At 38.2% G+C, this 72,089-nt stretch overlaps 2 long non-coding RNA genes across 2 annotated transcripts; both read right to left on the minus strand.

The window, feature by feature from the left end:
* Window positions 1-16,295: 16,295 nt before the first annotated feature.
* Window positions 16,296-45,082, minus strand: LOC149830267 (uncharacterized). The gene is made up of 2 exons (XR_016433842.1): window positions 44,910-45,082; window positions 16,296-16,710 (listed from the first exon to the last, which is right to left on the minus strand). It is a non-coding gene; the product is annotated as an uncharacterized LOC149830267 (long non-coding RNA).
* Window positions 45,083-46,057: 975 nt separating this feature from the next.
* LOC149830268 (uncharacterized) lies at window positions 46,058-52,437 on the minus strand. Its single transcript, XR_016433840.1, has 2 exons — window positions 52,133-52,437; window positions 46,058-46,416 (listed from the first exon to the last, which is right to left on the minus strand). It is a non-coding gene; the product is annotated as an uncharacterized LOC149830268 (long non-coding RNA).
* Between the last annotated feature and the right edge of the window lie 19,652 nt (window positions 52,438-72,089).

Raw genomic sequence — 72,089 nt, forward strand, 5'->3', positions numbered from 1 at the left:
GTGCGGTATGAACCCATTTTCACATGAAAGCTGTTATTTTGCATTTATTTTGTGAGTCCCACCATATATTTCTCATAAACATGTTTGTTTTACCTTTTGTAGGAAAGATACCCTATTTCCTATGAAAGAGAGCCTCTTTCATAGGAAAGGGCATGAAACAAAATGCCTCCTAATTAGGGTTTGTTATGCGTGTCATGGAAATGCAGGGGTTCCATTAGAACTCATGCATTTTTATGCCCCCCCCCCCCCCCCCCCCCCACCACCACCACCACCACCACCACCACCACCGCTGCATCGCAAACATTAGAGTCCCTTTCAAATTCAAAAGCGTGTTCCTCTAAAAATATGCTAAATTCGGAATCACCAACTCTTATTCATGATAGAAGTGAAAAAAGAGTGCTTAAAATACAAGCAAACCTTAATATATACCAAGTTGACGCAGGCTTGCAATTTGGTACCAAAACTCAAACTGATGTAGAAATGACTGTGCGACAGAGGGGTTCTTGAAACCCACAAATTTGATACCAAAACTCAAGTATAAAACTAGAATATATATAAATAACTGAAAATAATTGAAATTAAATTATGTAGAAACCTAAGAAATAAAAGAAGTCAAACAGATGTCATCCCATAACATCAACTCATATTTGTATATGAATATTCCATTTCTGATAAACTTAAGCTGCGTAATTATGATGGACTTTCTGACCTTAAATATGAATCAAACTGATGTAATGTCCAATACAATTTGAAGATCCATATAAATAAAAAGAAATCCAATCAAGAAATGGACTTTAATATAGAACTAGGGGTGTCAATGGGTCAGGTTTGACCTGGACCCGAGCTGTATCAAACCCTATAGGGTCAGGGTTTGGTGATAAATAAGAACATCTGATTAGAATTCGGGTCAGACCCAAAAGGTCCGATTAATATATAAATCCGGGTATGGTTTATGAAATTTCATACCAGACCAGTAACCGAGCCGAGTTTCGACAAAGATCTGCTATTTTTCAATGTAAAAAGGATAAAAAATTTATTTTACTAGGTATGGTTCGGGTTTGGTTCGAATGATCTTTATAGGATCTGGGCATGTTTTCTCTTTTGGTGGGTCCAATTGAACCGGGGTCCGAATCCGATACCATCATCTCAAATAAATTTTGGGTCTGGTTCTACCTGGGTCCGAACCAAACCTGACCCATTGACACCCCCAACCACGAACCCAAACCAAATAGGTCTCGCGCCTGATCTACATCAAGGCACCGCAAAAAATATTTTTTTTACAGCAAAAAGGGCCTCATATTATCCATGGAATGAAGAGCAGCCCCCAAATGAGACAATAATCTTGCCCTAATTCTTACTAAACCCTTTAATACAAGTCTTTTCTTTTGTTCATAAAGGAATGATCCTACTATTAGTTCTAACCAGGGGTGTCAATGGGTCGGCTTTGGTTCGGGCCCAGGTGGAACCAGACTTAGATCAGATTTTTGGGTATGGTATCGGGTCTGGACCCAGGTCTTATCAAGTATATGACAAGAGAATCCATACCCGGATCCGATAAGAACTACATGAAAACCAGACCTGAACCTGGTAAAATAATAATTTTTTATCATTTTCACATTGAAAATTTGCGGGTCTTAATCGAAACTCGGCTCGGGTCCGGGTATGGTATAAAATTTCACAAACTATACCTGGTCCATGTCTTAATCGGACCTTTGAGTCTGGACCCGGGTCTTGTTATTTGTCACCGTACCTAGACCCTATAGGGTTTGGTCTGGGTAAACCGGACCCGTTGACACCCCTAGGCCCTAGTTCTAACCTTCACACATGATCCAAAGTAATAATTCGTTGCCGAAGATTATATTAGTTACAGCTCTGATGTTTGGCTGGTTCCTGATCTAGCTGTCCATCCCATTTGAAACGATCCCGATCCCCAGCGGGCTTACCTTTGAAAGCTGTGGACACATTGTGGGCCACGGGGTTTGATCTGGTGCTTTTATCTCAAAGGCTTCACAACCACCCTACTGGCCACGCGGGCGACCCCACGGTGGTAGGGTACAGTTCAGTACAACACAGGAATTCATTGTAGTGGAAAATGCAATTCAGAACAATTCATACGGTTGAAAGGCAAAGTGATGCAAATCCAAATGGATCCCTTGAACCCGAATGTCAAGTGAACCGCTCCTGCATCACAAAGACAAGACAAAACAGGAGTCCATGGAGTCTTTATGATGGTGATTAAAAAAAATATATAAAGAGAATGAAAGAAGGCTTATTTTAATAAAAAATACCGGAAATGAAGTAAAAAATATTATTTTATATGATATCAAGGGTTTCATTCACCAACCAAGGCTGCTACTATGTGGTTGGTGATGAGTGATTTTTCTTGTCTCAGCTAAAAAGAGGAGAAAAAAATAAAGAAAGACAAAGGGGATGCATCAATCATTTATGTGGGAGAAATCTCTTGGTTCATTGGTAAATATGACCTAATCCATCTTTTCTCAATCCAATTATTTTATTGTAACTTTTTTGGGGCAAAAACTAAAAGTGAAAAATAACGAGGCAAAATTTCATCTGTTTCTTGACATTGCAAAAAAAAAAAAAAGATTTTCTTTTTTTCAACGTGGAAGCTGGGTTACAAGGATATTTCATTTTGGTGGCGTGTCCCCGGTGACACGAGCAGAAAACACTTGGACACGTGGACATGGACACTGACACATAAGATAAAATTTTAATATTGTTTTAATGTTTTAAAGTATTATTTCAATAAAAATACTTTTTTTTTACATTAAAATATAAAAAAAATAATCTTTTATTGATTACAAAAAACTAAAAAAGTTTTGTGTCATATCTTATTTTCCAAAAAACTTTTAAACTTGAGTCGAATCCTCATCACATGTCCTTGTGTCACATAGCTTGGAAGCAATGCTGTATTTGGCTAGGAACTTGGTCTACTGACAACTTATGAAGCCAAAGTAACAATTTTGCCTAAATACCAACAAAGGAAAATCCAGAAAAGAAATATTTTAGCATAGAAAAATCCAGAATTATAGTGACTGTCTTAAAGTGATTGACAAAGTAGGAAGTAGAGAAACATGGAGAATCTGAACTGCGTATAATGGGAAAACGAAGGTTTTGGAGTGAGGAGCTTTCTATCAGTTTCTAGTCATACAGGGCAAGGATGAGCACAGTGCAATCAATGATCGGTGGATATGTGGAAAAATCATGAGAAGGAAAGATCATAAGTTGAGAAATTAGACCAAATGCCCCACATGTGTGGCAACTTTTTTTTTTAATGACAAAGGAGCTGAGAATTGGATCACTTAATGGCCCCACCCTCCTGCGAGGTAGACTCTGGGTGGGGTCACCAACACCCAAGCCCTTATGGAGCCCACCAGTTAAAGATACCTGTACCATGTATGGCAAATTATGTGATCATGAAACCATGAAAGAGGTGCTCTAGGAACTTAAGAGACACTGTTAGAGATAGAGATAACGAGAATGAGCAAGCTGTGCAGTCGGTGAAGACTCCCACCGTATGAGACTTCCTGATGAAATCGATGAAGGGTCCCACCATATGAGCAGAACCACCTCAGCCAAGAGTCTTACCTTGGAGAGTCCTACAAGAAAGATAGGGATGGCAGTGGACTGGGGTGGGGGCAGAAGACAAGCCCCCGCCCCATCTCAAAATCCTGCCCTCCATCCCCGCACGGGTTTTGATTTTAACTTCCATTCCCATTTCATGTCCTCCATCTCCAGTCCAAACGGAGCGAGGCGGGGCTTCATTTTCCCTTGGTCCATTGTCATCCCTAAAGAAAGACCGAGGATGAGGAGGGGCAAGGTGGGGATCGCAACGGGGACAGGGCAGAGCAGGGAAAGCGCAAGTCCATCCCCGCACGGGTTTTGATTTTAACTTCCATTCCCATTTCATGTCCTCCATCTCCAGTCCAAACGGGGCGAGGCGGGGCTTCATTTTCCCTTGGTCCATTGTCATCCCTAAAGAAAGACCGAGGATGAGGAGGGGCAAGGTGGGGATCGCAACGGGGACAGGGCAGAGCAGGGAAAGCGCAAGTCCATCCCCGCACGGATTTTGATTTTAACCTCCATCCCTGTTTCATGTCCTCCATCCTCGGTCCAAACAGAGTCAGGTGGAGCGGGGTGTTGGACATTATCAGTTTTTGGGTCCAACCCATGTATGTGACCCTGTTTGACACCCTACTAGTGGGTCACGTAAGTGGCCAAGTAATAGAGATAGTGGGTGGGAGTTACGTGAATGTGGAAAGACCACATTCACGTAACTGCCTAATCTCCCATTATAAATAAGGGGTTAGGGGCTATTGGGATGATGGGAGACTATTAGCGGTTTCCCTGCCCAAATTCAGTTTTGCATTCAGACTTAGCAGAATAGTGTCCTGCTCACCGTCGACCTAAGGCCTGGGCTCATTGTGGGCGTCGACCGACTGAGGAGAACGTCAAACTTCCTACACGAACTATGGCGAATTCAAGTACGCTCCCTGCCATGTTGTGTTTTTCAGGGTTTCGCCAACATTGGGTTATGGGCCCACGCTGCCACGCATTTTCGCTGCGTGTGGCTGTGTAGGCCGTTTCAGTGATTTGGCGTTGGTGGAGTCGTCGTGGGGCGACAACCACCGGTAAGCTGCTGATCAAATCCTAATAAAAGAAAAGAAAGGATGATCGGAATTACCTGTGGCCGTTGGGCTGCAGGGATGATCCACTGTCGTCGGGACAGTCGCCGGAGCCGTCGCCTGAAAATGTGGCCGACAGATGGCGAAAAGGGTTTGAAAAACCCCTTTCTTCTTTGTTTTCCATTTCAGCCATTGGGCAAGGGGCTTTTGCTGGAAAACTGCAGGTGACAGCGGCGGTCATGTCGGCGCCATTGATAGCCCCACCTCATCGTCGGAGTGACCTGTAAACCGGCGACAAAAAAAAAATTATACCTTACCTGTCGCCAGAGGGTGGGTCGCCGGGGGAAGAGGTTTTGTCGTAGGGCATTTTGCCAGCCACAACAGCCGTTGATCGACGACAACCTTGCTGACAATGTCGGGGCTGCCGCCGGACTGGCAGGCCGTGCCGGTCTTCTGCCATTGGACGGTGAAACTGCGAAGCGTCGCCGTGGGGCGACGTCTTTTGACGGGGGGGGCTGTCGCCGGATCGGCGTCACCGTGGGGTGACGCAGGTCGCCGGCAACCGGCGTCGATCATCGTGACGGCGACGTGGGTCATCGTGGAACCGAAAAGGGCGGAAACCCCTTTTCAGTTTCCCTAAAAATTAAACAGAAACCCATCGGGTTTCTGTTTCTTTTTTTATAAAGGGGACCGGATCGGGTCCCGAGTGAAGATCCGATAACATACCCGATCCAAACCCATTTTTGGGTGGATCGGTCCTGCTATTAATTTTTGGATCTGACCTGGACCCATAATGCTACCGGGTCTGGGTTTGATTCGAAAAGGACCGGGTCTCCATTTGGCATTGGGTCCGATCCGGATCTATTTTGAAATGGGTCCGATCCGGACCCATTAAGAGCCGGGTCGATCCCGGGAGCCGGTTTGAACCGGGTCGAACCCGGGTCCATTTAGGACTGGGTCTAACCCGGTTCTGTTACGGATCGGGTTGAACCCGGGATCCAGTTTGGACCGGGTCATACCCATGGTCCATTTTGGACCGGGTCCGACCCGGGTCCGTTTTGTACCGGGTCCGACCCGAGTCTGTTTTGGACCGGGTCTAACCCGAGTTTTGTTCGGGACAGGTCTGATCCGTATTAAGTATGGGTCGGGTCAGACCCGGATCCCATTTGAACTGGGTCAGATCCATGAAAGCAGGATCCAAACACTATTAAGACTGAATCGAATCAAGAACCTGATCCGACCCCTTCCGGAACCAGTTTGGAGCCATTTTGACCAGTTCTTTCCAGTTTTTCACCGATTTCGAGATGCTGAGACCCTGTTTTTCATAAATATAAAGAGATACAGGGATTTTGGCATACAGTTATAGGGTTTTATGAACTTTTGTTCATATTAAGTATCAGTTTATAAGGTTCAGAACCGGTTCGGACCCTTAGATGACCGGTTCAGGGCAGTTTCAGACCGGTTCAGAGTGTTTTTAGACCGGTTCCTACTTGAGGTCTCTGGGTTTTACCCATATGAGCATGTTTTTGTTATTTTTCATGCTTTATAAAGTATTTATTTTGAATAATGCATGACTTATGCATGTTAATTCATGTATTTTGCGTTGGTTAAGTTGTGCATGATAAATTTAAGCATGAATTGTAACTAAATTCATGACAATTAGTTTATGCATATTTGTTGAAGTATGAACTTGTATTATGTCATGAATATACATGCATTAAAATGTGTGCATGGGCGTGCTCCATAATATGAATAAGATTTTTGGTAAAAGATCTTGATTGATCGATTCATGTAATCACCAAAGTGATCTGAGTCGTATTAATTAAGGATTCTTTGGACCGTATTAAGATTCGTAATCATGATTGTGTGTGAATTTATGAAACATCGATTCTACCCAAAGGTAGGTCGTTGTGTTCCAATTTTTCACAGGGTGTGATAGTAGATATGTATTCCAGCCCATGAAGCATGTTCGTACCCAAAGGTAGAGTGTTGAATTGCCTCTGGTTACATGATTTACTAGTTTCACCAACTGAAGTCAATTTCTTGAGAATTGAAGAGACGGGGCAAATATGATTATTGTCGTTTTCACCAAAGTGAAACGATAATGACTCAACTATGCTTGTCTCAAAATAGGTGAAAATAAAGGGTCTCACTTTTACCTTTTCAACACGAGTCTCGTCTGAGCAATAATAGTAATGTCTTTTCGTTTTCGTTCCTTGATTTATCAGGTTCCTTCCTTATCGACGGTTCTAGTAATATCCTCATTTTAGACGGATCAAATTTTTCTGATTGAAAAGAAATCGTGTTATTCACTTTGGGCTATATGGATTTAGATCTGACTCTTAGAATTGACGAACCTCCTGCTCTTACAGAGCATAGCACAACCGATCAGAAGGCTGCCTCTTAGAAGTGCGAGCGCTCGAACAGACTTAGCCTGTTGCTTTTGCAATCTCGAGTGGCTAAGAACATTTGAGGCGCCATTCCTCATTGTAGGGCGGTTAAGGAATTTTTGGGAGCCATTGAGGCTCAGTTCGTCACTTCTAATAAGGCAAGAGCCAGTACACTCATGTCCAAATTAGTGTCTATGAAATATGTTGGTGACAGTCATATCCGACAACACATTTTGGAAATGAGGAATATTGCGACTCAACTGAATGACATGAAGTTCGCCATCTCTAACTCCTTCTTAGTCCATCTGATCTTAACCTCGTTACCTACTGAGTATGGACCCTTTAAAATCGCCTACAATACACATAATGATGAGTGGTCTTTTAATGACCTATTGGCTAAGTGTGATGAGGAAGATGAGAGATTGAAGGGTGAGAGGGTGCCAAGTGCACATATGGCCTCTCATAAGGATAAACAGAGGTCGAGGCCAAAGAAAAACTCTTTCAAAAGAAAGAATCAGAAGAGAGCCACTGGGGAGAGTTCAAACTCTCAGGCGAAAGCTAGATCCCAGTTAGGAGGCCCTTCTATAAAGTGTTTCTTCTGCAAAAAGAAAGGGCATAAGAAGGTGGACTGTTTGAAGTTTAAGAAGTGGCTAAAAAATAAAGGCATTTATGAACAAAAGAGAACCAACAGAGCATGAAAGAAACATCTTCTCATGAAATAAGATGCATTCGCATGTCAAGAGCGTTGGGACCTGCAAAATTGTGTTGGAGTCGGGATTTATATTGGATTTGGTCGATACTTTTTATGTTCCATCTTATAGTCGGAACCTAATTTCAATTTCAAAACTTGATAAGTTTGACTTTGTATTTAAATTTGAAAAATCTGAACTTATTATTATGAAAAATTCAATGAATATAGGTTCTGCATATATGTGTGATGGTTTGTATCGATTAAGAAGCAAACTCCAAGTTCAGGAATCTCACTCCATTGAGAACACAATGATTGGCAATAAACGTGGTCTAAAGGATGATCAATCCTATTTGCTTTGGTATCGAAGATTAAGACATATCTCGAAAGAGAGAGTCCAAAGACTCGTGAAAGAGGGAATCCTTGGATCCCTTGATTTTATGAATATAGAGCCATGTGTTGACTGCATAAAGGCTAAGCAGTCTAACACATATAAGAAAGATGCCAAACGCAGCAATGGAAAGTTAGAAATAGTGCATACGGATGTCTGCGGCCCTTTTTCACCATGTTATACGGGTGAAAAATATTTTGTCACCTTTATAGACGATTACTCATGGTATATGTATCTCTACTTATTATCTGAAAAATCAGAAGTCTTTCAGGTTTTTAAGGACTTTAAGAAAGAAGTAGAGAAACAAACCGGTGAAGTTATTAAGGTTGTCAGGTCAGATAGAGGTGGCAAATATTATGGTCGTTTCACTGAGATGGGACAAAAAGAAGCTTCATTAGCGCGGTTTCTAAAAGAGGAAGGCATTGTGCCTCAGTATACCATGCCTGATAGTGCTTACCAGAATGGTGTAGCTGAAAGGAAAAACCGTACGCTTAAAGAAATGGTTTGAGCGATGTTGAATCACTCAAACCTCCCTTTGACCTTGTGAGGTGAAGCTTTTAAGACAACAATGCATATTATGAATAAGGTTCCTACGAAAGCTGTTCAAAAGACTCCTTACGAGTTATGGACAGGTAGAAAACCTTCTTTATCATATATACACATATGGGGATGTCCAACAAAAGCTAAATTGTATAACCCACATATAAAAGCTTTTGATCCTAGGACAACTAGTGGTTTCTTCATTGGTTATCCAGAAAGATCGAAAGGCTTTAGGTTTTATTGTCCATCTCATACACCACAGATAGTGGAAACTGATAAAGCAAGATTTCTTGAAAATGGTTTTTTTGGGATAAATGCGTCTCAAAATATTGATTTTGAGGAAATGCAGGATTCAGGTTTCACACCTGCTAAGGATAAAGACCTGATTTTCTCTATCATTGTCCCTTCGAGTAACGTAAGAGAAAGTCTAGTCAATGAACATCAATCCCAAATAGATCCGGTTGTTGATGAGGATATACAACAACAACAAGATACAAAGGCTCATTTTGAACCACCTGTAACACCTGTATGAAGGTCCACCAAAATTAGGAAATTTGCTATCCATCCGGACTATGTGGTGTATTTACAAGTGTCAAATGATTTCATAGACATTGATGAAGATCCCTTCACATTTGCAAAAGCCATTGAAAGTGAAAGATCAACACATTGGATCAATGCCATGAAAGAAGAGCTTGACTCTATGACAAAGAACCAAGTGTGAGATCTTGTATCTCTACCTGATGGAGTTAGACTTGTTGGTTGTAAATGAGTTTATAAAACCAAAACAGACTCTAAAGGTCATGTGGAGAGGTACAAGGCTAGACTTGTTGCAAAAGGTTTCACACAGATAGAGAGCATTGATTATAATGAGACTTTTTCTCCTGTCTTAACTAAGAAATCATTGAGGATAATCATGGCCCTCGTAGCTCATTTTGATTTAGAACTGCATCAGATGGATGTGAAAACTGCCTTCCTGAATGAGGATCTGGATGAGGAGGTATACATGCAACAACCTTCTGGTTTCAATATAGATGACTCGAATAACTTAGTTTGCAAATTGAATAAGTCAATTTATGGACTTAAACAGGCCTCCCGCCAGTGGTATAATAAGTTCAATCAGGTAATAGTGAACTTTGGATTCACTGAAAACATTGTTGATCACTGTATTTACATTAAGACTAGTGGGAGTAAGTTCATAATTTTGGTTTTATATGTTGACGATATTCTTCTTGCAACTAATGATTTGAGTCTTTTACATGAAACAAAAGACTTTCTTTCCTCTCATTTCGATATGAAAGACATGGGTGAGGCCACTTATGTCCTTGGAATCGAGATCCGTCGTAACAGAACTAAGGGTGTCCTTGGCCTATCTCAGAAATCCTATATCCTTAAGGTTCTTAAAAGATATGGGATGGAGAATTGTTCTCCTAGTTTGGCACCTATAGTGAAAGAGGATAGATTGAGCTTAAATGACTGTCCTCAGGATGATATTGCGAAGGCTCAGATGGATGTTGTCCCATATGCTTCAGCAGTTGGGAGCTTACAGTACGCGCAGACCTGCACTCGACCTGATATAACATTTGCTGTGGGAATGCTTGGTAGATATCAGTCAAATCTAGGCATTGCGCACTGGAAGGCAGCGAAGAAGGTCATGCGCTATTTACAAGGAATGAAAGACTATATTTTGACCTACAGAAAAGCTGACCACCTAGAGGTCGTTGGATACTCTGATGCGGACTTAGGATGGTGTATTGACAGTAGAAAATTCACTACTGGATACATTTTCCTTCTAGCAGGTGGTGATGTCTCATGGAGAAGTGGAAAGAAGTCTACCAGTGCTGCTCATACCATGGAGGCAGAATTTATTGCTCTATACGAGACTTCGTCAGAGGCCATTTGGATAAGGAACTTCATTATGGGTCTTGGTATAGTGGACTCTATTGAGAGACCACTAAAGATCTTTTGTGATAATGAAGCAGACATGTCTTTTTCAAATAACAACAAGAGCTCAACATCGTGTCGACACATGGAGTTAAAATATTTTGTTGTTAAAGAAAGGACTGAGAATCATCTGGTATGTATTGATACAATTGGGACGAAGGAAATGACTGTGGATCCCCTTACTAAAAGGCTAGCACCGGGATTGTATTCCCAACATGTAAAGGGAATGGGTCTTTTTTATTCCTTCTGATGTATGACAAGACATTATGTGATCACATTTGTGTTTATGTTTTTGATTCTCTAAGGTTTTGTGTTATTGTTGATTTTTCATAAAGAATCTCTCATATGGGTTAGAGAGAATAGCAGAATAACAATATTAAAGGACCAATAAAATAGGTGAGAGACCAATCTATTCATAAAGGTAATTTCTTTACATGCCTAAGCACTGAAGGTGAATTGTAGAGTAGTACAAGGAAATATGATATTTCATAAAGGGGTGTTCATATCCTTGACTCATACGATTCATCCTTGTGATAAATGGTGGCATGTGAACCCACATAAAGAATTAAATCGAGATAACGGTATACACCTCGATTTAGTACACTTTTGGTGTCAATGGGTAAAGTGAGAGAATGTTGGACATTATCAGTTTTTGGGTCCAACCCACGTATGTGACCCTGTTTGACACCCTACTAGTGGGTCACGTAAGTGGTTAAGTAATGGAGATAGTGGGTGGGAGTTACGTGAATGTGGAGAGACCACATTCACGTAACTGCCTAATCTCCCATTATAAATAAGGGGTTAGGGGCTACTGGGATGATGATAGACTAGTAGCGGTTTTTCTGCCCAAATTCAGTTATGCATTCAGACTTAGCGGAATAGGGTCTTGCTCACCGTCGACCTAAGGCCTGGGCTCATTGTGGGCGTGGACCGGCTGAGGAGAACGCCGAACTTCCTACACGAACTATGGCGAATTCAGGTACGCTCCCTGCTTCCTGCCATATTGTGTTTTACAGGGTTTCGCCAACACGAGGTCCATTCCCCCCCCCCCCCCCCCCCCCCTTGCCATCTCTAAACAGAGAAGCAAACAAATCAAGAAGTTTCCAAAATGATCAGAGGTGCTAATCATATGGATCTCCTGCATGATGTGGACTTTGCTATGTACCTTAAGGAAGAGGACTCTCCTCAAAATAGTGTAACCTTGTTCTATAAATAATAGGCCGTCTATCCCTTAAATAAATTATTTCAGTTTGAAAGAGGATCAAAATTGCGGACGTAGATCCTTGTGATTGAACCACCTTAAGAATAGTGTGAGAATGCTTTTATTTGCGTGTGGTTTGGCAAATCTGCTACTCCCCACTCTTTTCAATAGAAAGCCAGGCTCTTATTTTGAATGACCATGGATCATTCTCTCAAATAGTTATAATTTAAATATTTGGTGTTCTGTGCTTTGAGATCTTTTTAGAAAATTAAACAATTAATGTCCCATGTTTTCTCTCTCTCTCTCTCTCTTTCTCCTGCTGATGCTACCTATCCTTTGTCGCAATCTGGGCAAGCGGCTCAGGCATGAGCCCATTTTATCTGTCTAATGTTCTTTTCTCTTGTGCTTTCTTTATTTGTTTTGGCTTTTGTTCAGTTCATGGGTTCAACATTTTGTTGATCTTCATGAGTGGTAATGTTGAATTACTTTCGTCTCTCTCTCTCTCTAAAGGCAAGCTGCAACGTCCCGTCACAAAGAGACGTGCACTGATAGCTCTTATCAACCACGTGGAGCCCCCCCAATTGGTCTCTCTCTCCCTTACAGGTGAACAAAACAGCAGGCATGTGTGCTCACACTCTATGGTTTCGGGCCTAATCTATTGAATCCGACCTAATTAGAATTGGCAATTTAATTCAGATTTGGATTCCAAATGGCTTTATAAAATTCAGATTTGGATTCCAAATGGCTTTATAAAATTCAGATTTTTGCACATAATGGGTTCGGATATCCATTAGATTCAGTAGCAAAATCAAAACCATAACGGCATCTGATTTCTTTTACCAAATTCGGCAGATATATTCGGTTCAGACATCAGGTAACCTGATCTTCAAACATAGGTAGTGCACGCGCACAAACACAACACAACAGTTTTCTTTTTCAAAACTGCATTTTTTATGAAAATCTACTGTTTTGACCTTTCCCACAAGGCCGAAGTCGGGCAAGTGAACAGGGGACATAGGGGCGGAGCCAGAAATCCAAGTTAGGATGGGCACACACACATATATATATATAAAGTAATGCGTTCCTTAGGCCTTTTTTTCGTTAGGTCTTGTTAGGCCCCTTCAAAAATCATAGTTTTAAGTTTTTTTCTCACTTCTAACGCCCTAGATGTGATCTATAGGTTTGTTTAGTGGGAACCTGCTTTTGGATTGTCAAAATCTAACATGTATAAAGGTTTTTTCGGTGATCCAAAATCAATGTCTATGAAAGTACCAATTTTTTTGGCTAAATATAATTTTTTGTCCAAAGAACATGATCCAAGAGTTGATTACCACTAAATCGAGTATGCCAAACACATCTAATGGTTCAAATATATCATAAAGCACTTAAAACCTGTAGGGCAGAACAAGAAATGGGGGCATAATATGTTCTCTCTCTCTCTCTCTCTCTCTCTCTCTATATATATATATATATATATATATATATATATATATATATATATATATATAGAGAGAGAGAGAGAGAGAGAGAGAGAGAGAGAGACTGTCCACCCTGACCCAAACCCCCTTATTGCGGATTTCCGGGTCAGGGTGGGCACTTGCCATCCGTATGCAGCAGCTCTTCAGGGACATCAAAGGTTTTACCAATAGGAGGCCTGCCAATACAAGGTTGGTGATGAGAGGTTTTCGCCTAACCAAAAAATAAAATAAATAAATAAATCTTTCATTTTGAAAAGTATTTTAATCGGTTCCTGTGCGATGGGTTTTGAAACAACCGTGGCAGACTTTTGGGATCGTCAGTTTGGTTCCACTCATCTCCTGTGTATGATCAAACCTTTCCTTATAGATGTATTGATCATAGTCGATTTAATAAGAACTGGATCATATTTTTTTGACAAAAAAAATAATTTTTTAATTACAAATTTTTGTGTTCTGTCAACCGTTGATTTTTGAATCCCAAAAAATCCTACATACAAGTCTGATTTCGGTGAATTAAATATTGATCTTCACTGACTGAATGATATAGATCACATCTATGGAGTCGGATTTGATCAAAACAACTTGGGTCCATGAAATTCAAAAGAAGGCTACTAAGATAGGGATGACTTTGGGGATTAGTGGAACCCATTTGGGGGATCGTTTACTTCTAGGTAAAAAGTTCACTGTTTTGGCATTTCTTCTGTCTTTTCTTTGAGACCAAGATAATTTTGGTGCACAAAAGTTAACACTAGATGTTTAAAGGATGCTTGGTAACATTACTTTTAATTGAAGAAGAATATGGGGAACATTGATATGCACACACATATCAGATAGAGCAAGCCTTCCTTGCTTGCATGATCAAGTTACATAAGTGGACGTCATAGTCGCCTATTAAGAATGGTGATAGGACCATTCTTCCTGTCACGATCCATGGGAATAACAACTACCATAGCACTAGCAGCACTTGGGCATCTAGATTGTCATTATAGAAATCTAGAAACCAACAAGTTGGACACCCGCCTGGTCCGAGAGGCAGTGGGTCTAGGGAGAAGGTGCTGACCCTTTCAACCCAAGTTCGCCTCCCATACGCGGCTTAACTGGTGGACTCCGTTAGGGCTAAGGGCTATGGGCCCATTAAGTAATCTGGTTCTCGGCGAGGGTTCTTCGTCATAAAAAAAAAAAAGTTGGACATGTGGTAGTCTTGCAAAACATCACCATCACTCATGAATGAGTCAAAGAGAAGAAAAGACCACTTATGTCCCAAACCCCAAAAGATCTACAGCACTTGGGCCAGATTTGGTCTCTTTCTTAGACCAAGCAAATGCTAGTTGGGTCTGCAACCAACATGAGCTCCTTTCATTTTCCTTGTGTAAAAGCCTGAACAAAACCTTGACCTGAAATTCGACCTGATCCAAATAGGGTCCTACACTGCTTTAGATGATGGAGTGGCAATGCATAATGATGCCTTTTATGTAGCTTTATAGGTGGAATTAATGCCAATAGTAATCCCAATACTTCTCAGTTTCAAAAGGAATCTTTAATACAGAAAAGCTTTAATCTTTAAAAGAAATCCTCTGCTGATACTGCTATAGAAAGAGGGGGATGGTGAATGGAGAGACGCCTTTGACCAGTTTAAGGTGGAGGTTGAGTATGGGGTATAGGATATGTATTCCCCTGGTTACTTTTGTTCATTGCCCTCTTTGGATGGGGACCCATAAAAAGTGGAAATTTTCAACTTTTTCATCTTTCTTATCTCTTCTGTCCAATCCAAACCCCTTTGGCGAATCTTGAGACGACATTCAGTGTCTTTCTCTTTGGTTCTCTTCTCCCAAAAAAAGGAAAGAAAAAAACAAAAAAAGTTCCTCTAAGGTGAAGTGGGTGGTTGGCGCTCCAAGCCATATGCAACAAGCCATAGACTTTCAAAGTCATCAAGGAATAAAGGTGGTAGATGCTACTCTCTAGTGGTGGTATCAGCAATTCATGCAGCGTGAGTAGTCAGTCTTGCCAAGGATTAATGTAGGCTACTGACAATTAAAGTTGTCCATCACCTGCTTCTGCTATCTTGTGGTACCATTTCATTAGTAGCAAATATCATCTTATAGAAAAGTTGGCTTAAGAAAATTAACTGATACTATACCAAATCACATATTCATCCATGCAATCACAAATGTAGAGGGATGCCAACGAGTGAGACCCCACAAGAAACCAACCAAGACCGGATCCTGACCCAACTAGTGCACTTTAGTGAACTCATGATCCCAAACAAAGTTAAGATTTGCCATTAAGGCGTATGTACATACACCAAAATCCTTGGCGGTTAAAAGAAAAGAAAACCCAATTTTCTGTTAAGATGAATAATAGATTTTTTCAGCATTTTTAACATGTTACGGTGAAGCTATTTCGAGATTGTCATAATTGCTTTCATATCAGAATTTTAATTGATGTCATTAGGTTGGTTTAAATTGTTTTAATGTTGTCTTATGACCTGCTGAAATTAGAAATTGTTTGGCTGCATGTTTATGCAAGAGAAACATGCTGCTAATAGCATGCTAGTGTTGTCCTGTGTAAGGGGGCAGCATAGGCAATACTGAATCAGGCATGATCAGAAATGGCCTAGTCAAATTTGGAAGGAAAAGGTTATCACCGAATATGCAAGCACATTACTTGTAATTGGATTAAAATTTAAATTTAGCTATAGGGCTTAAACCCAATAATAAACACTGGCTGGGGTGAAGCCAGTCACACTAGTCAAGCAGGCTGTCCATGACAATCAGCCATGAGACCGAGCTCAAGCTAGCCGAAAGTTTAACATGCACAAGGTTTACAAGGTTGACTCTGTTGAAGGAAAACAACAGGTGTTTATGCAAAACAAACCACCATCAAAGTGAAGTTTCATCCTTTTAAAATTGCTGATCCTCATTCTTCAGATGATGCGTTGTCCTTAAAACTCCCAAGGGATTTTAGAATGAATAGGTTAACTGCACTTTAATCTCAGTGAAAATCCACAAAACAGAAGGTAATGCCCATTAACCAATCTACTTATGGAGAGACCAAACAATACCAAAGCAGGTTCCAACACCTTTTTTTTTTGCTTTTCTTTTTTTTACGATAGAATGACGCACAAACACTTAAAGTTGCAGCTTGTGAGCTATATGAACATCAAGCCAATGCAGCACAGACTAATGAATCAAATAATGGCGTTGTCAGAACAGTGAATTTACCAAAATACTAGAGGCCCACCACATCACAACTGCTAGTCATCCTCGTTGGAAGGGCCACCGATTTTTTCATCATGTTGACTGCTTGAACTCTGCATTGCAAGACCTTCCACATTATCACCCAGTGAATCTGCTAAGCCATCCTTGCATGTTCTTCTAGAAGATCCACTGGCCTGAGTAATAGTATATAAAGGTGCACCTTTAGATTGATTGACAAGATCTGCAGAACGAACACAGAAGTCTTCAAAATCATTTGTGCAGGGACCATTCAAAACTCAGGGTCAATCCCAAATCAAATTACTGCAGAAATATATTACATTATGAAATAGAACACACCCTTATCTCGGCAATAAAATCCAATGACTAGATATATGGAATATGTTGAAAGGCATGTGCAGAACAATACTGGATTCATATAGGGAAAAAAAGGATAAATATGAGTCATACAGCACACACACACACACAAAAGAAGGCTCGTGTTACTGCCATGTTATTTGAGCAACAAACTATATAAGTGATTACACTGTTTACTTTGCAATGATATGAAGAGGGATCCACATACAGATTATCATGGAAATATCAACCACCTGTGGAGCCTGTCAAGGAGAATCCCAGATCAGTATCAGATCCAGAATCAAAGCATACCAGAGATAAACACCCTACACTAAAGGAAGTCGGTGCTGGGCACAATCCAAATGAAGACAGACATGGAGGTCAAGGGAGGTCAGTTACAAGAAGAAGATCCTACTCTTATTAAGGATTCAAGAGATGAGGCATACCATAATACTCAAAATCAATCCCTACAATCAGGGAATTGTATGAGTACATACAAAAATCAGTTAGTGGAACCTCCATTGATGTGTTCTTGAATCAGTGGAGAGGCAGTCCGTGGATGTAGGTCATCGACCTAACCATGTTAATGTTAACAGTGTAACCAGACCAGCATATCCGAATCCATTAGATCCAAATCCTGTTAAAAATGTATATATACAATGTATATGTATTATGCACATATATATAACTAGGTTAGGGTAGATTAATTTTTACTTTTTCGTTTAGTTTTAACTAGTCAACATTTGTTGACTAGTCAACTAAAAGAGACGTTGGGGAGTAGCGCCGTTGGACCTCTCCCAATGTCTCTTTAGACCCGAACCCAAACTCATCCTTACCAAAGAAAAATGTCAAAAAGAAGTATCTCTGAAGGATGTTTAAAAAACCAAGGCAATGTCCACTTATGAGAAGAAATAAAAGAAATAGAGAATGGAGCATGCCAAGATTATGTCTTAGCTTATTAGTAGTGTTGATATTAAGAAGTGCCATAGTCATGTGATCATGCATACATTTATGCATTTTATGCATCTTATTTTATGCATGATCTATGTGAAAATCGATTTAAAAACTCATTTTTATCGTTAGTTTTGAGAAACCGCATTGAAATTGAATTTATCGAAAATCATGAATTTCAACGTCAGTTTAGTAAGCAACAAAGTAGTGATGGGAGTGTAGTGAAGCTTGGTGAGCAATAAATACAGGTGGATGATTGTTTCAAATATTTGGGATCTATCATTCAAAAGTATGGAGAAATTGATGGAGATGTAAATCATAGGATAAAGGTTGGGTGGATGAAATGGAAAAGTGCAACTGGAGTGTTGTGCGATCATAGAATGCCATTGCGGTTGAAGGGAAAGTTTTATAGGACGACTATTAGGCCCACTTTACTATATGGTACGGAATGTTGGGCTGCCAAGAGACATCATATTCAAAAAATGAGTGTAGCTGAGATGCGTATGCTGAGATGGATGTGTGGAAATACAATAAAAGATAAGATTCGGAACGAGGAGATACGTAAGAAGGTAGGCGTTGCACCCATTGAAAATAAGATGAGAGAGAATCGTTTACGATGGTTTGGACATATTCGGCGTAAGCCTAATGATGCTCCAGTTAGAAGGATGGAGAAATGGGAAAATATATTAGTTAAAAGAGGTCGGGGTAGGCCTAGGAAGACATGGATGGAGGTGATAGGAAAGGATATGAATGCTTTGAACCTCACCGAGGACATGGCATTGGATAAAAATGATTGGAGGAGAAGGATTCATGTGGAAGACCCAAAATGATTTTCTTTTTTGGTTCATATCGCCGACCCCAATTGTTTTGGGATGAAGGCGTAGTTGTTGTTGTTGTTGTTGTTGCATGAATTTCAAGATTTGCCTTGCATTTTTAGTGCTTTTATTAGTTTAGGAATTTTCTTAATTATATTTTAATTAGGTTAGGTTTTGATTAAATAATTTTAATTAGTTTAAGAAGTTTGATTTTCAGAAAATAAAACATGTTTTTCTAAATAGGGTCTTTTTGAAAATTATTGAAAACTTTTGAACTTATTTTGAAAAATCTGTTTTTACCTAATATAATATTATAAATAGTAGTTTAGAAGGCTGAGATGACGTTTTTTCCAGTTTGGAAAACACGCCCCCTCCTTCTTGCCCCTCTCTTCTCTCTCTTCCTTGCTCTCTCTCTCGCTCTTGTGCCGATTTCTTTCTCTCCCTGTTCTCTCCTTTTTTTTCTTCCCCTTTTTCTTCTAGCTTTGAACCCTTTCGTCATCGGCAACTTCCTCCTCTTCGTCAGGGCAACATGGATGCAGCTGGATCAACCATCTTCTCTTTTCAACCCTTCCATCGGAGGTGATCCGTGACAAATCGTTTCTTTCTCCCTCTTTTTCACCGTAGACTTTGGTTTTGCATAGCATACCGCATTGCATCACATATAGTTTCATAGATTACCACATCATCTGCATATTTAGTTTAGTTTAGCTTAAGTTTATTTCATCTGAAAAATAAAAAGAACAAAAATATATTTCGTTTTGATAGTCTAGTCGTTTCTTGATTTAAATATTAGATAATCTTGATTCCATTGGATCATTAGTTTTAGAATAGGGGTTCGTGTATTTTCGTGTTTCTTAATTAAGTCGTTGAGTAAGTTAGGGTAGATCTAGCCTATAATAGACTGTTTCATATTTTTATTATTGTAATTTGATTCATTGAACAACGTTGTTTGTTTGTTTTTTTCAGTTAGCCGATATGCATGTTTTTATTGAATCATCGTTTTATGCCTAGTTTAGTTTAGATTACGGCAGTTGTTTCTTTCATCAGTCACATAGTAAGGAGTTCGTTTAATTCCAGAAAGTGGTTTTTTAGAATTAGACTAGGAATAGTAGTTTTTTTTATTGATTATCGTTTTTAGTTTAGCCGATTTTCATTATTTCTACAAGTAGCGATTTTGTTTAATATTTCATAGTGCTTTCGTTTTAGTTATGTTAGTCATGCTGTAGCTTATGATAGTCTTGTTTATTATTACTGTAGTTAGTTAGCTTATGCTGAATTCATGATCTTTGTTTTAAAGTTTTAAGTTTTATTTATCATGCATAGTTACATAGAATAGATAGCCGAGTTTGGTCTTGTCCAGTTTAAGTAATAGTGTCTTGATAATAAAATTAGATTATTTAATATAGTTTGATTTATGCCCAACAACTATTCTTTCATAGCATTCCTTTTGTATTTTTTGTTTGTTAATTAGTTGAGCACCACCTTAGTTTTTATTAGTTGTTTTTAATCAACGTCTCCCTTTTTATTTTCAATAAATTTTTTTTTTAAGTTTTGTCCTTTAGCTTCTTTCAAGCAATGTGTATAGTTTCTTGTAGTCTCTTGACAACAACATTTTCTTAATTAGCTAGATTCATTTTCATTCTTTTCATAGTTAATTATTAAGTTAGCCGATTAGTGTAACTTCATTTAGCCGATAATTTTGTTTTAGTTCTTGTTAATTGCTTTCTTTATTATCTTGTTAATATTAGATTAATTTCTTAGTTCAGATGATTATATTCTTGATTCTTAGCTTTCTTTTGTCTCTTGAATTCTTGCCTTCTTGAATTAGTTTGATCATTAGTTAGTGTGTTAGAAGTTAGTTCTTGAATTCTTGTTAGTTAGGTAGTTTTACTATTTTGTCTTTTAGTGTCAGGTTGTTACAAGTTTGCTATTAGTTTAGTTCTTGTTAAGTAGTTCAAGTTTTTGTGACTTTTCTTCATATTTACCTTTGATTTTTCCGTAGATTTCTTTGTCTGCTGTGTATTTTGTTTTTGTGTTTTGCAGGAAAGCGTTGGAACGTGCGGTAGAGCCCTTTTCGTGCCCTCAAAGTACCCTCTGAGGTCCCCTCAAGCCCTCAAAAGTGCCCTCAAAGAGCCCTCAGAGGGACCACAAAGTAATATGCAAATAAGAAAAGCAAAAAAAATGGACTACTAAGGACTCAGAGCACTGAAGACACATTTTCTTTTATTTTTAAAATAGGTTTTATTTTATTCAATTCAATTCATTTGGGGTTGTAATAAGCATGATTGCCAGTTGAGGAAGCGGGAGCGGGAAGCGATACGGGAAGCGAGGCACTTTCAAAATTTTAGGAAGCGGGAAGCGTGGGACCACTTAGGAGCGAATCGGGAATCGTCTCGGAAGCGACCTAGGAAGAGAACCGGAAGCATCCTAGGAAGCGAGGGGGAAGCGAAAAAAATAAAAATAAAAAATATACAAAATTTGGAAAAAATTGGGGAAGCGTGATGGGAAGCGCGGGGGAAGCGTGATGGGAAGTGCGCTTCCCATTTAAAAGTGGCGCTTCCCCGCATGCTTCGGAAGCGCGATGTTTCGCGCTTCCCCTTTTACCTAGGCGCTTTCGGTAACTCTGGTAATAAGGCACTTTATTTATTTTTTTAAGCCCTCTGCGTAGGGCAACATTCTCTTAGTTATTTTATTTAATTAATTCTTTTATTTTTCAAGGCAATAAAGCGTAGTTAGATTGTGTGTTGAATACAGAGTATTTCCCGTTCCCTGAGAATGACCCAGACTCCACCACTCGTGCGAGCTCGTTTTTATATATTTGGTGTCTGGCTTTCACTTGATTTTGATTAAAAATATTGTTTTAAAAAACGTTTTCATAAAACTCACACCATCATGCTAAATTCGAACATGCAAATAAGGCATGAGATTATCTCAAGAGAATGTATTCTCTTAAAGATATTGCACATGTATATAATTTGCAAGATAAAATTCGAAATATGACTCAAGGAGATAAAAGTAATACTATAATGAATTGTCTGAACTTTAAGAAGAGTTGACTCTTCTTGAACCAAAATGGCATTGTCCCGAAGATATAGAACTCTCCCAAAATCAAATACATGCAGAACATTTTTTCCAATTTATTAATGGGTTGAAACTTTGGGAGAGGGTGATTGAGTATAGGTTGAGGAAGGTTGTCATGATATCGGAGAATCAATTTGGTTTTATGCCTGGAAGATCAACTATGAAAGCTATACATCTTCTTAGACAACTTATTGAGAGAAATAGAGAGAGGAACAAAGATTTGCATATGGTTTTTATTGATTTGGAGAAGGCAGACGATAGAGTACCTAGGGACGTTCTCTGGTGGACAATGATGAAGAAAGGTGTTTCTCTCAAGTACATTAGTATAATTAAGGATATGTATAAAGGAGTAGTAACCAATGTCCGCACTTGTGGAGGGGTGACAACCAATTTTCCTATAACGGTTGGCTTACATCAAGGATCTGCTTTAAGCCCTTTCCTATTTGCTATAGTGATGAATGAGCTTACGAGATCAATTCAAGAAAATGTGTCGTGGTGTATGTTGTTTGCTGATGATATTGTTTTGATTGATGAGTCTAGAGCTGGGGTTAATGCTAAGTTAGAATTATGGAGATAGACATTGGAAGCAAGAGGTTTTAAGTTGAGTAAGAGTAAGACAAAATATATGGAATGTCAGTTTAGTAAGCAACGAAGTAGTGATGGGATTGTAGTGAAGCTTGGTGAGTAAGAAATATCGGTGGATGATTGTTTCAAATATTTGGGATCTATCATTCAAAAGTATGGAGAAATTGATGGAGATGTAAATCATAGGATAAAGCTTGGGTGGATGAAATGGAAAAGTGCAACTAGAGTGTTGTGCGATCGTAAAATTGCATTGCGGTTGAAGGGAAAGTTTTATAGGAAGACTATTAGGCCCGCTTTACTATATGGTACGGAATGTTGGGCTGCCAAGAGACATCATATTCAAAAAATGAGTGTAGCTGAGATGCGTATGCTTAGATGGATGTGTGGAAATACAATAAAAGATAAGATTCAGAACGAGCAGATACGTAAGAAGGTAGGCGTTGCACCCATTGAAAATAAGATGAGAGAGAATCGTTTACGGTGGTTTGGACATATTCGGCGAAGGCCTAATGATGCTCCAGTTAGAAGGATGGAGAAATGGGAAAATATATTAGTTAAAAGAGGTCGGGTAGGCCTAGGAAGACTTGGATGGAGATGATAGGAAAGGATATGAATGCTTTGAACCTCACCGAGGACATGGCATTGGATAAAAATGATTGGAGGAGAAGGATTCATGTGGAAGACCCAGAATGATTTTCTTTGTTGGTTCATATCGCCGACCCCAATTGTTTTGCGATGAAGGCGTAGTTGTTGTATTAATGGGTTGAGATCAACATTTGAATTCATCAAATTTGTTCTTCATCGTGAGAAAGTTCCTTCAATTGAAGACACTAGAGGAATTAAGTATGGAAGAAAATAGGCTTAAAAGAGGATTTCTAAGAGTGATGATGACTTGATTCTAGCTGTATCTAGACCAAAAAATTATATTTGTACCTACAAACTGCCACACTATGGAAAGGCCAAACAATGAGTATTATAGAAAGCAAGGCAATGAGTACGAGAAAAAAAAATTATTTGTTATTATTGTCATGAATTGGGACACGTCAAAACCTTTTATCTTAAGTTGAAAAGGCCTTATGAGAAGAAGGTTGTCTCGATTGGACCTCCACAAGAGACAAGTGGTGTCAAAATCACTTCATCCAATGGAACATGTCCTTGACACAACTAATGGAGGCCCTTCAACCTCTACTCAAAGGAGAATCTTCATCAATTGGAGCCACGGTATCCTCCTTTGGCTTCTCTTATACCAGTAAATCTCTTTGGCCTCTTGACTTAGGTGCATCTTTTCATATGCCACCAAATGGTGATATGTTATCTGAATGTCATAACTCAAGTGAGTCAAATGTGTTTACGGCTGATGAGACATCTCTTGATATAAAAGGAACATGAAATTTTGAAAATATTTTTCAAAGTTAAAAAAGATTTTCTGTTTCAAAGATTAGATATATTCTTAAATTAAATTTAAATCTTAAGATAAAAGGAACATGCAAATAAGGCATGAGATTATCTCAAGAGAATGTATTCTCTTAAAGATATTGCACATGTATACAATTTGCAAGACAAAGTTCGAAATATGACTCAAGGAGATAAAAGTATTAGAAAATACTATAATGAATTGTCCGAACTTTAAGAAGAGTTAACTCTTCTTGAACCAAAATGGCATTGTTCCGAAGATATAGAACTCTGCCAAAATCAAATACATGCAGAATATTTTTTCCAATTCATTAATGGGTTGAGGTCAACATTTGAATTCACCAAATCCGTTCTCCATCGTGGGAAAGTTCCTTTAATTGAAGACACTGTAGAGGAATTAAGTATGAAGGAAAATAGGCTTAAAAAGAGGATTTCTAAGAGTGATGATGACTCATCGTGGGAAAGTTCCTTTAATTGAAGACACTGTAGAGGAATTAAGTATGAAGGAAAATAGGCTTAAAAAGAGGATTTCTAAGAGTGATGATGACTTGATTCTAGTTGTATCTAGACCGAAAAATTATATTTGTACCTACAAACTGACACACTATGGAAAGGCCAAACAATGAGTATTATAGAAAACGAGGCATTGAGTACGAGAAGAAAAAATTTATTTGTTATTATTGTCATGATTCGAGGCACGTCAAAACCTTTTATCCTAAGTTGAAAAGGCCTTATGAGAAGAAGGTTGCCTCGATTGGACCTCCACAAGAGACAAGTGGTGTCAAAATCACTTCATCCAATGGAACATGTCCTTGACACAACTAGTGGAGGCCCTTCAACCTCTACTCAAAGGAGCATCTTCATCAACCGGAGCCGCGGTGTCCTCCTTTGGCTTCTCTGATCCCGATAAATCTCTTTGGCTTCTTGACCCAGGTGCCTATTTTCATATGACACCAAATGGTGATATGTTATCTGAACGTCGTAACTCAAGTGAGTCAAATGTGTTTACTGCTGATGAGACATCTCTTGAGATAAAAGGAACATGAAATTTCGAAAATATTTTTCAAAGTTAAAAAAGATTTTCTGTTTCAAAGTTTAGATATATTTTTAAATTAAATTTAAATCTTTTGTCGGTTTCTCAATTATCTGACCATGGATATAATGTTTTCTTTTCCTCTCATGGTTGTCGAGTACAAGATCGCCAATCAGAAAAGTTGATTGGGGAAGGTCATAGAGAAGGAAGGCTTGTACTACATGGATTTTTTTAAAATACCCAAGAATACTTTTTGTTGTAATGTTCAAAAATTAGATTTGGTTTATTGGCATAAAAGGCTTAGCCATCCTAATGTATCCAAAATTCTATATTTTTCAAAGATGAAAAAGTTTTGTAATTATGAAAACTTTACATGTGAAGATTTTATTCTTGGCAAAATAAAAAAATTACCATTTCAAAAAAGAACATTTGTTTCTTTTCAACCACTTGAGTTAATACATTCAGGTGTTTGGGGCCCAACACTTGTTATATCTAAGGGTGAATATGCATATTATGTAATCTTTTTTTGATGATTTTATCAGACATACTTGGATCTATTTTCTTAAACACAAATATGAAGTTTTCGTATATTTTCAAATATTTTACAATTTGATAAAAAATAAATTAAAAATGATATTTCCATCTTTCGTACTGATTTAGGAGAAAAAATTTTATCAAAAAAATTTAAAGACTACCTAGATTTAAATGGTATTATATATAAAAAATGTTGCCCTTACACTCCACAACAAAATGGTTTAACCGAAAGGAAGCATAAACATATTATAGAAACAACAAGAACTTTGCTTATTACAAACCAAGTACCTAAAGAATTTTAGGCTGAAGCCATATTGACTACGGTTTATCTCATAAACAGAATGTCATCCTGCTATTTGAAAAATATGTCATCAATTGAAAAACTATTCAAACTAATTCCTGATTATTCTAGATTGAGAGTTTTTCGGTGTAAATGTTTTGTTTTTACTGATAAGAATGATAAACTTTCACCCTATACAAAAGGTTATAGATGCTTTGATTTTAAAAATAAAAAGCTATATATTTCAAGGAATGTGTCTTTCTTAGAAAAAAAAAAGGTTTTTTGAAATTGAAAAATCTAAGGAAATAACTGAGTATTCTTTTCTTCTGGATCTAATTCCAAAGTATGATGATTGTAATATTGATCTTGATGAAGATTAAGAACTTAGAGATGATATGTAAGGTCCGCAATTTTTTTTGTGTTTCTTTCCGGTATTCATCAACCATGAATAAATTGATGAACTTTTGGATGTTAAAAAGGTTTAGAGCTTAATCAAACGCTTTATGGATCTGGATCTCGATCGAAAATCCACATAGATCAACATTCATGAAACCTAGTTCTGACAATACATTTGATACTTGAGAGATTCATTAAATCTCTGAGCTTACTACGTTCGGATCCGATATGGATCCGAGCTATATATATATATATATATATATATATATATATATATATATATATATATATATATATATATAGAGAACGAAGCTCTAGAGAGATCCGAAGCACTCGAGAACTAAAATGGCATAGGTCTAGATCCATGAGATAGGGATCCAACCTCAAATCATCTAGGATTCAAAAGAATATCCATATTGATTTGGAGCCCAGAATTGGACCCAAACCAATTAAAAACACAAATACACGAGTTGGTATCGTAATCCAATAGTGACCCAATCCGACTACAAACCTCTTCTTAAAAACTTCTCTTTTAAAGTTATTTTGATTTGGATCTTTGAAAGATCCGAATCCAAAACACAATTTTTGCTTTTTGGATATATATATAAAATAAACTAAAGGATTGAGTTGGGTCCTATTGGACCCAACCCAATCCAAAATTTAGCCTTTGACACAAATCATTGGGTCGGATCCAACTGGATCCGCCTCTCATCTCCCCCTATTTAAACATCCTAGGGGGGGGGTCCTTTGTTACAAATGAACGCCTCTCTCTCTCTCTCTCACCATTTCTTCCCTTTGTTTATCTCCCGACGAGCCTCGTCGAAACCCAGGTAGGTCTCTCTTTCTCTTTGATTCCGGCAGACCCTATTTTTCCAGCAGGAGGATGTCACCCTCCTGCCCCCTCTCTCCTTCCCTGCTAACTCCCCGGCAAACTAGAGCCACCAATAGTGGTGGCTTTGGCTTGCCAGGTGAGAGGGTGCTTAGCACCCTCTATGCTGGGTGGGGCGGCCAAAAGTGGGTGGTTGAGACCACTCCCCTACCGTCGCCCCACTTTCCCCCCCTTCTTTCTCTCTGCCTCCGCCGGAGGCAAAGCTTCTGGAGGGCACGGTTGCGCCACCGTTACCCTCCCCTCCCTTTTTGTTTTGTTTTCAGCCACCCCAACATGGTGGTCGATCCTCTTGGATCTGAGCTAGGCTCAAGTTCCGCCTCTTTGCTGCACCACTAGTGGCGAGCAGGGGCCTTCAGCCCTGCACCGACCCTCTCCCCTTCCCTCTGTCGGAAGACCGAGCTAGCTCGATCTTGTCACGGTTTGGAATCGGGCATGGCTCGGCCTGACTGTCGAGCCAACACACTGTCCTCTTGCTATGCTCAAGCAACAACAACTTATGTTGCTATTGTCTCGAGTTGGGCCGGCCGGCTCGGATGCACCGAGTTTGACTCGGTTTCACCAAACCAACTTGGTCGAACCCTGCAAGCCTTACGTCGACCTACCTTGTTAGGCACAACCGAGCTGAGCTCGGCTAGCACCGAGCCCAGCTCGATTCTCCTTGTCCCAGCCTGGCTAGCCGCTGAGATTGGTTTGGTCTTGCGCCTCGAGTCCCATGTCTCCTTTTGAACAGAGTCGACTCAACTTCTTATACCAAGCTCGATTTGGTCCGAACAGCTCGAACTACGTTTGGGTTCAACCTCTGCGACACAATCGTCGCCTCATTCACAAATTTAAGATTTTTAACATCACTCTTTACGCAGCACGATAAAATCCTTTTAGTGCTTCAGATTGACGCAACAGATGAGACACGCTTACCGAAGAACGAGCTTTTAAAAACCTATGTTTGGAATTGTCATAGATTCAGACCATCTTCTAGGTAGGAAAAAATTACACCCGATGTCGATGAAGGAACATTTCTGATATATGTCAATATATATATATATATATATGTATATATATATATATATATATATATATATGTATGTACGTTTTTAACTCAAGGACGTAGTTTTGCGTAGTCTTGTCCCATTTAAATTATGTTATTTACTTTGTCATCATGGTGTAATGTGCACAGGCTCCTGCTTAATGCAATTTACTTAGCCTGATGGGTGGTTTCAAACAACGGACCCTGCTTAAGCAATTTACTTAGCCCGATGTATAGTTTCATATACCGGGCCTTATTTACGCAATTTACTTAGCCCGATGCATAGTTTTACACACTACGCCCTACTTTATGCTATTTACCTTGTCGTTGCGCTGTTACGTATACAAGCTTCTGCTTAAATATATATGTATCCTAAATACATATATGATTATACAGGGTACCTAGTTTTGCATACTATTGCACTATTTTAATTATGCGTGTATTTATTTAGAGTAGGCAGTTTTGCGTACTCCTGCTTACTTTAAATTACGCCAGTATTTATTTCAAGACGCATATTTGCACATCCTTGCTTTAATTTTTAAAAGAATTTTCATGCAAGATTTCAAGTTCGCATACCCCGAGGCCTCATAAAATAAAATAAGTGTTTTACGTTCACATGTTCCTGATATTCAGTATACACATGCGCCGCTTATCCTACAAATAAAATAAGGCTCCTATGCTCTCATGCATCAAGGATGTTGCGCCCATTCTTATCGAAAAATTTTCAAGCGTTGAAGGGTTCTTTTAAATACCTTTCCAACCTGGTTCAAACTTTAAAATAAGTTAAGATTTTTGCAACTCAGGCATTCGCAACTGAGTCTTCTCTTCAAACCAATATAACGAAAAGGCTTCGACTACATAGCCTTTGGTGGTACGTACATCCGATCCTTCCTTTCTGTATTCGAAATAACTCAAATATTCCCTTAGCTTAAGGTGTGAGAAATCAAGATTTTCAGTTGTGATTGGTTTTCTTTATGAAAAAACAATATTATTTCACATGGTTGTAGCACTATCAGACATGCACGACATGCTCATATGATGATTAATCGTAACGCCCCAAAATTTCAAACTTTCGAACCTTTCAGGAAACAGGCAAGAGACTAGAAAAAAATCTCTTTCCTTCAGAGTTTGTTTATGAAATCAGCGAAAGACTATTACTTTAAAATAAGTTAAGATTTTTGCAACCTTTCAGGAAACAGGCAAGCAGACGACTTTGGGCACATTAGCTAAAAGAACCAAAACGCACAATCCATGTTACTTGCAAAACACTTGGAAAAGCCACTTTCATTAAAAGAAGTTTCCCAAATAGTACAAAATTCGGATATCCAAGGGAAATCCGTTACAAAACCCCAAAACATCCAGGACGCGAGCTAAGAGCAGGAAAAATGAAGTCTTGAAGTCATCTTGTCATCGCGTCATCACCTGTGGTGTACCTAATCTTCACCTGTACCCATAGAATGGGTTAGTTTCGCGAAAAACTAGTAAGTGTACATGAGAAACTACAAGAAACTGAATTAAGAGCATTTAATTCAGTATGCTAGACAAAACGTAGAAACAACTGAGACTAGTTCAGCGTCTGTTATTCTATATATTTTCAATAACTCGAATAGCTAGTTGAGTCCGCTCCTAAGGGGACGATTTTAGCCGAGAGAGGATTCCACAAATGCAGGTAATTGGCAACAGATGCATCCAATTTCTGCAGAAGTCCATGGGATCTACCACCTAGGATAATGTCTGGTAGTTCCTTCCCCTAACTCCAATTACTGTAGAGGCCGGATCTTTGCCCGTGGGGTGGTTGTTAACAACCTGTCCATTGGAGTTTTGTACCGATCCATCATCTCTCTTGACAGAAACACAAAGGCGAATGAGTGCGTCAGGGGTAAATTATCTGACGACTCATTCTATATGCTCTGGTCTTTTGACCAAATGAGCATCTTACCTGTGAAGGCGATCCCATTTTTATGTGTTTACAACATTGTGCATTTAGCACTGTTCGAGGTCGCACGACCATCTCATCTGATCATCGCAGTACTAGCGTGTAGTGCACGACTACAAGTACTCTAGGATGAAAGGGGTATAGCTCATCAATAGAAGCCTCAACAGAAGTGTTTCACAAAGATGTAATGTTTCTCAAACTTTACTTTTGACATTTTTTATCTTTTGAAACAACCAACAACTTGTGCCAACATTTGGCATGCGATTTTCTAGAATCTCATCCGCTATCGGGGTATCTACATGACTCGCATGACTCGATACCAGCCTCGATAGATGGGATACAGGTTTCTCAACAGAACTCTCGCTAAGAAGTTCGCTCAAGCCCCAATTCGGGGTTACCCGAGATATGTCGGATAAACGAACATAACCAGTCAATCACATCTTTCCAAATACTTCGATTTGGATAGTCTTTGATGCTTTTGCGCAACTCCCTAAATTCTCAAGTCTACTACGTAGGACTGCTCACTCGAAAAGCCAGGATCCCTGCTAGGGATCCCTCTCCTTAGACGAGGATGTATCGCTAGCTCCCGAGTCAACTCTTGTCACAAGAGGGAGAGTGGTAAATGCCCCTTGCATCCTTCATGAGGATGCCTTTATGGCACATGCAATGAGCGAAAACCTGAGCGTCATCTGCAATGGAAAGGCAGTAACGAAACATTTGCAAAATCAAGAGCCTGAGCGCAAAGCACAACGACAAAGTAAAGACATGACAAAAAGTAAAGGATAAGGATCGTGAAACCGCGTCCTTGAGTTAAATGCATACTCGTATAAATATATATATGCATATATATTTATTTAATTATCTCTTTTAGTTAATTGAACTTAATTCAATTGTCCAAGTCCTTCGTGCAATCTTCCCCTACCTTGGAGAGTTGCAAGCTTGCTGGCGCCTGCGGGTGTAAACAATTGACGACTCGAGTCACGGAGCGCGAGCGGGATTCGTCGTACGAGCTGCAAAAGCGACAGTCTTAGCAAGCTAACACCAAAAATAGAAGATCAGGGACACTGTCGCTGACCTGACGTGAAGGAAGCAGAGGCAGGGGCATCGTGCCCTTGCGCACCTGCTATCAGCACAAGAAGCAGGGGCAAGGGCTGCGAGCTCCTGCTGACCTGCTGTAAATTATGAGCGGAAAGGGGGTTGCACCCTTGCCCTCAGAAAGCGAGGGCAGGCAGGGTTGCGCCCCTGCCTAACAAAGTAGCAGAGAGGTAGGGGGCTTCACCCCTGTCTGTCAAGCATACAAGGAGGCAGGGACTTGTCCCCTGCCTGGCGATTATGCGAACAGGCAGGGGGCGAAGCCCCTGCCTGATGCCGGGGGAGAGGAAGGAGGCTCTGCCCCCCCTCCCAGCCGAAAGGCAAAGAGGCAGGGGCTAGGCCCCTGCCCGTTAGCCACCAAGGGGGGAGCTATGTCACATGGGTACGACGCAATTTCAAAAATTTTGGACACGGGGACTCGGCTATATATATATATATATATATATATATATATATATATATATTTTTAAAAAATATATATATAACAATAATAAGTCGGCTATAACCCATTAGGGGAATGCTGCATACGTTAACTGTAGACTAACATAACCCATTTGGAGACTTCAACTTGTACATCTGTCCATCTTGCTGTAGCCCATTACACTTCTCCTAATGGGCTATAGGACATGTCCATCTTACTGTATACGTTAACAGTTGCACAGACTGTGCAATGCAGTCTTTGACTGTGCACAGTCACAGACTGTGCAATGCAGTGACTGTGCAGTTGCACTGTCATTGCACAGTCTGGTTATATATTTTTTAAATATATATATATATATATATATATATATATATAAATGATTTTTTTTTGTTTTTTTCCCTAAAAATGGACATTTTTAGACTCGATCAAAGTTGACCGATTCCAAAATGTGGACGGACTCGACTCGTTGACCGAGTTCGACTCGGCGTTGACCGAGTCTGGGCCGTTTCCGAAGCCGCACCCGTGTCGGGGCGTGTTGACTCGGGTGCGGCGCCTCCCTAGCCGAGTCCGTGTGACATAGGAGGGGGAGGCAAGGGGCTTCGCCCCTGCCTGCCGAATACGCAAAGCCCCTGCCTGTCGAACACGCAAACATGCAGGGGGTGAAGCCCCTGCCTGATGCCAGAGAAGAGAGAGCAGGGAGGGGCTCAACCCCATCCCCTACCGTAACAAGAAGCAGGGAGGGGCTCGACCCCCTCCCCTACCTACAAGGGTGCAAGGAGGGGCTCGACCCCTCCCCTGCAACCAGATGGCACCGGGAGGGGGCTCGGCCCCTCCCTTACCAAACATGGCGCAGGGAGGGGCTCGACCCCTCCCTCACTAAAAGGAGTCGCAGGGAGGGGGGCTTTACCCCTCCCCTGCGATTTAGGGCAGCAGGGAGGCGACTCGACCCCTCCCCGTGCAACGGAGAGGTGAGGGAGAAAGAGACGAAAATAAAAGGAGAAGAAGGAGAGGAGGAACGCACCTGGAGGTTGCCGGAGGAAGGGGTGTCGCCGGTGGCCGCTACTCGGCAGACGCGAGGAGAGGGGGTCAGGGGGAAAGAGAGAGACGAGAGAGCGAGAGGGGAAAGGGGGTTTCGAGAGACCTCCCCCCCCCTTTTGCCTCACTGTCTTTAAAAGACACGAGAGGCGGTGCCTCCATTGGGTCTGGGTCCGGATCCGACCCAAATCCAAGTTATAAAAAAGAGGTTTATGACAACTTCGTTGTGCGACAATACACCATTATATGAGAAAATCACGTAATCAGAGATGATCATTTTCATAAGCAAGATGCTTGATTTGGTTTAAAAGACCAGATCATATTGAATGAGTTGTCAGATAAAAACAAGACTTGATGCACTTATTCATCCTTTAGTTTTGTAAAGAGAGAGGATAGGAGGTACAAACTCCGATGGACAAGTTGTTAACTATACTACTCGAGTGACAATGGCTTGACGTCCCCGGTCATTGGAGTTAGGGGACTGGACTACCAAATATTATCCTAGGTGGTAGATCCCATTACCTTCTATAGAATTTTGAATGCATCCCTCGGTTGTTCTCGCCTCTGGAGAATTCTCTCTCGGTCTCTTAAACCGTCCCCATTGGAGCAGACTCAGCTAATCGTTTGGGTCATAATTTACATAAATAATAAACCCCCGAACGATCTCAATTGTTTCTACGTTTTGTCCTGTGAGTAGCCACAAGTCGTTAATTATCGAAATAAGATTATCATGTTCACATTGCTTTTCTTGAAACCGAATAGTGTAGTGTGAAACGTGATAATGCATATATTAATCTTGTTTTAAGGTCTGACATCGATGCACTTATTAGGCTTTCATGAGTCTGACCCGTTTTATGGGATACAGATGACAATTAGGATGATGTTGCAGGTAATGGTGCGATGATATCAAGAATCCATTATCTATGATGTTCGCTCCTAAGCATGTTTTGTAATTTTGTATGATGACTTTTGTATAAACTTTATTTATGTAAAACCTTGTTTTGAATTTTTATAGATTTTGAATGGATGTATGGAAATGTGGACCCATATCCAAGACATTTGGGGACCCAATATGTTGGATGGAAATTTTGCCTGTAACCCGCCCAAGGCTCTTCAACTTGTTTTTTTTAAACATTGTTTCCGCGCAACCATCATTTTTAACTCTGCAAAAGGATTGATTGTTAAAATTTTAATTTTTTCCTAAAAATTACAAGTTTGAAATGTTGGGGCATTACATTATATATCTTGTGACATTGAGATTAGAGAAAAGCAACCTCTTAAGGATCAAAGTTGTATACAATATTCCAAGCATAGTGATCCTAAACCTCTATGTGCACTAGAAATATATATTGATAATCAAACACAAACTAAAAGATCATTTAAAGTATCAAAACCTCTTAGGAAATTTATGTTTTACGACTTGTTTTTACCTAAGTATCAAGCCTATATTGCATTAATACATTTATATGTAGAACCCTCGACCTATGCTAAAGAAAAAGAACACTCTAAATAGGTAGAAGCCATAAGGATAGAGCTAGATGCTTTAGAAAGAGCATATACTTGGAGTATTCAAGATATTCCCCAAAAAAGAAACATATAGGTTCTAGATGGGTGTATAAGGTAAAAACCAAGAGTGATGAGACTCTTGAACGATACAAAGATAGACTAGTTGTCAAGAGATTCTCAAGAGTATGGAATAGATTATGAAGAAACATTTGCTCCAGTTGCTAGGATGACTACAATTAAAATATTAGTAGCCTTGGCTTCTCTGAGAAGAAGGCTAATATATCAAATGGACATTAATAATGCATTTTTTAATGAGAATTTAGCGGAAGAAGTTTATATGGAAGCATCACCTAGTATAACTATTCCTAAAGGAAAAGCTCTTGGTTTGGATAAAGCCCTTTATTGTCTTAAATAAGCATCAAAGGCATGATATGACAGGTTTAGTCAAGTTATACTTGATATTAGATTTCAATCTTGTTTGACTGATATAACTTTGTTTGTTAAGGTATCTGATGCATGTAATTCTTCTCCTCTATGTAGATAACGTGATTATTGTGAACATATCTCAAAAATGAGATAAAGAGTGCGATGAGCACAACACCACCAATGTGCACAAAAGCACAAGAACACTTAGAACAAATGTACACAAAGGTACAATAAAGAAACTCAAATGCACAAAGGCATACAAAATATAAAGAATTTTATTAAGAGGCTTGGAGAACAAAAGCTCCAAGAAGTGAAGTTTACAAAGGGGGAACTCCCCTATTTATAAGAGGGAAAAGGAGCCTTGGAGGGGCTCCACTAGCTGTTGGAGCCCCTCCAACGGTTAGAATTCTAACCGTTGGAGAGGCTCAACAGCTAGTGTTGAGCCCTCCAAGGTTGACTTTGAGTCAACAAAGAAATAAAGAAGAAAAAAGACAAAAAAGGGAAAAGGAAAAAAGAAAAGAAGAAAAGTAAAAAAAGGAAAAAGAAGATAAATACATATACATATATACGTGATGTATATATGTATATGTATCTCTCTTTATATATATATGCAAATATTTACATAAAGAGAGATACATTTTAACACCCTCCCTCAAACTTAGGGCACAATGACCGAAAGTTTGCTAAGGAGAAAGTTGAATCTTGGGGAACAAAGCGCCTTGGTGAAGAAATCTGCCAACTGATATTCTGACGTCACATAAGGAAGATCGATGACTTTTTGTAGATATGCCTCACGGACATAATGACAGTCCATCTCAATATGCTTTGTTCGCTCATGAAACGTGTGGTTCTTGGCAATATAGATTGCACTCTTATTATCACAACATAACTTTGTGGGTTCTTGAATTGGAATCCCCATGTCTTGCAGCAACTGATGAATCCAGACAATCTTCATAGTTGTAGATGCCATGGCTCGATATTCTGCTTCGGTGGATGATAGAGACACCTTCTGTTGCTTCTTACATCTCCATGAGATCAGGGATTCACCTAAAAAAATACAAAAGCCTGTAGTGGAGTGACGGTTATTTGGGTCACCTCCCCAATCAGAGTCAGTATATGCAATTAAATTCAACTCAGAAGAAGAGGAAAGAAAAACTCCCTTGTTTAAAGTTCCCTTTAAGTATCTGACAACTCGGAGAACGGCACTCATATGAACGGATGTAGGAGCATGCTGAAATTGGCTTGCAGTATGCACGGCATGAGAGATGTCCGGCCTTGTGATGCTAAGATACATTAGAGATCCCACAAGTTGCCGATAGGGAGTAGGATCCTCCAAAGGTTTCCCATCATCGATCTTCATTTTTTATCCCACAATTTCAGGGGTCTCACAGATTTTATCATCAGTAATACCTGATCTGTCAAGAATCTCACAGACAAGTTTAGTTTGAGACAAAAAATAGCCTCTATGAGAGTAGGCTACCTCAATACCAAGAAAGTAAGTCAGATACCCCAGGTCTGACATTTCAAACCTTTCTTTTAAAGTGGTTTTAATGTTTCTGATGCCTTTTATGTCACTACCTGTTATCAACATATCATCAACATATAACAGTAAAATCACAATTCCTGCATCAGACTTTTTGACAAACAGAGCAGTGTCAGTGTAGCATGAGGAAAAACCATTTTGAACCATTACATCATTAAATCGATCATACCAAGCCTTAGGGGCTTGTTTTAAACCATAAAGCGCTTTTTGCAAACGAAGGACTTTCCCCTTTGGTATGTTCATACCAGGAGGAGCATCCATGTAGACTTCTTCATTAAGGTCCCCATTTAGAAATGCATTTTTAACATCCATTTGGTAAATATTCCATTTTTTAATAGATGCAATGGTGATCAAACACCTTACAGTAACCATTCGTGCAACAGGAGCAAAGGTTTCTTCGTAATCGATGTCGTATTCTTGACTATATCCTTTTGCGACAAGACGGGCTTTATATCTTTCAAGAGTGCCATCACTCTTGGTTTTGACTTTAAAAACCCATCTACATCCTATTGTTTTCTTTCCACCCATCTACATCCTATTGTTTTCTTTCCTTCTGGAAGACATTGAAAAACCCACGTTTTGGCTTTGTTGAGGGCTCTAAGTTCGTTGTCCATGGCATCCCTCCATTCAATCATTTCCGTAGCTTCTTTAAAATTTCTAGGTTCTTGGTATGAGTGAATGGCACTAAGACATGCCCTATGTTTTGGAGAAAAAGACTCATAGGATATAAATCTAGAAGATTTCTCCTAGATCTTTCAGTTCTTCGAGAGTTGTTGGAAGATTCACTAAGATCACTATATTTCTCTATTGCACTTCTAAAAGTGCTTTTATCTCTATGAGTATAGGTAATTGGTTCATTTATCATTTCTTCTTCATCATGAATGGTTTGAGGAATACATTCACTTATATCCTCATTCTCTTTTAATTCATCATCGCTAAAATCTTCATTTCTAGATAATAGTTCAAACAAAAAAGAATAATCGGCATTATCTTCATGAGTTTTGTGTTCTTCAAAACCACTTATGTTTTCTAAAAAGGTTACATTTCTTGAAACATATAGTTTATCATTTTTAATATCATAACACCTAAAACCTTTTTGGGTTTCCGAATATCCTAAAAAAGCACAAGGAATAGCTTTGGGAGATAATTTATCATTCTTATCGGTGAGAACAAAACATTTACAACCAAAAATTCTTAACCTATTGTAGTCGGGTTCTTTTTTATACAAGATTTCATATGGAGATATTTGGTTCAAGTTTTTGGATGGAAGTCGGTTGATGAGATAAACCGATGCAAGAGCCGCTTCGGCCCAAAATCTTTTTGGAATTTTTTGAGAAATTAAAAAGTTCTTGTAGTTTCAATTATGTGTCTATGTTTTCGTTCGGCCAACCCATTTTATTGGGGAGTTTTGGGACAAGACCTTTGATGAACAATCCCATTATTTTCAATATAACTTTTGAAATCATTTGAGAGATATTCTCCCCCGGAGTCGGTTCTAAAAATTTGTAATTTACTATTGAATTGATTTTGTATTAACATGTGAAAGATCTTGAAAGTAGAGAAAACCTCATGTTTATGTTTGAGGAAGTATATCCAACTATACCTTGAAAAATCATCCACATAAATAACATAATATGAAAAACCTCCCTTAGAGACAACGGGTGCCAGTCCCCATACATCCGAATGCACAATTTCGAAAGGTTTGGTTGAAAACATAGTTCTTTGTCCAAAAGGTAAGCTTCTCATTTTACCAAGAATGCAATCATTACAATTGAAATTGTCTTTACATAAGGTTTTAGCAAAATGTAAATATGAAAGCTTGACAATATTTGGATGCCCAAGGCGTTTATGCCAAACATTTATATCCTTATGTTGGGCAACATTACAAAAAGAGGTTTTTGGAATTTGAAGAAATTCCATGAGATAAAGATCTCCCTTCCTAGAGCCTTCCCCAATCAACTTTCCGGACCGGCGATCCTGTATCCAACATTTATTTGATGAGAATTTGATATCACACCCATGATCCGATAGTTGAGAGACGGAAAGCAAATTTAAATTTAGTTTTGGTATAAATCTAAACTCCGCCTGTGTAGTTATACACTGCCGGTCCCAAGCCCGGATAAAGGAGGAGGGTTGCGGTAGGCCTGTGACAGCCAGCATAAAAACTTTGTCATATCCTATGAAAATGAACCAATATGAGAATTTCGTTGGGGCGTTCCCTACTGAGCGACGCGCTGTACTCTCTAGGCCCGGAGGCAGTGATAAATGTGCAAGGGTTGCTAGGTCGTCGCCCAGAAGCGACGCGTCACACCGGCGCCCGGGTGTGGTGTCAAATAGGCAAGGGTTCCCTCACTTTGTTGGACGGGTGGGGGTAAAGAAGTTAGTCCAAGACCATAAAATTAGGTTAGCCACTTGGAACATAGGGTCTTTAACTGGTAAGTTGGTAGAGTTAGTAGATGTTATGTGTAGGAGAAAGATTGATATTTTATGTCTTCAAGAGACCAAATGGGTAGGTGAGAAAGCTAAAGTGATAGAACCTTGGGGATATAAGATTTGGTATACAGGAATAAATAGGAATAGGAATGGAGTAGGGATTGTTATGAGTCGTCAGTTTATAGATAATGTAGTTGAGGTCCGTAGGAAGGGTGATAGAATTTTACTTATTAAATTAGTATTAGGTACGGATATTATTAATATTATTAGTGTTTATGCACCTCAAGTAGGTTTAGATGATTCCATTAAGCATCAATTTTGGGAAGATTTAGATGGAGTAGTACAAGAGACATCTTATGGAGAAAAGCTTTTCATCGGCGGTGACCTTAATGGACATGTAGGCATTAGTAGGGATGGATTTGAGAATATCCATGGAGGCTATGGTATAGGAGAAAGAAATGAAAGTGGAGAAAGGATTTTAGATTTTTGTTTGTCCTATGATATGATCTTAGCAAACACTTGGTTTAGGAAGAGGGAGTCTCACCTAGTAACATTTAAAAGTGGGGTTAATACGAGTCAGATAGATTTTTTCCTACTTAGAAAGAAAGATAGGGGTTGTTGCATCGATTGTAAGGTTATACCAGGAGAAAGTGTAGCTACACAACATAGAGTCTTAATTTTAGATCTTAGAATTAGACAATGCCGCAAAAGGGATAGACATAGGATAGATCCTAGAATTAAGTGGTGGGCACTGAAAGGAGCTAAACAAGGAATGTTTGTAGAGCAGGTAGTTAAGGAAGTTGATTGGTGTCTCGAGGAGGATTCAGAATCAATGTGGAATAAGATAGCGGGTGGTATGAGAAAAGTAGCTAAGGAGGTATTGGGTGAGTCTAAAGGCGGTGCACCACTAGGTAAGGATACATCATGGTGGAACGAGGATGTCAAATTAGCTATTAAGGTTAAAAGAGAGTGTTATAGAAATCTAAGAGTCGTGATAATGAGAATTTGGAGAAGTATATGATAGCAAAGAAGGAAGCTAAAAAAGTTGTTCGAAACGCGAGGGCTAAGGTATATAAGGAGGTTTATGACAAGTTGGATACCAAAGAAGGCGAGAAGGATATTTATAGGCTTGCAAAGATGAGAGATAGGAAATCGAAGGATTTGGGTATGGTTAGATGTATCAAAGATGAAACGCAAAGGGTTTTAGTCAAAGATGAGGAGATTAAGGAGAGATGGAAAGATTATTTTGATAAGCTATTTAATGATAGTCATGCTCAAGATCTTGGAGACTTCTCCATTCCTTTTCATGAGATAAATCGTGACTTCATGCGCAAGATTCAAAAGAAAGAAATTGCAGAGGCTTTGAAGAAAATGAAATCAAGAAGGGCAGTTGGCCCAGATGGTATACCTATCGAGGCTTGGAAATGCTTGGGAGAGAAAGGTTTAGAATGGTTGACAAATCTTTTTAACTTGATTTGGCGAACAAATAAGATGCCTAATGAGTGGAGGAAGAGTACTTTGGTGCCTTTATATAAGAATAAGGGTGATATACAAGATTGCACAAACTATCGTGGTATAAAACTCATGAGTCATACTATGAAACTTTGGGAGAGGGTGATTGAGTCTAGGTTGAGGAAGGTTGTCATGATATCGGAGAATCAATTTGGTTTTATGCCTGGAAGATCAACTATGGAAGCTATACATCTTCTTAGACAACTTATTGAAAGATATAGAGAGAGGAACAAAGATTTGCATATGGTTTTTATTGATTTAGAGAAGGCATACGATAGAGTACCTAGGGACGTTCTCTGGTGGACAATGATGAAGAAAGGTGTTTCTCTCAAGTACATTAGTATAATTAAAGATATGTATGAAGGAGTAGTAACCAATGTCCGCACTTGTGGAGGGGTGACAACCAATTTCCCGATAACGGTTGGGTTACATCAAGGATCTGCTTTAAGCCCTTTCCTATTTGCAATAGTGATGGATGAGCTTACGAGATCAATTCAAGAAAATGTACCGTGGTGTATGTTGTTTGCTGATGATATTGTTTTGATTGATGAGTCTAGAGCTGGGGTTAATGCTAAGTTAGAATTATGGAGACAGACATTGGAAGCTAGAGGTTTTAAGTTGAGTAAGAGTAAGACTGAATATATGGAATGTCGGTTTAGTAAGCAACGAAGTAGTGATGGGAGTGTAGTGAAGCTTGGTGAGCAAGATATACCGGTGAATGATTATTTCAAATATTTGGGATCCATCATTCAAAAGTATGGAGAAATTGATGGAGATGTAAATCATAGGATAAAGGTTGGGTGGATGAAATGGAAAAGTGCTACTGGAGTGCTGTGCGATCGTAGAATGCCATTGCGGTTGAAGGGAAAGTTTTATAGGACGACTATTAGACCCGCTTTACTATATGGTACGGAATGTTGGGCTGCCAAGAGACATCATATTCAAAAAATGAGTGTAGCTGAGATGCGGATGCTTAGATGGATGTGTGGAAATACAATAAAAGATAAGATTCGGAACGAAGAAATACGTAAGAAGGTAGGTGTTGCACCCATTGAAAATAAGATGCGAGAGAATCGTTTACGGTGGTTTGGACATATTCGGCGAAGGCCTAATGATGCTCCAGTTAGAAGGTTGGAGAAATGGGAAAATATATTAGTTAAAAGAGGTCGGGGTAGGCCTAGGAAGACTTGGATGGAGATGATAGGAAAGGATATGAATGCTTTGAACCTCACCGAGGACATGGCGTTGGATAGAAATGATTGGAGGAAAAGGATTCATGTGGAAGACCCAAAATGAATTTCTTTTTTGGTTCATATCGCTGACCCCAATTGTTTTGGGATGAAGGCGTAGTTGTTGTTGTTGTTTGTTGTTGTATAAATCTAACTTTTGGAATAAAAAAACTTTGTCTTTCAAAATCACCAATTCCTTTTATTTCAAGAGAAGCCCCATCCACGGTGGAGACAAAAGAGGGTGACAAATTTTTTGAGTATTTAGAAAGTGACAAAACATTTGGAGTCATATGAAAGGATGCACCCGAGTCTAAGAGCCAAAGAGTCTTACCGAGAGGAGAGAAGGTGGTCATGGCGGCTCCGGAAACGGATCCCTTGAGGAGTGGTTGAAGAGCTTCCATGATTTGATTGAGAGCCAAAATAGCATGATTGGAAGTAGAAGGACCTTCCTCCTTGGTTGATTGGAAAGTAGTAGACATAGCCACCATCTTCTTCCATTTAGGGCATACCGGTTTAATGTGACCCGGTTCTTTGTAAAAATGGCATATGATCTTACTATAATCTCAACTTCCATAATGCTCACCATTTTCTCTTCCTCCTTGATTTTTGTTAAAATGAGGGGGTTTATAGGTTTTAACATTATTCCCCGGTCTTGAGACGGCATAAGCACCCTCATCCTCATCTTTAGAGGGAACGGCCAACACACTTAGATTGGTTTTATTCATTCCCAATCTAGTTTCTTCTCCACTTAATTTGGTAAGCACATCTTCCAAAGAAGGGGAAGAGAAAGAAGATAAGAGAGAGGATCTAGTTTGTTCAAACTCGGGTCTAAGCCCATTTAAAAAGTTAAAGAAATGATCCTCTTCTAGTTGTTTGGCCCTCAATTCAATAGCCTCACCGCTCCATTTAGGTTCTTGGAGGGCAAGCTCATCCCAAATAGTGGATAACTCGGCGAAATACTCTCTAACGGACATTTCTCCTTGTTGAAGGGTTAAGGCCTTCTTTTGGAGATAGTACTTATGGGACAAATCTCTTGAAGTATACATTCTTTCAAGATATTCCCATACTTGACATGCCTTTTTGAACTTTAGAATATTGGCATTAATTTTGGTCTCAACCGAAGAGAAGAACCATGAGAGAATTTTGTAGTGTTTCATTTCCCATTCTTCATGCTTCTTATTGTAATCTTCAAAAGCCTTTTCTCTTTCTTCTCCCTCAAGAACCTTGATCTCCCCTTTGTCAAGAGTAGTAATTTTTGGTACGGGTTCGGGAATAGTTCCTTGAACATATCCCCAAAGTCCCTTTCCTTTTATATGGGCCTCCATATTCCCGGCCCATACATGATAATTCGTTCCATTCAATTTGAAGCCAAGAGAGAAGTGCGAATCCTTTTCGCCCATTAGAGAGGATACAAAGAGGAATAAATGCATACCACAAAGCGAAATGAGTCCCTTCTTGATGTAGGAAGCTTGCAAAATATAGAATGAAGAGCCGAGTCTTCACTTCCACCACCACAACTCAATGACACGCTTTACGAGGTATTCCAACGAAGAGAAATAAGAGCACGATCTTCTTTTCCTTTAAGCCTAGCTTTGATACCATGTGAAAATATCTCAAAAATGAGATAAAGAGTGCGATGAGCACAACACCACCAATGTGCACAAAAGCACAAGAACACTTAGAACAAATGTACACAAAGGTACAATAAAGAAACTCAAATGCACAAAGGCATACAAAATATAAAGAATTTTATTGAGAGGCTTGGAGAACAAAAGCTCCAAGAAGTGAAGTTTACAAAGGGGGAACTCCCCTATTTATAAGAGGGAAAAGGAGCCTTGGAGGGGCTCCACTAGCTGTTGGAGCCCCTCCAACGGTTAGAATTCTAACCGTTGGAGAGGCTCAACAGCTAGTGTTGAGCCCTCCAAGGTTGACTTTGAGTCAACAAAGAAATAAAGAAGAAAAAAGACAAAAAAGGGAAAAGGAAGAAAGAAAAGAAGAAAAGTAAAAAAAGGAAAAAGAATTACAGCATATTCATAATTATGAATATGCGCAAAATGGAGAGAAATGACTAAAATACCCTTTCGGGTTTTACAGAAAAAAGAAAACATATATATTTACATATATATATATAGATAGATACATATACATATATACGTGATGTATATATGTATATGTATCTCTCTTTATATATATATATGTAAATATTTACATAAAGAGAGATACATTTTAACAATTATTACTAGAGGGGACAAATATAGAGTTGAACACATTAAGAAACTTCTCAAAAAAATTTTAAAATGACTAATTTGGTTTTGTAAAAATATTTTCTTGGAATTGAAGTAGCTTATTCTTCTAGAGGTTATCTATTGACTCAATCTAATTTTTCTCTAAATATTGTTGTCAGGTTGGAAATACTCCCGAAGTTGTCAATACTAAGATGAAAATTGATGATGAAGAACCACTGAAAAATCCCAACGTCGTATAGACAGCTTATCGAGGAACTTTCTTATCTTTCAATTAATTGGCCCACTTGGCCACCTTATGTCTCCCACTTGCAAACCTTCTAGAGTCTCCTAGAGGCTCCACTACCAAGGTCCACCCCTACTTGGGTCTCCCATTGGGTCCAAGTCCATGTGGACCCAATTAGCTCCCATTTGGGTATTTTAAACCCAACTAAAAAATTAAAAATTCTAATTAAATTTAATTCAGAATTAAATGCTAATTTAAATCTAACTAGCAATTAAATGTGCTAAATTAATTCCAATTACAATTTAATTGCTAATTTAAATATAATGAACAATTACATTTAAATTAAATATACTAAACCAATTATTGCTAATTAAGTATAACTAACCAGCAAAATGCTAATTCAAATATAATCAACAAGTAAATGGCATTTTAACAATAATTAACCAACACATGCCTATTTAACTTTATTTAACCAAGAAAAATGCTAATTTAATACTAAATAAAATTGCCAAAACAAAAAAAAATAGATTTAAATGTACTTTAAATATCAATTAAATTGCAAACCAAATTTGGGCAGGAATTCCATTTTTATTTATGAATAATCATGGAAATTCTTAGAAATTTCTTGGGTTTTACATCCATAATTCTCTAAGCAGCACTTGACAAGATAGCAGATCTTTCACAGCCAATAACATTTGATTCAAAGATAGGTTTGAATTTCTGCTCTTTGACAGGGTTTTCTAAACAGTCTAATGTTTGTGCTCCAGTAAGTCCAAATCTTTCAAGAGGTGCAGAAGCAACAGCATTGTTGGTCGAAATTAGTGATATACCATCGATTCCAACATTCACACGAACATAGCTTTCATGTTAGGTAAATATAGCAAGATAAAAATAGAAATAACTAAAAAACAAAATTTTTTACTCCAAATTAATGTTGTTTTCCATCAAACTCTTCAAATATGACAACTGAACAGGCACCAAAAACAACTGTGTTGTTGTATAGTAAATTCACTGTACATAACATACTGGCAGACAAAGATAAGAGTAAAAAAGGTCTTTCCAAATAAAAATTGACAAAGAATCATGGCATAAACATCCTAAGGCGACATCAAAGCCCTGCAGTTCTAAAAAAAATGTCAAACAAACGATCAACTCATTTAGCATTAGAATAGAATGAATGGAGAAAGGGGCTTGCAAAACCATTTTATGTACAGATGGCAGAAGGGTTGAAGATGATGATTAAGACAAACACAAATCCCACCATAATCTTTGATGCCAATTCAAGATTGTTAATGCTATATGAATGGTGGTTTCAATTCACACATCATAAAGTAGAACTCATTAGTACTTAAGTTTCACAAATTTCATTATCAGATCTGGTCCTGTTATATCAATTAAAATATATATATATATATATATATATATATATATATATATATATATATATATATATATATATATATGACCAGAAGATTAAACTTACAATGTGACCTCCTCTGTGATTTCCTGATTGCTGTTCAAGTGTCAACAGTGCAGTCCATCCCCAAACTTCTTATTCAGACTTGCCTTCCAATGCTCTTGACTGTTGACACCCGCAGTAGATCACAACAATAGATCTACTGTTTTAATGAGAACATCTTTGCTGATCTTCCCAGCCTAAAAAAGAATGAGATCACAAGTGATTCAGACATGCTACATAATTGGGCTAATCAACATGATTTACAACAGCGTAAAAGCAGCAGCATCTTTTCATACCAAAGAAGCTGCACCACTCCGATCTGTTCTTTTCTTCTGCTGTCTGAATGTGACAAACACACTATTGTCTGCATGATGTGGCTGCTCATTTTATACCCACTAGCAGAAGCACTTGCTGCAAGGCGACCAACACAGCAATGACGTGCACTTCTACGTGCCAACTAAAATTGATGCACAAAGAAAATGTCGGCGACCTCTAAGTTCTATCTAAATGTCAACTAACACAACACAGACTATCACCTTTAAACTCTGCTACTATACTTCATGTATATATATGCTCTCTGTCTCTCAAACATGTCACACCTCACCTCCATCTATTCAACCTTAACATCATCCATTCAACCTTAACATCATCCATTCAACCTTAACAACTGCTACACTCACTCTCTTCTCCCCTGTATACTCAAAGATGAGACCATTCAAATGTATGTGTCAAAGACATATATAGAAAACGGCACTTACTAAATAAAGCTCACCTGATTGGAACTCTCTCCAGGCTTACAGTCAACAGCCATGTCCATGCGAGCAACAAAGAAATGTCGATGAACTGGTGCATATAAACTTGGTGCAATGGTGGTACCATACTTCCTACACTCACCAGGCTGCAAAGTCCCTAAACTTAGAATTCCTGTGAGCCTAACCTTGTTAATATATATAATTTTCAGTTTATTCCAAAATACCCAATAGGGGTATTTTGGTCTTTTCACGTGTAAATATAAGTTGTTTATTAAAACAACTTATTTTAGGTTTTATTTTCTTTTTTATTTTTACTTTCTTTTTTCTCCTTTTTTGGGAACCATTGGGGACCCCACATATGGAGTCGTTGGGGTCCCCGACGATTACATTGTGGGAGCCCCAATGTCTCCCTCTCTCTCGTTTGTTGTGTATATAAAGGGGGTGTTCCCCCTCTCATTTGTAAGTTGTTCTCTCCCTCTCTCAATAATATTTTCACTCTTTTTTGCCTTTTGGCAGTTTCCCTTTGTGAGTTTATGTGTTTGCACTTAAAGCTTGTGTATTCTTCTTGGTTCTTGTCCATTGTTGGAACTACAAGTGTTTTTCACTTGTTATTTGTATTTTCGCTTATTTCATTACAAACCTCAACCTCAATTTTCTCATCCTGCAAAAAATAAAACCGATCTCATCATTAAAGCCCAAATATACAAGTTTCTTTAGTGTACAAGAAATGAATAAAGAAAAGAGTAGCTTTACATGGAGGAGAAATAGGTTATAGGTACCTGAAAAGAAGTCATCGTCATATTCATTATGTATGTCTGACCCGATCCATTTAAGTAATGGATCGGGTCCAGACCCAATCCATGTATAATGTGTAGTTAATACTTTGTCAAAGGGTATTTTCGTACCCTAATATTTTACACCTTTATTATTAATACAATGAGAGGGCAGTCACGACTGACTGAACCCCCTTTTTCTCTGAAATCTCTCTCTCTCTCTCACTCTCGATAACAGGGTTTCCTTCTTACATGGTATCAGAGCCCAAATCTGGGAGTGAATCGCAGCGTGAATCTGCGTGGAGCGTGGATCCATCAGCGTCAGCAGCGTGAATCTATCAGTTGTGACTCTTTCGCAGCGTGAATCTGTGTGAATCAAAGACCCAGCGTGAACTTAGTGAATCTGTGGATACGTGAATCTGCGTGAGCCCAAATCTGGGAGTGAATCGCAGCGTGAATCTGCGTGGAGCGGATCTATCAGCCGTGACTCTTTCTGCAGCGTGAATCTGTGTGAATCACGTGAATCTGTGTGAGAATCACGTGAATCTGTGTGAAAATCGCAGTGTGGGTCCATCAGCGTGCTTCTATCAGCAAAACCTGGATACGTTATTAAATCAAGTTCCACTTTCGTTGTAAAAAAAAAAAGAAATCGATCCTGTTTCTGTTTTCCCTACATTTAATCTATGTTTCATTTTTCTGTTTTCCCTGCTACCTGCTAATCACTGTTAATCTGCCTTTCTTGATCTGTGGTTTTCTTTAATATCTGCTAATCATTTTTTTCCGTGCTATTCACTGTCAATCTGTGCTTCCCTGCTACCTGCTGTTTTTTCTTTTGCATTTAATCTGTGTTTCCTTTTTCCTGTGTTGATCTGTATTTTCGTTGGTTCTAAAGAGAGCTGCCTGCTGAGTATCACCTATTAGCAGCCATCTGTTTTCCCTTATCTGAAAATTTTTCTGGTTTCGTTGGTTCTGTCAGCCGAGTACTCTGACTGGTCAAGAGTTCTGTCATCATTGTTGTCCTAAAGTTTTCTATTAGCCAAGCAGTGTTCTGTTAGCTGAGCCCTCTGCTTTTTGTTTTTCATACCTAAGTGTCAGTTCAAACATATTCATCCAATGGATTTTACTCACGGGCAATCATGTCTGTCCTCAAGTTTTCTCGGTCAACTAGTCTCTGAAAAACTGAATAACTGCAATTTCTTAACCTGGAAAAGACAGATCATTCCGTTTATAAAGAGTCAGGATCTCTCTGGTCATCTGGATGGATCAGTCCCACAACCTCCAGAATTCCTTTCGCAAGAAAAGGCGGACGATAAAGGAGAACAATCTGTTGTTCTTCACAAGAATCCAGAATATGTTGCCTGGATGAAGAGGGATCAATCGCTAGTGGCATACATCACTTCAACCCTCTCACAGGAGGTCCTTATTGCTCTTCCTGATGATTGTTCGACAAAGGAACTGTGGGATACGCTAGTTCAGACATATTCACAAATTTCTGAGGCAAGAATTATGTTTCTTAAGCGAGAATTTCAAATGCTGAAGAAAGATTCCATGTCTATTATGGAATACCTGAATAAAATGAAAAGCATCACAGATCAGTTGGCTATTGTTGGGTGCCTTGTCAGTGAAAAAAATAAAGTACAACAAACCTTGAGTGGATTGGGGCCAGACTATCATGTTATGACGACAACCTTACTATGTTTACCAGAACTTCCAAGGTTTGAAGATCTTCGTGCGAAATTATTGCAATATGAGATGAATCTGAGAGGTCCCTCTGAAGTCTCTCATGGGAATTCCGGAACACAAGATGTGCTGGCTATGGGAATGAGTTATGGTCGAGGACGAGGAAGTTCTTTTCGAGGAAGAGGAGGCCAAGGGAGAAATAACTATGGAGGTCGTGGCATACTTCCAACACCCAATATCCAGGGACAAAGACCCATTCCCACCTGTTTCCTATGCAACAAGAAAGGGCACATTAAAGCAAATTGTTGGTTTAATCCTCAAAACAAAGAGAAAGCTCCACAAGCAGAGGCTAGGAAGGATGGAGAAGTAAAAGAGTTGCTGTTGGCAGCCTTGGCAGGATTGAATATGAAGCAAAATGACAAAGGAATTTGGTATGTCGACTCCGGAACAGCTACCCATGTTACAGGTGATGTAGGTAAACTCTTGACTCTTACACCGTATGTTGGAAAGAATAGCATAGTCACAGGAGATGGATCCCATCATACCATCTCACATACTGGAAATGCCATTATACACATGTCAAAGTCCTCTCTTAAACTTTCAAGTGTCATCCATGCTCCTAATATTCAAAAGAATATTGTTTCTGTCTCAAAACTTGTTGATGATGCTAATGCTTCAGTTGAATTTACTCCCTCTTCTGTTTATGTCAAGGATCTTCGCACGAGGAGGACATTCGCTGAAGGAAAACGATGGGGCAACATGTACATCTTTCAAGAAGATCCTTCCTCCATTCATTCCAACTATTCATCCTTAAGCCTCACCAACGTCAAGCTTTTGATTCTGATTTTATATTTACTGTTTCTGAAAGTAATAAGCCAAGACTTTGGCATAGTCGTCTTGGCCATTGTGGTCGCCATTTCATTGAAAAACTTGTCATGAATAATCTTATTCCTAAGTCCAATCTGAGTTCAGAAGTCGTTGATACAAAATGTTCTAGTTGTCATTTATGTAAGAGTCATGCTTTACCTTTTGCTTCCATCAATAAAAGAGCTTCAAGGCCATTTGAGGTCATTTGTTCAGATGTCTGGGGTCCTGCTCCAATTACTTCTTTTTCTGGCAGTAAATACTATCTTATTTTCATTGATAGTTACTCACATTATACTTGGATATTTTTTATGAAGCACAAATCAGAAGTCTTTGGATTGTTCCAGAAATTTCACTCTTTTGTTCAAAATCATTTCTCTACCAACATTCTTAATTTCCAGTGTGATGGAGGAGGTGAATTTTTCTTGAGTGATTTTGTTAATTTTCTTCAACATAATGGGATAAAGAGAAGAGTGTCTTGCCCTCATACACCTCAACAAAATGAGATTGCTGAGAGGAAGCATCGACATATTGTTGAGACTGCAATGAGCATGATGCACGGGAGCAATCTCCCTGTATCATTATGGACTGAGGCCTTTCACTCCACAGTTCATGTGATAAATCGATTGCCTATGAGTATCTTAGAAAATAAGTCACCATACTTCTCTCTTTTTGGCATACAACCTGACTATCATGAATTACGTGTGTTTGGGTCTGTTTGTTATGTACACATTGATAGCTCACTCAGGCACAAGTTCCAAGATAAGGCTTTAAAATGCAGGTTTATCGGATATGCAGAAGATTACAAAGGGTACAGGTGTTATGATCCCCTGAGTAAACGTGTCAAAATATCAAGGAATGTTATTTTCGATGAAATGAACTTTGCTGATCAGGATACTAATTCAACTATGGGAGATATTGATAACTCAAGCTCCAGCATTGAGGTATACTATCCATGGTTAAATTCAGAACTCTTCTCCAATGGTAAAGTAGACTGTCCAGAAAATTGCAGTCAGAAGGAGCCACATGAGGATTCAACCAATGAGACTCAAACGGAGGAAACTGTCACATATGACTTGGAGCCAACAAGGTATAAAGGTATTGTGTACACCCAGCGAGAGAAAGAGCCCTCATTCATTCCTTGTACGAATACGGATCCATCTGGATCATCCGTTTCGCAGCAAATGGATATCAGAAGATCTTCACGGATTCGACATCCGCTTGACAGGTGGGTAAGTTATAAAAAAATTTCATTGGATTTTCAGTTATTCTTGACATCCATAAGTAAAGAGGATGAACCTCTCATGTTCTATCAAGCTGCGAGATCTAGAAGATGGGTAGAAGCAATGAATGAAGAAATGGAGGCCTTACATGAATGTGGGACATGGGAGATTGTGCCTAGACCACTGAACAGAAATGTTGGGTCAAAATGGGTGTACAAGATAAAATATAAACCAGATGGGAGCATCGAAAGGTACAAGGCTCGACTTGTAGCCAAGGGATTCACACAAGAGGAAGGCCAAGACTTTGATGAAACTTTTAATCCTATAGTTAAGATGGGGACCATTCGCATTGTGTTGAGTCTAGCCATTAAACATGAATGGGCATTGAGCCAGCTGGATGTTAAAAATGCTTTTCTGCACGGTGATTTAAAAGAAGAGGTCTACATGGAACAATCCACTGGATATGCAGAACGAGACGCCAAAAAATATGTATGCAAATTAAAGAGAGCACTCTATGGTCTGAAACAAGCTTCTCGTTCCTGGTTCGACAGTTTTTCTCTAGAAATACAACGGCATGGCTTCTCTCGGTCTCTTCTGGATCACTCATTATTTATTCACAATGCACAAGGAGTTACTACTCTTCTGTTGATATATGTAGATGACATCATCATCACAGGGAATTGTAAAAGTTACATTGAGCAGGTGAAGAAGTTATTAAATCAGAGATTTAAAATGAAAGATTTGGGAGAGCTGCGATATTTTCTTGGGGTAGAAGTTGATAACAAAAATGATACACTTACCCTTACCCAACACAAATATACGTTGGACATTCTCGGCAGAGCAGGTATGACAGATTGTAAGCCGTTAACAACTCCAAGTGTCATTCATCAGAAATTGAGTTCACAAGAAGGGGATATATATGGAGATCCCACTAAGTATCGCAGTTTAGTTGGCATGTTGCAATACCTGACTTTTACTAGACCCGACATAGTATATTTGGTTAATCAGGTATCCCAGTTTATGCATGAACCTCGTGTTTCACATATGGAGGCAGTCAAACGTATACTTCGCTACCTAAAGGGTACAGTGGGTGATGGGTTGGTATACAAAAGCAAGGAAGAATTAGATCCAGGTGGGGGCCATGAGATTGTCACTTATGCTGATGCTGATTGGGCGGGTGATCCAGACGAACGACGATCAGTATCCGGTTATTGTAGCTTCATTGGGCCAAACTTGGTATCCTGGAGCAGTAGAAAACAAAAGGCAATTGCTAGATCAAGCACTGAGGCTGAATACAGATCGATGGCCACTGCCACGGCCGAGGGTACATGGATAAGACATCTCCTGACAGAAATGGGAGAACCGATTGCTCGGTCACTGTTGTTGTGTGACAATCAAAGTGCCATCAACATGTCATTCAATCCCATTCACCATAGTCGAGCAAAGCACATTGAAATAGATCAACATTTTATTAGGAAAAAGGTTGAAGACAAAGAGATTGAGCCTATGTATGTGCCAACTGAAGAACAAGTTGCTGATATCCTCACTAAAGGGTTGACAAAGGATAGATTTTGGTTTCTGAAGAACAAGTTGTTCATGGTCCAACACCATGCACAACTTGAGGGAGGCTGAAAAGAAGTCATCGTCATATTCATTATGTATGTCTGACCCGATCCATTTAAGTAATGGATCGGGTCCAGACCCAGTCCATGTATAATGTGTAGTTAATACTTTGTCAAAGGGTATTTTCGTACCCTAATATTTTACACCTTTATTATTAATACAATGAGAGGGCAGTCACGACTGACTGAACCCCCTTTTTCTCTGAAATCTCTCTCTCTCTCTCTCTCTCTCTCTCTCTCTCTCTCTCTCTCTCTCTCTCTCTCTCTCTCTCTCTCTCTCTCTCTCTCTCCCCCTCTCTCACTGTCGATAACAGGGTTTCCTTCTTACAGTACCAACTAATTAACCCACACCAGTGTTATTAAAAATGTGCCTCAAGGCGCGCCTCGCCCCAAGGCGAGGACCCTTGTGCCTTGAAATGCAAGAAAAAGGTGCAAAATGCCCTAGGCATACGCTTAGCGAGGCACACCTCTTTTTATTATCAGGTCAAATGGGGTCAAAGCGTCCAATTGACCCAAATTTGGGACAAAAAAGAGGGAGGCCCCGACCCTAATTAGGGCCAGGCCTCTCTCTCTCTCTTTCCCTCTCATTGCAGTCTCCCCTCTCTATTGTTTCTCGCTCTCCCTCTCAGTTTCTCTCCCTCTCCCTCTCTTTCTCAGTCTCTCTCGCTCTCTCTCTCGTCTCTCGCTCTCCTTATCTTTCTCTCTAGTTTCTCATTCTCCCTCTCTTTCTGTCTCTCCCTCTTCCTCTCTCTGTATCTCACTCTTCCTCTCTATCTCTCTATCGCTCTCTCCCTCTCTCTCTCTCTCCACTGAAAGGAGGAAGAAGAAGTTTGTTCTCTCCCTCTATTTTTTGTTTTGTTTTTTTGCATTTTTTTATGTTAATTATTTTATTAATATTAGCCACTTTTTTATTTCTGCCAAAACAAGGAGTAAGAAGAAGATTGTTCTCTTCCTCTTCCTCTCCCTCTCTCTTTTCGTCTTTTGGTTCCTTTTTTTTTTGCATTCTTTTTTTATGTTAGTCATCATTTCTTTAATGTTAGCCTTTTTTTATTTCTACCAACACTGATTATGTACTCTCAGTAATTCAGGAATACAAATTACAATAAAGATAAGAATTAAGAAATAATAGATTTTATATATTTTTGTTGCAAAAAGACTCACATTTTTTTATATTTATTTGATATTTTCAATTTCTTATTGGTTGTTGCTTCATCAATAAAGCATTTCTTCTATTTATTTGTATTTTTAGATATTTTTTAAAAGTTTTTTTTTAAGTTTAAAAAAAATTTGAGGCTTACGTTTTTCGCATTGAGGCTTACGCCTTGCTTTGGTTTTTGGTGGAGCGCCTCTCTACACCTTAACACTTTTCACAACATTGATCCACACAAAGAAATAAAGCAACACTAGCATAAAAAATGTCATAGTTTTAGTCGATCATAGGAATCCTTGAACTCAAAGGAATAAAAGCCTCATGGTATTTGTTTGTACATTATGCTTCACTATCTAAAGTTTGTCCTTAAACAGAATGAGAAGGCATGAAGTCAGAATCACTTTGTTCTAATGCAATTTGAAGTCTCAATAGCAGTATTAAGAAAAAGCAGTGTTAGGCAGCCAAAGATCTCCGAATATACATTTTTTAATGCATGCTTAATTTAAAGCACCCCTTTGACAGCTCCGAGCCAGTGGCACTTATGGTTGCAACAATACAACAACAACAACAACACCTTCATCCCAAAACAATTGGGGTCGGCGATATGAACCAAAAAAGAAAATCATTCTGGTTGCAACAATGAAATGTAAAAAAACCATACACTAAACTACGATAAGGAAAGCATTTTAATCTTAAGAACAGAAACAATCTATTTCATTACATCATTTATGTGCCGCAGAAAGCAGAGGCTTTCCACAGAAAGGCTAGAACCACAAGTCATTTCAGCTTGGAAAAGTCCCCAAAATAACAGGGCTGATTTGCTTTCCATGCTCAAAGACTCTACAGCTTCAAAATCTGCATAGCCTTCGTCAGTGACATGTAAATACATCCTTACCGTTTTGCATAATTTAATGCTCGGGTCACATATCAAATCCTCAAAAGTCCACTTAATAATTCCCTTGAAAAGAATGAGGTAGAGGCTGTAAATATTTCTAATTAACTATTACAGCTCACAAGCTAAGCAAATAAATCCGTCAAGTGTATTACAAATGCACTTTGACGGATATCTCTGTTCAAACTCCACTCCAAATCATTTTCTGTCAGATAAACTATTTATTTTCAAGAATCCATCTCTTGAACAAAGAAAATGTGATATACAGATCTCAGTGAATGGAAAGGAACAAGAACCGAAGAGAACCATGAACTAAAAAAATGAATATCATGACTTTTATCTGAGCATAGATGTATAAAGCCAAGTGGATGAAGCAGTAGATATAAGTATTTTTCATGTTATTGAGCATGCCTCTCTGCGACTACAAAAGACTGTAGTACTTGCAGACAATCACAACTTCTCAGCTTCTGTAAGTTCTTCATTTGGAAAAGAAGACATGCAGAAGAGAAGGTCCTGAACAAAAACAACAAGACATGCAACTGCAGCAACTCTATTGTAGTATACAGAAGCACTAATCAACAAAACACTTTCATGTTGACAACCAAATTTCAGATGAACATGCAAAAGCAAAAGTGAAAAAACATTTATCAACATAATTCATCACATATGGATATGGGAAAGAATGGCTTGATAGAACAGGTTTTTGAAAATTTAATGGAAAGTAGAATTAAAATTCAAGAAAGGTTTCAGCATTAGTAATTCAAGCATCAAATTTCACATTTTGAACCAAAACATAGCCTAAAACCCTGTCTGTCATTGCATGTAAAGTTATGGAGCATTTCGAGATGGCAGGAAAATAATGCGAAAAAAAAGCGCTCAACTGTCAGCTTCGAACAAATTTATCAACAAAATCTAAATGAATTCAAGAAATGAACAGCATCAACGGCCAGATTTGCATGAATAATTGCAAGAACGAGGAAAAAAAGTGAAAGTTTATCACACTCTGAAATTCAAGGAATTCAAATAAAATGTGTGAAATTCATGAAGCTCACCATAAACCTCCACAACAGTGGAAATCATAAAAAATATATGCACTCCCATTTTCTTTTTAAGCAACGCTCAAAGGAAATTGAAAGAAAGAATATGCAAATGGAAGCTAAAATATTGAACGAAGCAGAACTACAGAAGTTCGCAAAAAGCAGGATCTAGACAGATTTTAACAGACAGTGACAGAAATCACGCACAAAACTATTAAAATTATGAGAAACAGAAAATCTTCCAACGAACAGAAAGGACAGAAATAAGCAATCAGCAATGCTCACACTAATACACTATGGTTGAGGAGTTCGACAGAGTACAGCAAATAACTCAAAAAAAAAAAGGAAAACATCCTTCTGAAAAGTATTTTTCACGAGCGACACCAGATTTTCCCCAAAAATGTTGCAGGAATGACAAAAATCCGGAAAGTAAAAGGAAAATGTTAACCTAAAAAGATTTTCCACAAAGCCACGCAGGATTTTGCAGAAAACAGCAGGTAGAGCAAAAATTAACCATGATGCAGGAGTTCGACAGCATTCCGCGAACAACAAACAGAAAAATACTGAGAAAATGGACAAAATTAACGAAAAAGATTAGGAAAACATTCTCCTTATAAGTATCTTCCAATAGAAACACCGGATTTTCCCCAAAGTGCTTCATGAGGAAGATTAACAGAAAAAAAAAGGAAAATGCTCTTCGGCTCGGTGCTTCCACAAGGGACACCTGATTTCGCCAAAAAAGAAAAAAAGATAGAGAGAGAGAGAGAGACGATCGATGGCCCTAAGGATCGATCAGTGGACGAGTACCTTCTCAGCACAACCAGAGGCGCCACTTGTATTCTGTGGAACTCGATTCCAGAGGAACGACGGGCAGAGAGGAAAAACGATTCCAGAGTGGGGCTCGAAAAAAAAAAAACCTAGGTTTAGCAGAAGTTTAAACTGCCGCTCTAGGTGCCCAAATGCAGCTTCTGCCTGTAATTGCCGCTATAAACTCAACAGCGACAATTTTTCCACTTTGCCCGAATGTCGTTGTTTCCCTCATTTGTTGTAGTATCCTAACATACCTAAACTACCATTTTTTATATGCATCAATTAATAAACTTTCTATTCCTAATAAACTACCAAGTTGAAATATGGATCAAGTAGTTTGGATCCAATATCCAATGCAAAAAGTTTAAATAAAAGAAAAAAAAAGTCCAAAACTATAAATGGATCCTGTGGACTAAAAAATCTTTCTCCCTGCCCCTGCATCACAATGTCACAAAATATTGGTTTTGAAATTCTTAAATTTTTCTTTTTGAAAAAATTGAGAAAATATGAATCCCTAAAATGGTAAAACTAGATGAAAATATACAAGAGCTTGAATACATTAAAAATTAAAAAGGATTTTTGCATTGTGTTAATTGTCGAGATAGTATTTCCCAGTATGTGATTTTAAAAATATCATGATCTTTTTGGGGGTTGCAATGACTTTTGAAAATATCATAATAAAATTATAACATTTTAAAGTATCACCTGTAATTGTTACATAGGAGAGAACTTAATATAGATATCAATGCACTTTCTAAAATATATCAAAGAATGTTATATTTTGGTGGAATTTAAAACTTAAATAAAATTGTGATACAATAAAGCACTTGTCAGAAAATGGTGGCTTGGTACTAACTTGTAGGGGTGGCAATCGGGTTGGCGGGTCAGCATACCTCAACCCGAACCCGAACCGTTTATTAAACGGGTCGGCTGTGACAAACACGAACCCGACCCGTTTATTAAACGGGTAACCCGACACGACCCGCCAACCCGTTTAATAAACGGGTTGGGTTGGGTAAATGGATTGGCGGGTGGGTTGGTGGGTTGACCCGCCCGCCTAACCCGTTTATTAAACGGGTCAGCCGGGTTGGCATACCCCTAACACGAACCCAACCCGTTTAATAAATGGGTTAGGCCGGTCGACCCGTTTATTAAACGGGTTAGTTTAAGCCCAACCCGAACCCGCCTAAGAGGCAGGTTGGGGGGTTGGGTTGGCGGGTCGTGTCAGGTTTTGCCACCCCTACTAACTTGGTTGAACGGCAACTAGAGCTACAAGAGGCACAAAAGTTTGGAGCTTTTTTTTGGCAAATTGAAGGCATATGAGGCTGCTTTGGAACCTCTGCTAAAACAGTGCCTATTCGTGGCTATCAAAGAAGAAAAATGTGGACTCGAGTAACTTTTCTCAAATCCTGTTTGTGTCACATAAGTAACTTGTCTCGAATCTTGTTCATCAACGTCTCGGTACTTGAACTTGTTAATGAGATACGTGGATTAAGTAACTTGAATGGTGATTAATACCTCAAAATGGCATTTGATCCTATTTCCTGCATCATCATTAAAGATGGAGGGGTTGTATTTTTGTTGAGACTCAACATACTAAGGGATTGTTTGACTGCTTGTCCAAGCTTGGATAGAACAATAGAACACATGTTTTGTCTGGTTCTTTAACAATTGTTTTACGTCCAACATTTATTTTGACCAGACAAGAAGATGTGTTCCTTGTGTCCCAAATTCAAACCCTAATTTGCAAGAAAGAATGAATCTCAAACCTTAAACCTTTCAAATCAGGCAGAGAGAGAGAGAAAAAAAGGTTCATTGAGGGATTTTGGCCAAAAAGTTGGTGCCTAAATGTTGTGGTCGGTGTCAAGGAAAGTCTCGCAGAAATGCTAGGGCAGGTCAAAGTCAAAAGAAAGGGGGGGATGGTATTTCAGTGTTCCTGGGATACAGTGGATGCGCGTTCACTGTATCCACTGTTTGGTTGTGACAAGATCTCGCATGTCAAACACACCCTAAAAGACAAATTTCTCTAATTGCATAGTCTCATTATTTGGAGGGCGGATAAGGTGCAATCACATTACACACCAAAAATGTGCCTGCACCTGATCATCCTCTATCTCTGAGTACAAGTCTGTCAATTTTGTGGCCCAAGAATGAGATGGATGCAGTTAGGTGCAACGGTAGGGGTGGAGCCACATTGTGAGGAGGGTGGGCACGTGCCAACCGTGACCCACAAAAGTTCCCCAAAGGGCTACAGGTCAGGGTGAGCAGTGTGCCCACCCTTACCAGGGTGAGGGTGGGCACTCATGCCTGACGACCTTTGGGCTTTCGGCTCCTCCCTACCCCAACCCTAATCTCTTTCTCTCTCTCTATCTATAAAACTTGTAAAATTTAAATATTATAAATAAATAAATAAAAATAGTTTTATTCTCATGTTAGAAATGTGTTCTTAGCTTTTAAATTTTATTTATTGGTATTTTACATATTTAATTACTCTTTTTTGACAAAAAAGAGTAAAATTAACATTTTTAGAATTATTTTAGATAATTTACTATTTCAAATATTTAATTTATACTTAAAACTATTTATTTTTAGTGAACTATGACTTATTAAGGTGTTTTCAAAGTGTTTTAAGCTTAACTAGATGTATTTTGGTGGTTTAGGAAAGAAATTCCATTGAGGGGTATTTTGGTTATAAAATAATTTATGTAAAATATTATAATAAAAAATAAACAATAATTTATAAAGACAAAGACAAGGGACTATTTGAAATTAACATAATTATTTTGTTTTAAGAAAAAGGTAAGTTTTAGTTTAGAAACAAATTTATGGATTTTTTAATGGACCTGAAGTCCATAGGGGTTTGGACCCAAATGGATCGACCCAATTTAGAAATTTTGAAGGATTAAAGATAAGTAAAAAAGTTTTTAACTATTTCTAATTATTTTAATTTGAAATATTAAACAAAATATATAATTGCATTTGTTTTGTATGTATTTTAGAATATAGTTAGGGTTTGGGTTGTTTTGGATCCAAACTGAATCCAAATCGGACCTAGATGGTTAGGGCACCTAAAGGGAATCATGTGGGACCTACTAGGACATTGACCCACCCTCTTTTTTCTCCCAAGAGAGGTCGATAGTCCGCTCTCCCTCTTTTCCTCCCTTGAGTTTTTGAGAAAGAGACTCATCCTTCTCCTCTCCCTCCTAACCAACCTTGCCTAGGAATTTGTGCTAGTGATTTTGCTTGGATTTGATGCCAATAATGGAGGCAGCAACATGAAGGTGAGTTCCTCTTTTTTTTTCTCTTTTTCTCGTTCTTTTTTGGGATAAACCCTAGTTGTTTTTCCCTAAATCAGAGTTTTCTTGGGTTTTGCTCCATTTTCAGTGCGAGGATCCGTGTCCCAGTCGTGTGGTGCTCTCTCACACCCTCATTGATGTGTGGAGGTATGTTTCCTCCTTTTTCTTCTTCATCATTTTACCCTCTTGAACCAAGATTTCCCCTAGCCGATCTTCCCTTTTGTGATGTTCTTGGGATTTATGCCCAAGTTTCAATCTTGGGAATTGTACCCTGCAGTTGACGCCAACTCTATCAGCATCAACAACATGGAACTCATCCACCTAAACTTCTTCTTCTTCGATTTCCCAAGGAAAATCAGGTTTCCTTTGGATTTGGGTGTCTCAAGATTCGTGCTACCATCGTGAAAGCATCTTGGAGTGTGTGCAGAACAAAGGAGATGCCCAACATAGTAGCTCTGTTCAGCCTTATTATTTTGGGTATTTTTTATTTTGATTCTTGCAAAATCAGCTTACCTGATTTTTATTTTGTATTAGTTTTTGTGCAAAAAAGCATTCTGACAACTCATTTTTATGCAGCGTTGTAGCATTCTATGACAGTGGAGAAGCACCCTAGCTGAGCCACATTGTTGTGATTATACTTGGTGTTGCATGTTGCACACCAAGTGTTCGGTAAATTGCCAAAGCGACAATTCATTGTTGTTTGTGAAACCCTTTGGAATTTAGGGTTTCACTATATTTTTCTTCAATCTACGAAGGTAGGATTCCTAAAATGAATTTATAGAATACAAAATTAGGTTGGTTGGTATTAATCTAGTGTATTTAGCATCATGTTTGCCTAAGCATGTAGCGTAGTATCATGTTTAGCTAATTAGGTTTTAGAAATGCCTAATTAGATGATTATGCTTTGAATTAATTATTTAATGTAATGAACAAGTAATTAGTATTATTAGAATAACTTATTTAATTTTGTTAAGCATGTTTCTAATTTTGAAAATTCAGTTTATGACTTAAGAATTATGTCACACACTAAGTGTTCGGTAAAATGCCCAAGAGGACATAATTTTCATATTTGGAAGCAATTTCGAATGAGATTTCAAAACAGTTTTCAAATATAAATAATGTATATTTAAAACTCAGTTTTGAAAAGGTTTTATGTATGATTAGATCATGGTTAATATCATGTATGAGATGCATCATAAAAATACATGTGAGAGATGCTCGAATGTGTGGAATTGACCATATTAACACACACATCGTAGGTATGGTTTAGTATGTGCTCATGCATCGTTTATGTTCGCAATTGATAGTGCTTAGAAGCATGTATCAATTCATTTAGAATTATATTAAATGCTTGATTGTATATATATTGCAAATGAGTGAATTGTCATGCAAGTACAAAAAATAAAATGATACTTATGCTAAGTATCACGTGTGGCTAAAAAGTCATATGCATAAAATGCAAAGTAATGTGTAAATCTGGTAAACACATGTGGTAAGAGTATATGATACAAAAGCATCACAGATACATGAGAACTTGTAGAAACGATGATAGGTGCACACACATCACTTAGTTGTGGATATCTAGGGCAACTATGATTGAAGTTTAGATATTAGGCTGAGCCTGATTTAAATGTATGAGTATAAAAGTATTTTTCTTGTTGTGGTTCAGGAGATCATGCTTGTCATGATTGTAGTTAGCAAAATATTGATTGTGTTTACTGCAGGTACATGTTTGAGCATGCATTATTTAAAATAAATGTTCCATATTTGATGTGATGAAATGCTTGAACTGTATGCTTGTGTGAAATGATGTTTTTATGCAGCATGCCATGAAGGAAATGAATAAATTAAGCATTTGAGCATACATGAATTATGACATATACCCTGCTTGTGAGCATATTTATGATGTGACATGTATCGTGCATGATAATATAAGTTATATGTGACATGTGTCATGCATAAAAGCATGTATCAATGAATTCATGCATAAATCATGTTGTAATTGAATCATGCCTGAGATCATGTGTGAAGGAATCATGCATAAAGCATGTCATATTATGAGTCATGCATAAAGCATGTTATTTTTAAGTCATGCATATCAGCATAGACCGTTTAGTCATTCATATGAAAATGGACTATTGTATCATGCATGAGAGAGTTATTCTATGAGATAATAGTACTGAGATGTGACCTATGACTTTATAATAAAGATAACCCTAGGATCATAGGTCCTAATTGATGCACCAGTGAAATTAGGATCTCAAAGATGGTTGGGTTCATCCCGATCTCGCAAGATGACTGGATTTGTCCTGATCACTTGTCTTTCTTAGAGAGGGAAGACACTACAAGCCTCATAGAACATTGTCAGTTTTAGGGTTGAAGGCTTCTCTTGTCCCCATTCTATGGAGGTTAGGGGACAAGTCCTAGGTGGTAGTACAACAACTTTGCAGAGTTAGAGATGCTTGCCTGTTTTGAATGTCTAACGATTTTGTATGGTGTAGTCCATGACCTTAACCATGGGTCTTTCTCCCAACCATTGCATAGTAAAATTGCTCGGGGGGACCTAGTTAAACCCTCGAGAAAATTAAGATAAATAGAATAATAAACACCCTATTTTTTATTTTTTGGTAGTTACCATCTTTTATACCAGATAGGTCTAAATAATAAAGAAAAATAATGCATTAGATTTTTAGAATTACTGCAATCATGTGCATAAACATATAGATATAAATAGAGTTGATAATGTTTACATATGTGATTGCATCTGAATTTATACATATGAATAAAAAAGACATGCACTGGGTCATGAGATTGACCAGCTAAGTCAAGTCATGGAGTTGATTATGGTGCACGTGTGCTTGTGATACACTAGAAAGGTCAAAAGTAAGGACATATTTCTATTTGATAAATGCCAAAAGAGCATATTATGGTCGTGAGAATGGACCTATAACTTATATAAATTATATGTGAATGCTTTCATTGACTTAGACTGGTATGCCTTATTTATTTTGAAAAGCATGTACGTATGTTTTATGCTAGACATGGTCAAATGAGATTTGACCTAATTATATTGTATAATTATATGTGAATTGCTCAATCATTATTCATTTTTGTAAATAATTGTCATGTATATGAATGAATGAATGAATGTCATGGATGTGATTTAACTTAATTATATTCGTACTATTGTTGGAGGCAATGCACTACTTGCACACATATTTGTTGTGTCTTTTTTTTATGTTCTAGCTTTTTTTTTACCTTCACCATCACAACACATGTCATATGCTGCCCCACAAACATTTTTTTTCTCAAATTGTTTCATTAGCATGAAACAAAACTTTTCAATAAGTGAAATTAGGAGTTTGTCACGTATGGCAAGAATCTATGAATTAAAGCTCTCTATATTAGATGTTTAGCAATCATATCATTTTGTTGGAAAGTGACAATTAGCCCAATGTTTTAGATTCATGTCAGTGAAAATATAATTGCATGTGTTTGTACTTTATTTCTTAACTTTGCCAAAAAAATAATTATATTGTTGTTTAGTGGCTACTTCAACTACACTCCACCAAAGTATATTGAGTGGTGAACTAAATTTCTTCAAAAAGTTTTTCGTAAAATGCTTCATGCAAAATTCAACATAATATATACACCATGTATAGGGGACAATATACTTTAAACCTGAATGCCTATCTAAAATAATTGTCAATACTCTTCTCTCTCTCTCTAAACACATCGAAGTGTATGAATTCATGCTTTAATACTTCTAAAAATCATGCGTATGAATTTTAAAACTCCTTATCAACAACTGTAAATGCTACCAAAAATATTTCACCACAAGGATGAATATTGTGGATCGACAACAATATACATGCGTATCTTCCTTCTAGGAATGTGTCATCTATACTAAGAACTTGAAGACATTATTTCAAAAACTCATCATTGCTTGGTCAGAAGGATAAGAACATATACTTAAATTGATCGGTCGTAATATACCCTAATGATCCTTGGTTAGCATTCATCAGATGATTCAAACAGGCAAGAAGCATCTTGAAGGACTGTTCGAATGAACCATATAATGCAACCTTAGTGTATTCTCGTCCACACCATACTTGTTTGTAAGTAACCTCCACATTTTCCTCGCAACTGATGTCATTCATGATTTCTCGTATAGTTATCTTTCAGTTATCGTGCATGCATTTGTGAATAACACTTGAAATCCATTTGAAAAACATTTTCTCCACTACAAAGTTATCTGGTGATTCAACACATGTATGCTCGCTATCACACCTCCTTACTTGAGAAAAATCTGCTATGCATACCTTTGTAGAATAGATCTTTCAAAGGGCAATCAACAGTCATATGAGCATTCTTGCTCATACATACGACAATGACTCTATTATTATTACTCTTTAAGAATTTTGTTTTATAGTTATTCTCGATCACATGATCTTTAAAAAACTCATGGCAGTGTTGGAGATCATTAAACATTTTGCCTAAAGTAATATTTGGATTGTTTGAGTGTGATAGCCATTGAAATTGTTTATAATCATTAAGCCTTTTATTACGCAATTGCTCATACAAATCAGATGTCTCTACTTCAATGATTTTCAATTATTCTTCATTATATGAGAACCCATTAAATGAGAACCAAGAGTTCACATTCTTAAATGCCATTAGTACATCACTTTCACCTGCCCTTATTTTTTCAATGTCATCAATGCCTATGTAGTCTCATATCAATATGGTATACTCATTATCATTGATATCATCTGATTTTGCAATGTTAACATGATTGTTGTTATCACTAATTTATTGTTCGATTGCACCAACTAAATCAAAATTTATTATATTTATCGCTTCATTTGCTTTTATGTATGCATCATTCTTATATTGCCAACATTCAAGATTAACCATCAAAATATCACATTTATCATCACACCTACATCTCAACCATAAATTACAGCAAAATTATAACTTGTACCTAGCATTGTCGTATGTTCAAGAATAATGCATGTCATTTAAATTATTGCAATAAAGATCACTGACACTTCTTTTTCCATGTGGTTTTATATCCTTTGCAGTGATCCGTCGATTATGTACAACATTAATATCGTCCACTGTTTGGGATAATTCGATAATAGGCAAAATACTCAGCTTGATAGATGGTGCCTGAGATACATGCACATTCTCTATGGGATTCACATCATTCCACTAATCAACTACTCCTTGTTTAAATGCTCCTTCATTAACTTTGGATACTTTCAAATAAATATCACTGCTGGTTAACATCAATTTTGCATCATCATCATCCTCAATATCTATCCACATTTCTTGGTTGTTTAGAGAATAACTATACTTGAGGCTCAATAAGTCTGCCACATATATGGTTTTATGAGACATTAAAGCTGAAAATTCATTCAAAGTACTATTTTTTGAGACTAGAAAAAATTCTCAATTAGTGTAATGAGACCTACGATAGTGTATTTTAGCCCTTTAAGATGCCATCATTGACTACCTACAACAACCACGATAGTATAATTTAGCTCTTTCAATGCTTGTGCATAGTGAACCCTAGCCGAACTACACCAACACAAGAATAGCAAATATTAACTAAAAGACAAACAAACAATTATAAATCATCTACAACAATATGTAAATTTCTATGCAAAAAATTATAAAAATAGCAAACCCTAAACATTAAATTTGATGGTTGAGGATGCTATTGACAATACAAAAAACATTCATAACAACCGAACACAAATACACATTGGGATATTCAATTATCATGAGCTAGATCCATTCACACCCCTGATTGTAGGCTGCCATATTAAACAGAAATATGCATAGGGATGCCCACATATATATTGTATGGAACTCACATTTGAAACCTGCAGATGAAGAAGTTGATCGCAAGGATGACACCGCAACCTCCTCGAAACATAGGAATCATCACAAGGGTTCTTTAGAGAACCTCTTTACAGAAGAAGAAACCCTCAAACAAAAATGAGTATATATATGATTTGATAAAAATGCAACTGTTAATAAAAATCATATATAATAGAAATTTCACAAATATTTAAGTAGTGTATTTGCAATTTTGTTGGTTCCCTTTAAGTGAAGTTTTGTACATAAATTTATGCAATTTCTAGATATATCCAAAACAATATGATATTTGTGAGAGGTGTTTCACAAACTTTTTTATGCACAAATTTTTATTATATACGAAATAGTAAGATATTTGTGATTTTGGTGGTTTCAGTCTCACCAAAATTTTGCAAATAAATTTATGCGAGTTAGTGAGTTTTCGCATAAAAAAAACTTGCAATTCTGGATTTAAGTGGGTGTTGAAAATAGCCAATGGGCGATACAATTATATCGTAAAAAAGCCTAAATTCGTTGTTGCAAAGGGTTAAAAGGTCCTAACAATATTAGATATTTGTGATTTTGGACATTAGGAGAATATCGAAAATTATAGAGTTTTTAGGAAATCAGGTCAATTTACCCGTACTGTCATTTTTTGAATTAAATACGTTCTGGTTTGCTGGGCCACTTGTGACTCAGATAAAATTTTATTTAGTCATATCAGATTCGCAAGAGACCGTGATTCTAATTCTCATAAATGAGAATACGATCTCACTTCTCATTTTCTAATGTTTGTTTAGACATGCTAATGAGATTCATTTTCTAATTTGCATGAGAGTGAATCTCATGAGACGTGACCAAACATGCCCTTCATGACGCTAACAACAATCCATTGAGATATGCATTAAGATGACTAGTTGAGAAGCAGGTAACGATTCCTTAAAAACAGTTCTACCTGAAAATAGCAGCACAGTAACATTATAACTTATGAGCTTGTGAAACACATAATTGGATGTCAAAAGTCCATCTAATTAAAAGCTTGGAATGTTTATTATTTAATGAATGCACCAGAAACCTCATATCACAATCTAACAAAGCAAGGATGGAGATCAGGCCATGCAGCCTGCAGATGGCCTCTGAGCAGTGCTCCAAGGATAAGCAAGGTATAAGCCCAACATTTGAGCCCAAGTCTACCAAAAACTTGATATAGGCCCAGCCAGTTAAGTACTTGGATTCAAGCTGGGCTTAAGCCTGGGTGTAAACATTAACTAAATCAGCCTGTCCCCAATGTCTACCCTAACGATGAGCAGTATAACCCTTCACAGAAAAAAAAAGGGTTCAAGTAACTTGTACCCTAAAAGGAAAGGTCTCATCTCTTCCCTTTAAAAACATTTGCAACTACTCATATGACATGGTTGATGCTGATCTTGGACTACATTCTATTGAAAATTACACATGTAACTTGCAAGACTTGGTTGTATATTATTATCACCCTCACTTTCCACTTAAAGCCACTAGAAATGTATACTTATTTTCATGTGTAAGCTATGTTTGTAACGCCCCAACTTTTTATAGTAAAAATTTTGGAGTAAATTTTTTTTTAAATAGCGGAAGTGCGAAAAAACACAAGTCGGGTGCATTACAGGGTAAAACAGAGAAGTACCAAAAAAGCATATTATCCATTAATTAAAGCATTAATGTCATTAATTACATCCCATAACAGAAATGTAAATCTACTAATCGGAGTTCAAACAAGAAACACTGAAAAACTGAGATCTCTTGACTACTTCCATATGTGACGCCCACGATGCTCCGATTTAGTTGCTACCTGAAAAACATTTAAAGCAGAAGGGTCAGACTCCTCTGTCTGCGTAAGAAACATTATATTTATATGTGGTGCTCAGTGTCATGTGTACAATTATGTGCAACATCTGCAGATATAACTAGCATGGAAATTTATATCATTCTAAGAAAATGATTATGCTTTCTAATTCATGATACAGTGCAAAAGTTAACTGAACTAAAAGTACATTAGCAGAAACTGTAGATTCCACAAGTTTTACGGAAGAAATATCAACAGTACACAATTCCTCAGAAATAAGTTTTCAGTCCACTTAAATTGTTTAATGTTTAGCTTACTCTTTCCCTGTGGGTACGCACAGGCATAGACCTCATAGCGAACCGAGACTATATGAGGGTCTATTATTTAATAACCCGTATGACTAGTCGTACGGATATCCAAAGGGGACGGTCCGTGACCGAGAGAGAACTCCCCAGTGGCAAGAACATAATTAGGATGCACCCTTGACACTTCTGCAGAAGACTTGGATCTACCGCCTAGGATGCATAGGTAGTCCTAGTCCCCCTAGCTTCGTGGACTGGGGACCCAGTGAGACGTCTAGCTCTCACGAAAGCAAGAATGTCCACGAAGCTTGTACCACCTACCCTCTCCAAGGTAGACCATGAGTCCAGTAACATACATCGTCTTTCAGGTGTACCCAGAGCCCAGAGAATCCGGTAACATACATCGTCTTTCAGGTGTACCCAGAATCATGAAGGTTTTATATTTATGTTTTTATTTAACCTTTTCTTTATAACCATGTGCGAGCTATCGCACTACGAGGATTCTCAAAATCCTGAACCCGACTTGAGGTTCACCCACATAGTATACATTTTTTTTTTGAGTCGGGGTGCCTTAAAGGTAGCATCTTTCAGAACATGGCTTCAAGGGAGTGCTTATCATACCCCACGAATAATGCTATCCATATGGCATGGCTCACGAAACATGTATTCTTTTCATAAATGTTCTTACTTTAGGTTTGTGAGCTCGTACCAAGTCCTTTTATTATTATTATTATAAATATTGGTATTGTTTTACCTCGCACTTAGTGTAATTTTTTTCTCAACTGGGCTCAGACTCAAGGCCAGCATCGCCCTCAACACTTGCTGTGGAGGCTACATAAAAATTTGGCCATTCTTCTTCAGGTTACTGAATCGACCTAAATCAGGTCGGGAACAGGACGACCATCAGGGTCGGCTAAGTCCATAGTCATGAGGGTAACAAGATGGAGGCTGGGGTCAAGCCGACCCCTGCCCATCCTCATTTACGTTTCACCTGCCAAGGAATATATATATATATATATATATATATATATATATATATATATATGACTCCTGAGGCAGATTCACCTTCAAGTTTATGTGCATAGGCAGATCCCCCATGTTCCCTGGATCTGTATGTTCATATAAATTTCTAAAGGATGCCATATCACTTCCACGTTTTCCAGAATATGCATAATTTCATTTACGTTGATTTGAACATGCAGAACCATCCTCAAATTTATCTTCACATGCAAACACCACATTCAATGTATATGAGGAATCACATTCAAGTGTTCATGAACATGCAAAACCGTATTCAATTTTATATCAATATGAAAAATCATGTTCCATAGAACTCCTTATGTAGAATTAACTTCAAGTATATAAGTCTATTCTACTTATATACAGAAAAGTGCGAATAAATTTTCCTGATTCTTATAACCAGAAAATGACATGCTTCCTAATATGAGCACACTGTAATGTATCAAAATAAATTTTCTGTTTCTTATAACCAGAAAATGACGTGCTTCTTAATATGAGCACACTGTATTATATCAAAATAATTTTTTTGTTTCTTATAACCAGAAAATGACGTGCTTTCCTCACTAGTATGTCCAAATCACCAAAGTATTCAAATTGCCGAGCCTAGTTTACAAGTTTGAAGTTTGAACGAGGCTTGTTTACCAGCCCTATACCTAAGCCCCAACAAGTAATCTCAATCACAAATGTGTTACGTAACAATACCAACACAAAGTTTACTTCCACAAGCAGAAATTTTAATGTTTTCTCAATATAGAAGATCGCCAAAGTTATAAAACCCACAAAAAGTGCCTTGCTTTAATCAAATCCCCGCATGTCTTATGGATAATAACTCTTCCAATTTTCTTGACTTTGAATAAAGAACCTTTACAAAAATATGGCAAATTAAAGAGTTATTTCACATAGTCCTAAAACAATTTTTTCTCCCATTTGGAATAAGAAACATGGTTAAATCAACAACAAGAACCTTCACTTGTGGAATAAAATGTTTATATACACAAACCATAAGTGATAAGTAAAAGCACAAAGAATATGCATGAAGGGAGACTCTATTGGACAATTAAGCGTTGTTTGGAAGCTTGAGATGGGAGGGGAGATGGAGATTTAATGAGGGTTTAGTTTAATGCTACATACCCTCACTAGGGATGTCAACAGGTCGCATTTGGTTTGGACCCAGGTAGAACCAGACTTGAGCTCGATTTTGGGGTATGGTATCGGGTCTGGGACCAGGTCTAATTGGGACCACTATAAGAGAAACCATACTCAGACCCAGACCCGATAAGAACTACATGAACCATAACCCGTAAAGTAATATTTGTTATCATTTTTACATTGAGAAATTGCATGTCTTAATCAGAGTTGGGCACTGTTCTGGCATAAAATTTTACAAACTATACCTGGATTCATGTATTAATTGTACCTTCGGGTCTAGCTAGACCTGGGTCTTAATCGAGTCTTATTATTTATCACCATACCGGGATCCTATAGGGTTTGGTCCGATTCGAGTCTGGGTAAACCCAACCCATTGACACCCCTAACCCTCATTGGTACTTAGTTGGGAATATTGATTTGGGAGATGAGAATGGTGTTGAGAGTGAAGATGGGTCATTACAACTTCAACGTTAATTTTCTTTTTCTTCTCCACTCTCATCTCCTCTCTAACAGGGTCTCCCAAACAGAGCCTTACTGTTGGTACAAGATTATAATTTGAATAGCAATCCAAGAGGTTGCCCACTTAGCCTTGGGCTTGGGTATGGAGAGCTTTCTCCCTAATCCAAGTTCGAATCCCCATGTGGGCAGCCTCTTCTGCAAGGCGAAGCATACTGACTATTCTTGGAAGTTGAGGAGAGTACACCATCGAAACAACGCTTGCAGGTGAGGCAGGTTAAACTAGCATGACCGGGTCTTCAACACCGGAGGTAGTTTCTATGCCCTTCATGAAAAAAAAAAGATTACACACCATGGTTTTACACCATCGAAACAACGCTTGCAGGTGAGGCAGGTTAAACCATCATGACCAGCTCTTTGACACCGGAGGTAGTTTCTCTATCCTTCGCAAAAAAAAAAAAAATTACAATTCAAATAATACAAAAAAAGAAAAAAAAACTTGATCAACTATGTGGAATCCAAATCCCTTATCTTCAATTTTTGCTTGAGTAGCCCAGCCAGTGTCCTAATGGCATCACAACAAGCATTAATCAACAATGAGTTTATCACCACTGCGGGGTCGGTGGTTGTGCACTACAAGAAAATTGTGGATTAGCGACAGACTATATCCATCGTTAAGCCATCGCTAAACAGTTTAGCGATGGATTAGCGGTGGATATAGTTCATCGCGAATTTTTGCTCGCTAATTAGCGAAAAAACTTATATGTTGTTACTTTCGTCGCTAATTTGCGATAGATTAGCGACGGACATTATATGTCGCTAATTCGTCGCTAAATTTTAAAAACAAAATAAAAAAATGATCCCTGTCGGGCGGTATTCCAGCAGCAATAAGTCGGACTTGTATCACACCAGACAGGCATTGCACAGAACGACAACTCTGCCTCGTCGTCGGACTTGTACCGTCCTCGGTGAACCGGTGCTCTCCGACGTCACCGTCCTTCGTGAACAGGCGTGCTCTCCAGTGTCGACGTCCTCCAACGATCTCTATGCCTCGTCGTCGTCCTGCGTGAACCGGCGTCGTCGTCCTCCGTGAATCGGCGTCGCCGTCCTCCATGAACCGGCATGCTTTTCGGCGTCGCCGTCCTCCGTGAACCGACATGCATGCTCTCCGACGTCGTCGTCCTTCATGAACCGGCATGCATGCTCTCCGACGTCGTCGTCCTTCGTGCACCGGCATGCTCTCCGGTGTCGCCATCCTCCGTGAACCCGCATGCGTTGCCGATTTAAATCGAGCGAGGTCGGTTTAAATTTCGAACGGGGAGAGGGAAAATTTCGCGCTCGATTTAAATAAAAAATTAGCGATGGATTTAGCGAGAGAATTTTTCTGTCGCTAATTAGCGACGGATTAGCGACGGAAAAATTCTCTCCCTAAATCCGTCGCTAAAATGTTTTTCTTGTATTGAGAATTAGCGACAAAAAAATTGGTGTCGCTAATCCGTCGCTAAGTAGCGACTCTTTAGCGATGAAAGTTTTTCATCTCTAATCCATCGCTACTTAGCGATGGATTCATGAAGAAAGTTTTCTCTAGCTAATCTGTCGTAAATTTGCGATGGGAAAAATTCGTCGCAAATTTCCGTCGCTAATTAACATTTTTCTTGTAGTGGTAAGGGTACAAAGATGAAGGCACAGAATCAAACCTCATTTGTGCACTGGTGTCTTTAGCTTTCAGAGGTGGGCTACATAAGGCAGGGTGATTGTGGGGCTCTACCAGAGGTTTTTCTCGCTTCGGTGAGGGTTCTAGTTGTCAAAAGATAATGAGTTTATCAAGAAGGTTATATCGAGAAAAACCAACTCTTGACAAAAAGATGCACTTTTATATATGATTTATATGATACGTCAATTTAAATATGCAAATAAAGTCTCTATGACTAAATCAATACTTTAAATTAGTATATAATATCATAAATAATCAATTAAAATATCTAAGCATATTTAGATTGATCAAAATTTAAATAATATATACTTGTAATTAAAAAAAATATGTAATTATAATCAATAATTATCAATATGATTGTAGTTAAGATCAGAAATATGATCAAGCTTATTTAAATAAGCAATCAAATCTACCAAAACATAAATTATTTTATTTTATACAATTTCAGACATGAAAAAAGAAATTTGGTTTGGTTTAAAAAGACAAAATTTAGAGAATTAAAAAAGTTTTCCAATGCATCAAAAATTACTAAATTGTGTTATACAGTTGTAAAGTTATGGCTTCTGCAAGCTAACTATATCAAGTGATGTATGATTTAGGGTTATAATTTGACCCAAATATACGTATAGGATATAAAAATAAATTTGAATAAATAATATATGTAAATTAATAATAACATCAAAAAACAAAGAAAAAGAAAGTATGTCTTTCACTAGCTAAATCTTCCAAAAATATTGATTTAAAAAAAAAAGAAGAAAATAAGGGGTGAATCACTTG

This window comes from Nuphar pumila, chromosome 8 (assembly GCF_984573655.1).
Source record: "Nuphar pumila chromosome 8, dmNupPumi1.hap1.1, whole genome shotgun sequence".
Lineage (NCBI taxonomy): Eukaryota > Viridiplantae > Streptophyta > Magnoliopsida > Nymphaeales > Nymphaeaceae > Nuphar > Nuphar pumila.